Source organism: Phoenix dactylifera, chromosome 1 (genome assembly GCF_051530095.1).
Source record: "Phoenix dactylifera cultivar Ajwa chromosome 1, Ajwa_hap1_PhDact_Kaust_v1.1, whole genome shotgun sequence".
NCBI classification, from domain to species: Eukaryota; Viridiplantae; Streptophyta; class Magnoliopsida; order Arecales; family Arecaceae; genus Phoenix; species Phoenix dactylifera.
Genome location: NC_143190.1, coordinates 26,091,659 through 26,163,747, shown reverse-complemented (window position 1 = coordinate 26,163,747; position 72,089 = coordinate 26,091,659). Strand labels below are relative to the sequence as shown.

Below are 72,089 nucleotides of genomic sequence, written 5' to 3'. Positions count from 1 at the left end.
AGACTGTCGAGGGAGGAATCCGATGGCTTGGCCGCCTTGAAGGGGTTGGTTGCCGAGGGCCTGCTCCCCCCGGTGGCCCGCCTTATTTCCGAGGATACCTTGGTGAATGTCGGTCTGAGCTCGGTCCCCACCGACCGTGAGCCCGCCACCATTTCTTTTTTGACTCTTTTCTCCTCTTTCGTCTCGTTCTTTCCTTCGGTTTCTCAGCCCTCGACCATCTCGTTCTTGTTGCAGAGATTGACGACGTCATGCGGTCGGACAAAGGACCGGCTGTTGGTAGGTCGTCCCTACTGGAAGCGGTCCGGAGGAGGAAACGAGCTCCTCCGAGCGGGGCCCCGCCGGCGAAGAAGTCCCGCAAGGAGGTGCCTCCGACGCCGACCGACGAGTCCGGGCCCACCGATCAGGGAGACGCCGTGGGCACGGACCGGCAGCTGACGCTGTATCAGCCCTCCGGTGGTGAGACTGCCGCTATTCCGAAGGTATCATCCGAGCCCACTCGAGACGGACGGGTCGGACGTGATCGGTCCCCGGCCCGGCCTTCGACTCAGCCGGCTCCTGATGATTCGAGGAGGGACGCGCCGAGGCCCCGGCCGAGCGGGGCCCTATCAATTCCTGGAGTGACCCCCGCCCCGAGCACAATCAGCAGGACTCTTTCCCAGGCGATGGATAAGGGTAAGGCTGCAGAACCACCATCCGGCTCCGGGGAGAAATCGGGGTCGGCCTTCACTACCGATGGCGCCCGAAACCTCATCGAAACAGTGCTACTGGAGAAGGACCGTCGGCGGGTCCGGGAGTTGGGGGTCTCTGACGTCGGGGCTGCCAGCTGCGTCTGTCTCATGTCGGTGAGTGTTCTTCTGGCCGCTTTTCACCATTTATTAGCTCTGTTGTTCTCCGCCTGACGCCCTCACTTTTCCTATCTCTTAGCTCGCCCAGTACATGATCCGTCTAGAGGAGTGCTGCAAGGAACAGGCGGGGCTTCTGGCGAAGGCCGAGGACCGACTGAAAGCAGTGGAAGAGGGAGGCCAGGCTGTGGCGGGCAGGACGACCGGGGACCTCGAGGCGAGGCTCCGGGAGGCCGAAGAGCGGGCACTCGGCTTCGCCGCCCTCGAGAAGCAACTGTTGGAAGCTCGGGAGCAACTCAAAGTCGCCTCGGGCCTCGAAAGCAGGGTTAAGAAGGCGGAGAAACGAGCTGAAAAGCAGTCCCGGAAGGTCGCGGACTATCGAGAGAGGTGGGAGAAGGCTCAGCGGTCTGCCGACAGCGCCCGCAACTGAACCCGGTCTCTTGAAGCCAAACTGGGCGAATTGGAGTCAGCCTTGGAGAGGTCCCGCGCGAACGACCAAGAGCTCCGTTCGCGCCTGGAGGAAGCTGAAGCCGCTCGCACTGCTGCCGAGGCGAAGCATAAGGAGGCTCAGGCTAATCTGCTGAGGGTCTCCTCCGAGGCTGAAGACCGGATTGTGGCGAAGGTCTTGGAGGCTAAGGCTCAGATTACGGAGCGAGCAGAGGCGGCGCTGGCCGAGAAGAGTGCGGAGATCGGGCGCCAGGCGGTACAGGCTTATCGTCAGTCCGCCGAGTTCACCCGTGATATGTCGGAGGCGGTACGGGCCTATCGTCAGTCTGACGAGTTCGTCCGTGACGCGTCGGACGCGGGGTCCGAATCCTTCATCTTAGGCTTCGAGGAGGGCCTGGCAAGGGTGTCGGCTAAGTACCCCGAAGTTGACCTGAGTGGGATTTCCCTTCTCGACTCCACTCCGGCGCCATCGCCTGCTGATTCTCCTACCGCCTCCCTACCCCCTGCGGACGAGCCCGACGCTCCCGACGCGGGGGTTCCTCCAAGCTGACCCCTTGTACCTTTCGTTGTCCTCTTTTTTTGTATGTCGGCGTTTTGCCAAATTGTATGGGCCTTGGCCCTGAAACAATGAAAATTAATACAAGTCGAATGTTTCTTCATCTCGCTTTCGTCCTCCTCTTTTTTTTCTTTTTAACTCTTGGCAGCGTCTTGCCGACTCCTGACTCTCGAAGTTCTTCCGGCCCTAAGCCAGGCATCCGAGGGTTAGGCCTCAGGAGATTCTTTCGGTACTAAGCCAGGCGTCCGAGGGTTAGGCCTCAGAAAATTCTTCCGGCGCTAAGCCAGGCATCCGAGGGTTAGGCCTCAGGAAATTCTTCCGGCACTAAGCCAGGCATCCGAGGGTTAGGCCTCAGGAAATTCTTCCGGCACTAAGCCAGGCATCCGAGGGTTAGGCCTCAGGAAATTCTTCCGGCACTAAGCCAGGCATCCGAGGGTTAGGCCTCAGGAAATTCTTCCGGCACTAAGCCAGGCATCCGAGGGTTAGGCCTCAGGAAATTCTTCCGGCACTAAGCCAGGCATCCGAGGGTTAGGCCTCAGGAAATTCTTCCGGCGCTAAGCCAGGCATCCGAGGGTTAGGCCTCAGGAAATTCTTCCGGCACTAAGCCAGGCATCCGAGGGTTAGCCCTCAGGAAATTCTTCCGGCACTAAGCCAGGCATCCGAGGGTTAGGCCTCAGGAAATTCTTCCGGCACTAAGCCAGGCATCCGAGGGTTAGGCCTCAGAAAATTCTTCCGGTACTAAGCCAGGCATCCGAGGGTTAGGCCTCAGGAAATTCTTCCGGCACTAAGCCAGGCATCCGAGGGTTAGGCCTCAGAAAATTCCGCTCGTCGGTCGGCCAAGGCTGGCGCAAGCCGAGGCGACCGGTCGGGGCTTCAGGCTAGTCTGGTCCCGGGATGGTCATCGGGTTAGCCTGGCATCCGAGGGCCGAGCCTCGGGAGATTCCGCTCGTTGGTCGGCCAAGGCTGGCGCAAGCCAAGACGACCGGTCGGGGCTTCAGGCTAGTCTGCTCCTGGGATGATCATCGGGTTAGCCTGGCATCCGAGGGCCGAGCCTCGGGAGATTCCGCTCGTTGGTCGGCCAAGGCTGGCGCAAGCCAAGGCGACCGGTCGGGGCTTCAGGCTAGTCTGGTCCCGGGATGGTCATCGGGTTAGCCTGGCATCCGAGGGCCGAGCCTCGGGAGATTCCGCTCGTTGGTCGGCCAAGGCTGGCGCAAGCCAAGGCGACCGGTCGGGGCTTCAGGCTAGTCTGCTCCCGGGATGATCATCGGGTTAGCCTGGCATCCGAGGGCCGAGCCTCGGGAGATTCCGCTCGTTGGTCGGCCAAGGCTGGCACAAGCCAAGGCGACCGGTCGGGGCTTCAGGCTAGTCTGGTCCCGGGATGGTCATCGGGTTAGCCTGGCATCCGAGGGCCGAGCCTCGGGAGATTCCGCTCGTTGGTCGGCCAAGGCTGGCGCAAGCCAAGGCGACCGGTCGGGGCTTCAGGCTAGTCTGCTCCCGGGATGATCATCGGGTTAGCCTGGCATCCGAGGGCCGAGCCTCGGGAGATTCCGCTCGTTGGTCGGCCAAGGCTGGCGCAAGCCAAGGTGACCGGTCGGGGCTTCAGGCTAGTCTGCTCTCGGGATGATCATCGGGTTAGCCTGGCATCCGAGGGCCGAGCCTCGGGAGATTCCGCTCGTTGGCCATGCGCCTGTCGCTTGCAGCCCGACGGGGTTTCTCCGTGGCCAGCTGCGATCGTGTTTCTCCTCTTCTCCAAGCGTTGCCTGGGGAACACCAGAAGGGCATTAAACGCTAATTGATGCGTTACCTGGGAAATCGGATCGCCAGTTGCTGCTTGCGAGGAGTGTCAGTTAAGCGGCCGCGATGCGCGCGTTCTTCGAGGCGGATGCGGCCTGGGCGCGAGCGGAGATATGTGGACCTAGGGGTACGTGCCACCCGGAGTGTCCTGCACAAAGAATGCGATTAAGGAGAATGACGCTTAGGAAATCACAGGAAGATACGCCTCGAGAGCCAGAACGGCTCCGGATTCAATGCGTCCGCATTTATGGGAGCCACCCGCATCGGAACGACCGGGGGGCTGCAGTTTGGCTATAAATACAGGTGCAGGTGCGATGGAGTTTGCCAAGCCGGAGCTGTTCAAGTTGCCATGGATCGTGGACCTTCTCTCTGGCGCATGGCTGAGAGACTCCTGCCGAAGGAACGGGAGGCGCGCCCCTCGCGACTTCAGCCAACTAGCCGTTTCATCTGGGATTAGCAAGGAGGGTCTCTCCGGCGGAACTCCGCTCTAGGCGTTTCATCCGGGATCACATCTCCCCTCCTTGAAGTTCAGCCTCCCGATTGAGCTCTGCACCAGACGCTCGATCCGGGACCGCGCCTCCATATGCTCTTCTCCCTCGTATTCCTTCTCTCCTCTGACACTGGGGAGGATCGGAATATCCTTTGGAGGCGGCGTTCCCCTGGGGGCAGCGGGAGCTTCGTCTGCGGCGGCTCCTCATCCTCTTCGTGGGGCGTGGATGGCGCCTCCGGTTGGAGGCAGTGTGGACTTCTCCTTCGTCCACTTCTTCTTCATCCGCGCCGGCTCTTCGTCTCTTTCGTGAGACGCCGATGGTGCCTCCGGTTGGAAGCACCCACTTCCGACGGGATTGCAACCGCTTCAGACGGAGGTTTCGGGATCCCAGATCTTCAGCTCCTCGGAGTCTCCACCTCTTCTTTACTTTCTTTACACCCTAATTCTCCTCTGGGAATTCCTTGTAATCACACGAGCACGCCGTTGTAACCCGAAATTATTGAAATGCAAAGTGTTATACATTTTTGAACTGTCTTTCTGGCATCGTCGTTCTACTGGTAATACATCCGCAGGTTAGCGGAATTCCAGCTCCTTAGAATTTCTCGACCATCTAAGGCCTCCAACTGGTAGGAGCCAGGTCGGTTTACCCAGCGAACCTTATATGGGCCTTCCCAATTTGGCGCTAGCTTCCCACCTTCCGCAGGTCGAGATGCTTTAGCTCGCCTTAGCACCAGATCTCCGATTCTGAAAAGCTTCGGTCGGACCTTGGAGTTGTAATATCGGGCCACCCTCCGCTGATACATCGCCATCCGAACCTGCGCCATTTCCCTCGCTTCTTCCAAGAGATCCAGGTTCCCTCGGAGTTGTTCCGAATTGGCCTCGGGTCGGTGCGCGGCCACCCGAGGTGAGGGGAGTCCGAGCTCCACGGGGACAACGGCTTCCGTGCCATAGGTTAGGCTGAAAGGCGTCTCCCCGGTAGGGGTCCGATGCGTGGTCCGATACGCCCAAAGGACATTCTCGAGTTCTTCGACCCAAGCTTGCCCCGTCTGACCGATTCGCGCTTTGATTCCTTGGAGGATTGTCCGATTTGTGACCTCGGCCTCGCCGTTGGTTTGGGGATGCGACATAGATGTGAACCGATGCTCGATCCCGAACTCCTCGCAGAAGTCACGGAAATGCTTGTTGTCGAACTGTCGCACATTATCCGAGATGAGGACCCGAGGTACCCCAAATCGGACAATGATGTTCTTCTTCACGAACTTCCGGACTTGCACCTCCATGATAGTGGCCAGTGGCCCCGCCTCCACCCACTTGGTGAAGTAGTCGATTGCAACGATCAAAAATTTCCGCTGAGCTGAAGCAACGGGGAATGGTCCAAGGATATCCATTCCCCACTGGGCGAAGGGCCAGGGTGCCGTGATTGGTGCCAAGGGGACAGAAGGGACTCTCTGGACGTTGGCGTGGCGCTGGCAGGCGTCGCATTTCCGCACATGATCCTTTGAGTCCTCCAACAAGGTAGGCCAATAATAGCCTTGCCTCATGATCTTATGCGCCAAGGACCTAGCCCCCAGGTGCGATCCGCAGATGCCTTCGTGGACTTCGCCGAGGACGTAGGCCGCTTCCGAGGGGCGGAGGCACTTTAAGAGGGGGGCGGTGAACGAGGTCCGATATAGCCTCCCTTCGTTGAGTACGTAGTGGGCGGACTTCATAACAAGTCGCCGAGCTTGATCTTCGTCTTCAGGGAGGATCCCTTCGGCGAGGTAGGCGACAAGCGGGTCCATCCAAGACGGCTCCGGGTCAATCGCCATCACCGCTCCAGCCTCGCCGATGCTCGGGGCATCCAGGGTCTCCAGGTAGATCGCCCTCGACAAGTTGTGCGCGTCTGCGCTCACTAAGCGGGACAGCCTGTCGGCCCTAGCATTTTCACTTCTTGGGACCTGCTGGATGTCGACACTGCCGAGGTCGGGAATGAGTGCTTGCACCTTCCGGACGTAATTCTGCATGGTCGGGTTCCGGGCTTTGAACTCCCCACGGACCTGCCCGACCACCAGCTGGGAGTCAGTGAAGACCTTCAGTCGCCGGATGCCGAGCTCCTTGGTGAGTTTGAGTCCCGTGACTAGGGCCTCATACTCCGCCTCGTTGTTGGTCACTGGAAATCCGAACCTCAAGGCATACTCGGCTATCATTCCATCGGGACTGGTAAGGACCAGCCCGGCCCCTCCACCTTCGGGGTTCGACGACCCATCAATGTGAAGCGTCCAGATTGGGAGGTCGAGGCTGGGTGTTTCCGGCGGCCTAGGTTCCGCCTCCTGCACAGTGCACTCAGCGAGGAAGTCCGCGAGCACCTGGGCCTTGATGGCGGGTCGGGGCTGGTAGCGGATGTCGAACTCACCAAGTTCTACTGCCCACTTCACCAGCCGTCCCGCATTCTCAGGATTGCTGAGGATCTGCCGCAGTGGTTGATCGGTCAAGAGGGTGACAGGATGAGCCTGGAAATAGGGGTGAAGCCTCCTGGCCGCGGTGAGCAGCGCGAAGGCGATCTTTTCCGCCTTCGTATACCGCGTCTCGGCATCCCGTAGGACCCGGCTGATGTAGTATACAGGCTTCTGGAGCTTTGCCTCTTCCCGAACCAGTACTGCGCTGACTGCGGTTGGGGAGACCGCCAGATAGAGGTAGAGCATCTCCCCCTCTTGCGGCTTGGACAGCAGGGGAGGAGACGCCAAGTACTCCTTGAGTTGGTCGAATGCCACTTGACATTCGGCCGTCCAAAGGAAGTCTTTCGGGCGCTTCAACACCTTGAAGAACGGTTGGCAGCGTTCGGCCGATTTTGCCACAAATCGTCCGAGCGCGGCGACCCTTCCAGCGAGCTCCTGAACCTCCTTCACTTTGGTCGGAGGGGACATATCTTGGATGGCCTTGATTTTGTCCGGGTTGGCCTCGATCCCCCGCTGGTTGACAATGAAACCGAGGAACCTCCCGGCCGAAGCACCAAAGGCGCACTTCGCTGGGTTCAGCTTCACGCGAAACTTCCGCAAGGTGGCGAAAGTCTCCTCCAGATCCGCAATGTGCTGGTCTGCATGGCGACTCTTCACCAGCATATCGTCCACGTACACCTCCATGTTCCGGCCAATCTGCTCCTTGAAGATTTTATTGACGAGGCGCTGGTAAGTGGCGCCAGCATTCTTCAGACCAAAGGGCATTACCTTGTAACAGTACAGCCCCCGGTCTGTTATAAAGGCAGTTTTCTCCTCGTCCTGTGGAGCCATCATTATTTGGTTGTAGCCGAAGAAGGCGTCCATGAAAGACAGCAGCTGATATCCGGAAGTCGCGTCGACCAGTTGGTCTATCCGTGGAAGCGGAAAGCTATCCTTGGGGCACGCCTTGTTCAGGTCGGTGTAGTCGACGCACATCCTCCACTTCCCGCTCTCCTTCCGGACAAGTACGACGTTTGCCAGCCACTCGGGGTAGCTCACCTCCCTTATGAAGCCTGCATCCAAGAGTTTGTCTACCTCCTGGTCGACCACCCGCATCCGATCCGGGGCACAGTGTCTCTTCTTCTGCTTTACTGGTCGGTGGGTCGGGTCGACGTTGAGGGCGTGAGAAATGACCTCCGGGTCGATCCCAGGTACATCGGCCGCCGACCAGGCAAATGCATCAGCATTGGCTCGGAGGAATTCCACCAACCGAGCCCGAGCTCCTGGGTCGAGATTGGTGCCGACCCGGACCGTCCGGTCCGGGCGACCTTCCTCGAGGGGAACTTCGATCACACCTTCGGCCGGCTCCCCGTGCCGCAAGGCCACCTCGTCTCTGGCGTCAAGGGACTCGACGCTTAGGGCCTCCACGGGCTTCTTCCCTTTGAGAGTTGCTAGGAAACATTGCCGTGCGGTCGGTTGGTCACCTCGGACCTCTCCAATCCCGGCCGCCGTGGGGAACCGCATTAGCAAATGGTATGTAGAGACTACCGCGCGAAGGGCGTTCAGTCCGGGTCGTCCGAGGATAGCGTTGTAGGCCGAGGGAACACGGACGACCAAGAACCCGAGCCGCACCGTGGCTTCTGCGGGTGCAACGCCCGCAGTCACAGGCAGCTCAATGACACCTTCGGCCGAGATAGCGTCTCCAGTGAATCCTATGAGGGGGGTGGATGTTTTGTGCAACACTTGTCGGGACAAGCTCATCTTTTGGAAGGCCTCGTAAAACAAAATATCAGCTGAGCTTCCACTATCCACAAGAACACGCCTTACATCATAGTTCGCCATAGTGAAGGAGATCACCATGGCATCATCATGGGGGGTCTGAACCCCCTTTACATCCTCATCACAAAAAGTGATTACATTTCCGACCCGCTGCCTCTTCGCGACGGCCACCCCTGATGCTTCCACCGAGCCCCCTGCGTTCCTAACGGGCCGAGAGCAGCCCCCAGTGATGGTGTGGATTACGCCCGCGACGGGTCGATTCTGCTCCCGAGGCTCCTGAGGGGCCGGGTCGGCCGGACGCGGGTCTGCGGGGGGACGTCGGTCGTTTACATATCGACCGAGACGCCCTCGGCGGATGAGAGCCTCGATCTCGTCCCGAAGCTGGAAGCAGTCTTCGGTGTCGTGGCCGTGGTCTCGGTGGTACTCACAGTACGCCCGAGAGGGCCTCCTCCCAGGGATTTTCTTCATCTGCCTCGAGACCGGAAGGTTCTCCCGCCCCTTGACCTCCATAAGGATCTGGGCCCGGGGGGCCAGGAGTGGGGTGTACCGGTTGAAGCGTCGGTGCGGAGAACGAGGGCGTGGGGCGCCGTGGTTCCTCGCCGGTGACGGGCTTCTGCGCCGATGTTGAGGCGTCGGGCTCCTCCTCTGGGGTGCCTCTTTTCGCCTTTTCTTCCCGAGCTTTAGAGGGGCCTCGGCGACCTCCTTGTTCCGGTGGGCGGCTGCCTCCTCGGCGTCTGCATACTGGTTCGCCCGAGACAATAGCTCCGGAAAGCTCCGCGGCAGGCGTTTGTCCAGGGAGAAGGTGAGTCTGCCCTTCCGGAAGCCACGCTTCAGGGCTGAGAGAGCCACCTCCTGGCTCAGGTTCCGGACCTCCAATGTAGCCTTGTTGAAGCGGGTAAGGTAATCCCGCAGGCTTTCTCCCTCGTTTTGCCGGACATCAAAGAGGGAGTCGGAAACCAATCGCCGCCGGCTACTGACGGCGAAATGGCTGATGAAGAGGCGAGTGAACTGGTCAAAGGACTGGATAGAGTCAGCCTCCAGGCCGGCGAACCACGCCCTGGCTGGGCCACGGAGGGTCGCCGGGAAGGCCTTGCAGAGGAGGGGATCTGATGCTCCATGGAGGAGCATAAGAGTCCTGAAACTCTCCACGTGATCCCGCGGGTCCGCCGCCCCGTCATAGGGCTCGATCGCCGGCATTTTGAATTCCGGCGGATTTGGGGTCCGCAGGATCCTCGAGGCAAGCGCCGGTTGGGAGGAGATCTCCAAGTCGGCGAAGAGATCTTTGGAGTGGCCCTTCAGGACCTGGAGTTGTCTGTGGAGATCGTCCACCCGCCGGTCCAGGGAGCGCGACCGGTGGGTGGGAGACAAGGAGCGGCGCGAGGGGGACCGACTGGAGTGCGGGCCCCTCGAGGACTGGGGGGTCGGAGAACGCGCCCGGGTCCGCCTCTCGTACCCCGCGCAGCTTCGATGAGAAGGTCCTGGCAGAATGGACCGTGCTCGAGAACCTTCCTCGCGCCGGCGCTCCTCCCCATGGGAGAGGAAGGAGCGCGGGTTGAGGAAGACAGGTGAGCGCTCGGGGGGCAGCGGCTCCTGGGCCCGCTGTGGCGCTCGAGACATCACACCCTGCAGGTTCTGCACTGCCTCCGCGAGGGTGCGAACCTGCTGGGCTAACTGGTCGAACTGAGCGGCTTCGACCATCTGAATGGGGGGTGGAATGGTGGAGTGTTGCTGAGAATGTGTTGGAGACGCAGCGGCCTCCCGGCCGGAGGCGCGAGAGGCCCCGCGACCGGAGGCATTGGAAGCTCCACGACCACCTCGTCGTGCCATTACGATCGCTCTGAGATCAGGGCCCTCCTTCTAGCGCCAACTGTTGCTGGTGGTCCAAACCGAGAACGATTGGCACAGCGGTGTGAACGGGATTCCGTCTGAGCTGCCTTGGTTGATGTTGATTGTGCTCCACTTTCCACCGGGAAACCTGCAGGCAAGCCTCGCACCACCACTGGGGCAGTGGGGGCCCTCCGACGATCAAGTCAGAGGAGATTGGAGGAGGAGGAGAGATGATAATAGCAAGCAAGAGAGTGCTCTGGAAGATATTGCTTACCCCCCCTTCTCCCCCCAGCCGCATATATACCTGGCTGGGGGGTCTCTCAGGGGGGTTTGTCATCGTGGGGCGCGATGGAGTGGCCACTGACATGGCCGTTACAGGGCGTCGTGGAACAGCGCTGGGTACGGCCATGACAGGGCGTAGTGGAGTTCCGCTTTGTACGGCTGATACAGGAGATCGTGGAACAGCATCGGATACAGCCGTTGCAGGGAGTAGTGGAGCAGGAGGCCTCGGCGTGCCTCTGGGAAGCAGCCTGTCGTTATCAAGAGATCTCCGACTCGGGGTCGGAGTGCTGGATCAGGGGGCAGCCGACTCGGGGTCGGGCTGCGGTGCTGAGGATATCCGACTTGGGGTCGGATTGCTAGATTAAGGGGCAGCCGACTCGGGGTCGGGCTGCGAAGCCGAAGATGTCCGACTCGGGGCCGGACTGCTGGATCGAAGGGCAGCCGACTCGAGGTCGGGCTGTGGAGCCGAAGATGTCCGACTCGGGGTCGGATTGCTGGATCAAAGGACAGCCGTAGTCTTCATGGGCGCGCGTGCCGGTCACGTGGAGCATGGCGGCTTAGTTCCCCCGTAACAGCACCCAATCCCCTCATTTTCCCTTTCCTTACCTTTGTCCTTGCGGTAGGAATTTGAGGGGCCTCTCCTTTGATGATAAGCCTTCTTGTGGTTGATGAATTTTTTGAACTTGCGCACAAGAAGTGCCTCACCATCATCTTCCTCATGTTCTTCTCCTTCACTGCTGCTACTGCAAGATAATTCCTTGTTAGATGAAGTAGATTTCAGAGCTATTACCTTTTTCTTGTGGGAGGACTCTTCCTCGTTGTGTTGCTTCATGGTTAGCTCGTGCGTCATTAAGGATCCAAGAAGCTCCTCGAGTGGTAATTTGTTCAAGTCCTTGGCTTCTTGGATTGCCGTCACTTTAGCTTCCCACAACCTTGGTAGACACCGAAGGATTTTTCTGACAAGCTCACTGTTAGTATAGTTCTTGCCAAGGCTATTTAGGCCATTGACAATGTCAGTAAACCTAGTGAACATGCTAGTGATTGTCTCATTAGAATCCATTTTAAATAGTTCATACTTATGAACCAATATATTAATTTTGGATTCTTTAACTTGATTTGTGCCCTCATGGGTCACTTCAAGTCTATCCCAGATCTCTTTTGCAGAGTTGCAAGTAGAGACCCTATTGAATTCATTTCTGTCTAAGGCACAGTAAAACACATTCATAGCTTTAGAATTTAGTTGTGCCTTTCTCATGTCATGTTCATCCCAATCCTTTTCTAATTTAGGTACCGTGATACCCTCTACATATGTGGATGGGATGTATGGGCCATTTACTACAATGGTCCACATCTCATAGTCTTGGGCTTGGATGAATATTCTCATCCTAGCCTTCCAGTATGAGTAGTCGGATCCATTAAAGAAAGGGGGTCTTTGGGTGGACTGACCCTCAATGTGGGAAGATCCAAATGGGGTTGTCATTTTGATCTTTTAACTCTTGGGTGGAAGAGTTTAGGCTCTGATACCACTTGTTGCCCAGATAGACAACCCAAGAGGGGGGGTGAATTGGGTTTTAAAATAATTTTAACTATTAAAGCGTTTGTGGGTGACTAATTAATGCTTTTTACAAGATGATTAATTAGTTGCTGTGATGTGTATGAAATGAGAGTAATGGTAAGAGACAAGCAATCACAAACACAAAGCTTTTATAGTGGTTCGGAGCTAACCCTTGCTCCTACGTCCACTCCCCAAGTCTCTCTTGGGAATTCACTATAACCTCTTGGATTACAGCCGGTTGTTTTCCAAGCTCACAACCAAACTTGTTGTTTTACGAGCTCACAACGAACTCGGTCGGTTTTTCCAGGCTCACCGACTAGAACCAACCCCGATTGTTTTTCCGGGATTACAATCGAACCCTTACACGTTGGTTTTACACTCGGCTCACCAACCAACCTCAATACTCTTGATTCAATGCCCCGATTGAACCAAGCAAAGACAAAGGTGTAGATAAAAGAGACAAACAGAAAAATACAGCTTCTCAAAAGCAGATAAATGGCAATATGAACAATAACGAAGTTAAGAGCCCTCAAACGCTTTTAAGTTGGAGAAGAGGAAGGGCTTCTTGAACTTCGGGTCTCCTCTTGAATGTGTAGTCGACTTGAATGCAGGAGAAGGCTCTTTCAATGTTGGAAAAAAGTAGGTGGATGCAGTTAATGCTGCTCTTCCCTCTTTTTCGTTGAAGAACAAGTTGCAGAGATTGAAAGCTCGATTACTTGGAGTGGAATGGTTGTTCTTTTCCTTGCTACAGTCCTCTGTGGCTATTTAAACCAACCCCCACGGAAACTAGCCGTTAGAGAGCTTTTTCTGCCCGTTCTGCACTCTGTACAGTCTGACAATGTGTCCGTTGGTGGGTTGGAGTCGACTCGCGCGATCAGGAGTCGACTCGTCTGTAGCGGGAGTCGACTCATACTTTTCCGGAGTCGACTCTGCAACTGTTCCAGATTTGAATTAAAGTTGCCTTCACGACTGGGAGTCGACTCGTCTTGACCCAGAGTCGACTCGCCAACTTCTGGAGCTGACTTGGCTTTCTCGGAGTCGGCTCATCCCATGAAGTCCGTGGACGTATTTTTGAATTTGGTCCACTCGAGTCGACTCGACTGTCCTGGGAGTCGACTCGGCGCTCAGAGCCCGAACTCCCTATCTTCTGTCTTTTGGCTCGTCCAGTCTTGGAGTCGACTCGAGCTTCCTCGGAGTCGACTCGGCTCTCAGTTTCCGAAACTTGGTCTTCTGCCCTTTTGATGTGAAGCTGCCTTGGAGTTGACTCTAGCTGTCTGGGAGTCGACTCGAATCTCAGAGGCAGTAACTTGGTCTTCTGTCTTCTTTGTGGTCGCGGAGTCTCGGAGTCGACTCGCGTAATACGGGAGTCGACTCGAATCTCAGAGTCCAAAATCTGCCCTCTGACTTTTTCTTTGTGTACTGCTGAGAGTCGACTCTTGCTGTCTTTGGAGTCGACCTGCCAACCATCAGAGTCGACTTGCGTTCCACTGGAGTCGACTCGAATCTCAGACCCGAAAACTGCTCTCTGACTTTTTCTTTGTATTCCTCTTGGAGTCGACTCTTACTACCCTAGAGTCGACTCGGTGAACCTCGGAGTCGACTCGCACACTTCGGGAGTCGACTCGTTGACAGGTTCTGAGTTGAAGCTTTCTGTTCGTCTGTCTGTTCTCAGTCGGAGTCGACTCGTACTGATCTGGAGTCGACTCGAGCTCGTGCCAGTGAACTTGATACGCTTGGAGTCGACTCGTGATACTCTGGAGTCGACTCGAGTCTCAGACTTTGGTTCAAGCTGACTTCTTAACTTATCCAAAAATTATGAACCAAGTCTTGAGACACTTAGACAAGATTTTCACTGAAACACTTAATTGAATTCATTAGTAAACAAGAAATATACTCAAATGCTTTGAGCTCATCAAAATCAAATAGGGTTTTAATCAATCACTCCACACTACGCAACTAGGATTTCTAGTAGGTACTGCGGTCTCACCAATCTACATGGCACCTCACCTAACGGTTATTGGTGACATATAGATAGATGAGTGTACAACTCTTGTACAATGCTTCTCAAGCATGTTGCAGTGCAACTTGGTCTCTAAGCCATGAAGACCTCACCTAACAGTTATTGGTCCCATTTCTTAGTTAAGTCAGACCCACCGTATAACCGTAGAAATAAAGTCGTCATTGGGTCCTCACCTAATAGTTATTGGTGCCCAACCCCACCTTTACCCTACAACATCTCATGTCTATAGAGAGGTCCAGCCCTCCGATGCAACTTGCCCACTGTATCCAGCCGAGACAAATCAACATCAGAAAGACCTTAGCAGCTCTACTACAGTGGAAGACCTATTGACTTAATATTGGTTAATCAGGTCTTAGTGTTTGCAACTTGAGCTCTTCATAAGAGGTAATCGAACAATTGGCCAGGTAAGCAGGTGGAAGGCTCCCCTTACTCAGAGAGTAAGGTCCTAATTAAGTAACCACCTTTCATGCTTTCCTAGATACCAATTAGATCAATTAATCTAATATGACTCGCTCATGTTGGTTCACTCTCGACTTGATTGAGGAGGTTTTAATTTAGGTCTCAATTGGGTTTGTTACATCACATGTAAATCTATCTACCCCGCTCTCATTCACATCACATGCAAACGGCACATCGCAGGCAGTTATAATTGCAGCAACAAATAAAGCTAAACTTTAAATAGGTGATGATCATGAATTCTAATTAGGTCGTATTACAAGCACATGCACGTCAATCGATCAATGGGTCTTCAACTCTTGAATTGGTTCCAAGCCTCCTTGATTCGATCCTTGATCAACTCTTGATCCCATCGCCATCAACCGCTTAGATTGCCGTTCATCTCATGCCTTGTTTTCAACTTGATCGTTGACGTACATCACATCACAGAAAACATCAAATAAGATGCATGCAAGCATCTGAAAAATTACATGACATTACAGATCACATCGCAGGTCATTAAATTTGGGTTTGAATCCTATGATCATCACCACATGCAGCAATTATAATTTTCAGATCTGAAATCTAATTGATTATCTCATGACATAGGTTGCTGATCATGCTAATCATGATTCTAAACATTAATCCCACTAACAATACGATTAGATGAAAGTTATTCCTAGGTTCTTCGGTATTTAGCATGCTGAATTTTTTTTTTTTGAAAACCATGGCTGAACCTGATCGGGTTGCCTACGTACCCCTTCACAAGGAGAATCAAGCCACACGTAGTTCTTTTAAAATTTCAAAAATATAGCAGAAAAATGAATCAAACAATTTAATTCATGCATGCTTACAAGATCAAATCTGGAAATCAGCACATTAAGAACACATAGGATTATGCCGGAATCGTTTAAACCATTATGCTAAAACTTTTATGCATGATTAACTATCAGATCTGAAACTTAAGAACTCTATTCCAATTAATCTCCGAATATCCATCGAATGGATTCTGGAGATATCTCCGTGAGGAGCCCCAAAAGAGGGTAAAACCTCGGGGAATCGGACCTAGACCTTGACACCATAATAAATGATTAATGCTAGATTAATACCTTTTATGATGGATGAAAGTTGTGAATCTAATTCTTGACTTCGCAGCCACGCACACGAATGGCCTCTAAGAGAAGTACACGCGAAGTCCTGAAGGATCTTCTTCCGCAACAGTGCTAGCAGTTGCAGAACACTTGAAAGCTGAAATCTGCCCGTCGGAATTCAATCAACTCTTGATCAATCGTCTTGAAGCAGATGGAGATGAGGTTTGTAAGGAAAGTAGAGGACTCAGATCTGATCTTGAATCTTCTAGATATTCATCCTGAAAATCCTATCTAAAATGGAGAAGAAGAGGAAGAGGAGGCGGGTGAGGAAGAAGGCTGCAATGGATGTGTTTTTGGTGCCCATGTTTGACCCCTTTTAATGGCCTCCGAATTTTTATTCAAAATTCGAAATTTATTTTCAGAAAACCTCTTTTAGTTGGCACATGCAAAGGAATAGGAACAACCCAAATCAGATCTCAACCAAATCTGATTTAAATTCAAATTTTAAACACATGTGCAAGAGGAAAGGAATTTGAAATCCATGCGGCAAGGTAAAACACTTCATAATTTCGAAATCACCTCTTGAAATTCGAATTTAATCCATTCAAAAAAACTCATACGCCACCTTGGCTGATGGTTTGAGTGATTAAAATCATTTAACACATTGCTTAATGTTTGAATTTAAATTCAAATAACAAACAATGTCGCCATGTGTCAAGCAATGGGTCCATGTGCCATGCAATAATTTTGGTTTATTTAAAATTCATGAAATCCAATTCCATGTCACCAATAATTGCCACATCATCTGAGCCTAATCCCCTTGGGTTTCACCTAATCAAATTTGGTCAACCCGAATTAAAACAAAGCAATTTGGTTGAACCCAATCTAATCAGGTCAGACCCTGATTGAGCTCAAATTGAATCCAATTCAATTTTTGGCTCATCCAAACTCAATCAAATTGAATTAATTACTTTGTGTTGGACCTAATCCAATTAGGTAAATCTCCAATTAAGCACAAATTAATTTAAAATTAATTTGATCAGCTTAAGTCTTTTTGGTTCTAACCTAATCCAATCAGGTCAAAACCCTGATTGAGCCCAAAGTTGAAGCCAATTCAATTTGGCTCATCCTTAGCTCAATTACTCAATCAAATTGAGTTTATTAGTTATTTAATTACTAATTAATCCTCCAATAATTACTTTAATTATTTTATAAGATAATTTGCCAATCAAATTGACCAAATTATCCCTGAATGATTCTTAATCATTCATCAGCTTTCTTGATCAATCAGGAATCTTCTATGCGTGTGACCTCATAGGTTCGAACCTAGGCCGGTAGTATAGGAACGACTTTCTACACTAATCGATGTGACCATCTAGCAATGGTACCCGACGTCCGGATAGGCCGAATATATGCGAAGCAAATATTCTGGAACCCTGAACTATGGTTACTGTATAATTCAATCCCTTTGACTCCTAATGCCAGGATGACTTAGAGCTCACTATCAACCCTATAATTAGTACATCCATTATGTGATTAACTTTAGATATCCCGTGACTCCTCACTGGAATTACCCTGGCCAAGGTTTTGCTAAATTAATCACAAGACATTATCTCCTATTTTCAGGAGGGGTCAATTCCATCTTGACTCACAACTGACTACGCAAGTACTTGACTGCACCCAGTGACCTTCCGTCACTGAATTAGAAATTCAGGTAGTCCGGTACCAAAGTACAGTGAGTTGCTTGCTAGTCATAGGTTGCGGTCTCAGGTCAGAGGGCCAAACTTATACCCATATCCACTCGGAACATCTCTCGACAGTAGAGCATTCCGGAATTGGTCACGTTCAGTGAAATGTACTCCTACACTTCACCTGTGTGGCATACTAGTGTCTCCACACTCCTTGGTTAGGACGACAACGAACGTATATGTCACACAACGACCTAATCTCGATAATGCTGTTGTCCTAGTAACAACATATCATTTGGTCGCGAACAAGTTTAATGACTCAAAGATAAATCCTCCTTTATCATAACATAAGTCCTAAGGACTTCATCATATAAGAGTTCATTTGAAGATGAAATGATGAATAATGCCAAATAACACTTTATTAATTTGTCGATTCATTTACAAAATTCAATCATCAATATGCTGACGATTGTCATTTAGGATACAAATCCCAACATTAGAATCATCTTTTTATCACATAAAAATCAGCATGCAAAAATCAGCACCCTAGAAAAAATCTGCATGCAGAAAATTTTCAGCATGCATAATCATTTAAATTTCAAATCTAATAAGCCTATTAATAATTAATTCTTACCTTAATCTACGATGCCTAGGCTCTGATACCACTGTTGGGAACCCGCCCATGCCGCAGAAAAATTTCAAAAATTCAGATGCAGCGGAAGAGGCATGTGCGGGATCAACCGTTCATCGCATGAACGTTGTTTAAAACCGTTCGCAGATAGATAAGGATTAAAAACTTTTAAATAACATTAGAAGATCAGATCTTCACCTTGTGCGGGTAGATGATCACCGCAAACTGATGATCGTGGTTTTGGATGAAGGTTCGCTTGAAGCCGTTCAAGTGCCCGGCCTCTACGGGTATCCACACGAAGCAGAAAACCAATCCAAGCTTTCTATCTCCCTAAGGTGCTAGCTCCCTTGCAGAGATAACTTTGATGGATGATTTCTTCCTTTTAATCAACTCTTGATTATGCTTGGAAGGAGGAAGAAGAAGAAAGGATCTTAGAAGAAGAAGAACCAAAGGCTAGTCACAGCCTTTTCTTTTCCCTGCATTGGAAGAAGGAAGAGGAGGAGGAGGAGGCCGCCAAGGCCTTCTTCTTTCCTTCTCCTTGCTTGCGGCTGAACCAAAGGAGAGAAGAGGGAGGCCACGGCTTGGAGGGGAGAGGGCTTCTAATGCATGCCCTAGCTGCCGCCCACCTCCCTTTTTAAAGACATGAAGGGCTCCTACAAGTTAGGAGCCCTTGACTTATTTCCAAGAGGGGGCGCCGGCCCCCTCTTTTCATGCCATACCAATCAAGAGGAGAGGGGCTCATGCCCCTCTTACTTGGTTAACCTAATCCTCCTTGTGTCCTTCTCATGATTTAGTCCTAATCTAATTTAGGATTAACCAAATCATGAATCAATCGGGTTCAATCTATGCTAGTCCTAATCCAATTAGAACTTGAATGAACCATGACTCAATTGAACTCTTCAATCCTAGCCCAATTAGGAGTCATGTTGATTCATTAGATTAATAATTAATTATGATTTAAGAAATCCTAATCCAATTAGGACTTATTTTAATTTTAGTCCTAATCCAATTAGGACTTTAATTTGAATCCGAAGTCCTAATCCGACTAGGACTCTAGAAATCCTACTCCAAGTAGGAATCCAATTTTAATTCAAAACTCCTAATCTAATTAGGATTGTAGGAATCCTACTCCAAGTAGGAATCCTAGTCCTACTCCAATTAGGATTTCCAGTCCTAATCCAATTAGGACTCTAGGAATCCTACTCGAAGTAGGATTTGTGTTTAAGTCCAATTAATTAATTTCATTGTTCCTTCTTCAATTGAATATCAATCGAATTGATTACTTGTGATTCCTAATCACGATTCAACCATCGAATCGGTCAATGCTTCTAGTGTGTGTGACCCCATAGGTTCTACTCTGACTAGTAGTGAGATATATTGTGATCTCTATCACAATATCATTGAAAACTCCTTTCAATTGGTCGGAACGATTCCAACTCTAGTCATTAGGGTTTATCGATCATCAAGATAATCCCTATGAGTCCCACCATCCACCAGTGACACCTAGCAGCATGTAGTGGCTACCCAGCAGAATAGAATGATGAACCTCTAGGTACAGTTATCATGTGATACAGTCCTTCTATCGTAGATTCCTACAAGACGAAGGTCATGGATAATTCGTCAAACCCCTTCGTCAGTCATATGTCAAGATTTATTCGACTTAAGTTCGAGAGTGGAGAACTCTTTCTCCACTGTGCAATCTACCCCGGCCGAGGTCTTACGAACTCAGTCTTATAAATCACATAAGATCTCTCTTTATCTATCAAGGTCGATAGGTTCCTTGTAGATGCATATCCTACTCCTACAGTGAACCTACTGCAGCCAATCTACACTGCATGGACCCATATGGCTAAAGACCATGTATTTGTGCAGTCAAACTACAATAACCTCACTGTGAGTAGCCGAAGCATCGCAGGTCAAAGGACCAGTCACACAACTGCAACATCAAGCAAGTCACTGACGAGTGGATAGACATCCAAGTGACTTCTTGTCTTGGTCATGCTCAGTACCCTTGTTCTCTAACAAGCACCTGCACTATTACTTCAGTGTCTCCACACCGTGGACTCGAGTCTCGTCCATCCATAGGGAAAGTAATGTGTGCACTGATCGGATCGATCACCATCCTTGTGATGATCCATTGATCAGGAGCATTCAGAAATTAATCACCAATGATGCATGGCTCAAATTCTTAACTCTTAAGAATACGCATCATCATCTTATTAATTCTTGGACGATTCATAGACACATAAACAATATGAATAAAAAGATGCCTTTCATTTATTCAATAATTAATAGTCAAGTACAAAATTATGTTCCTAGAATTAACAATGTGTCAGCCAGATTGGCTTCTAGGGCATACATCTAACACTAAGTAGGACTTCCAGTCCTACTCCAAGTAGGATTTCCAGTCCTAATTCAATTAGGACTTCCGAAATTCTACTCCAAGTAGAATTCGTGTTTAAGTCTAATTAATTAATTTCCATTGTTCCTTCTTCAACTGATCATCAATCAAATTGATTACTCGTGATTCATAATCACATTTCAACCATCGGATCGGTCAATACTTCTAGTGTGTGTGACCCCATAGGTTCTATTCTGACTGGTAGTAAGATATATTGCGATCTCTATCACAATATCATTGAAAACTCCTTTCAATAGGTTGGAACGATTCCAACTCAACTCATTAGGATTTATCGATCATCGAGATATTCCCTGTGAGTCTTACCATCCACCAGTGACACCTAGCAGTATGTAGTGGCTACCCAGCAGAATTGGATAATGAACCTCTAGGTGCAGTTGTCGTATGATACAGTCCTACTATCGTGGATCCCTACAGGACGGAGGTCATGGACAACTCGTCAAATCCCATCGTCCGTCATATGTCAAGATTTATTCGACTTTAGCTCGAGAGTGGAAAACTCTTTCTCCACTGTACAATCTGCCCCGACCGAGGTCTTACGAACTCAGTCTTATAAATCACATCGGATCTCTCCTTGTCAATCAAGGTCGATAGATTCCTTATAGGTGCATACCCTACTCCTACAGTGAACCTACTGCAGCCAATCTACACTGCATGAACCCATATGGCTAGATACCATGTATACGTGCAGTCAAACTACAATAACCTCACTATGAGTAGCCGAAGCACCGCAGGTCAAAGGACCAGTCACACTACTGCAACATCAAGCAAGTCACTGACGAGTGGATAGAAATCCAAGTGACTTCTTATCTTGATCACGCTCAGTACCCTTGTTCTCTAACAAGCACTTGCACAATTGCTCTAGTGTCCCTACACTGTGGACTCAAGACTCGTCCATCAAAGAAAGCAATATATGCACTAATCTCAGCGGATCAATCACCGTCCTCGTGATGATCCATCGATCAGGAGCAATTCAGAAATTAATCACCAATGATACATGCCTCAAATTCTCAACTTTTGAGAATATGCATCATTATCTTATTAATTCCTTGGACGATTCATGGACACATAAGAACATGAATGAAAAGAATGCCCAACTTAATTAGGTCAAGTACAAATTTATGTTCCAGAATAAAATAATGCGTCAGCCAAATTGACTTCTAGGGCATACTTCTAACAATCTCCCACTTGCACTAAAGCCAATCAGCCATAAACCTAAGCCCCATCTTCTCAAGATGCATTTCAGTTTTCTGCTGACTTATCTGCTTAGTGAATGGGTCCACCACATTTCCTGTGGAGTCTACTCTTTGATCCTCTACTTATTTCTTTTCGAGGTAGTCACTTATTAGGTTAAACCGCCGCTCTATGTGCTTCGGTTTCTGGTGAGACCTTTGGCTCCTTAGCTAGTGCTATGGTGCCTTTGTTATTATAGTAGAGTGTTGTGGCATCTGATGATATTACACCTAACTCTGTAATGAACTTCTTAAACCAAAAGGTTTCCACTGCACCCTTAGAGACGGTTTGACATTCAGCTTCTAAGGTAGAATCTACAATGATCGGTTGTTTGGCACTCTTCCAATTTACTGAACCACCGTTGCACATATTCTAATGTAGACTTTCTATCATCAATATGTCTACATCCTTCTACCTTCAACTCTTATCTTCTTCCAAAGACCAAGAACATGTCTTTAGTTCTTCTTAAGTACTCAAGACTGTTCTTCACAGCTATCTTGCACTTCTTGCCTGGATTTGACTGATATATGCTTGTGACACTCACAGCATGTACTATATCAAGTCACGTACATTGCATGGTATACATGAGGCTCCATATAGCCAAAGCATAAGGGATCTTGCTCATCCGCTGAATCTCTTCAGATGTGTTGGGGTACATCTTCTTGGAGAGATTTATTCCATGCCTAAGGGATAATAATCCCCTTTTAGAGGTTTCCATGCCGAACCTCTTCAGCACTCCCTCTATATATATATATTTTATGACAGGACAAGCATCCTTTTAGATCTATCTCTATAGACCTTAATTCAAAATATAGGATGCATTCCCAAGATCTATCATGGAGAATTCCTTACACAACCAAATCTTGACCTAAGTTAGTATGGGAATATCATTCCCAATTTGAAGGATATCATCTATGTACAATACGAAGAATGCAATAGCCCTCCCACTAACTTTCTTATATACACATGGTTTCTTTTCGTTATTGATGAAATCAAACGATTTGATTATATCGTTGAAACGAGTGTTCCAACTCCGAGATGCTTGCTTTAGTCCATAGAAGAACCTTTGCAGTTTACAGACCTTGTGATCACTATCACAATATCTCATAATCATATTATGCTGCAATAGCAAGCAATATTCGAATGGACTTCAGCATGGCTACAGGATGAAAAGTATCCCTATAATCAGTACTTTCGCACTGACTATAATCTTTCGCCACCAGCCTTGCCTTATAGGTCTCTACCTAATCATCCGAACTTAATTTTCTCTTGTAAATCCATTTATACCCAATAGGTACTATACCTTCTGGTGGATCTACTAAGGTCCAGACTTGGTTGGAATGGATGGAGTCCATCTCTGACTTCATCGCTTCCAGCCATCTCTCAGAATTGATGTCTAACATCGCCTCGTTGTAGGTATTAAGATCCTTACCTTGATCCCTATCTCCCATGAGGAACACTTCCTCTACATCCTCTGTAAGCATACCTAAGAACCTTTCAGACGGACGGGAGATCCTACTAGATTTACGAGGTGGAGGAGGTACTACGTGTACTAGCTTAATATAAATAGGTTCTATAGGAATAATGGCTCGTTGCTGTTTTAGAGACTTTCTCTTAAAGCTCAATTTTTCTCCCACTGTTTCTGTCAAGGATAAACTATTTTTCATGAAGATAGCATCTAGGCTCACAAACACTTTGTAATCCTTTGGGACGAAAAGTCGTATCCTAATGACTCTTTAGGATATGCTATAAAATAAGCATTAATTATCCTATCCTCTAACTTGTCCGCCTGTTGTCGCTTGAGTTGAGCTGGACATCCCCAAATCTTGAGATAACCAAGACTCAGCTTCTTACCATGTCATATCTCATACGGTGTGGTAGGAACGGACTTTGGAGGGAACTCTATTCAATAAGTAAATAGTTGAAAATAGGGCATCTATCTAAAGAAACAAGGGTAAATCAGTGAAGCTCATCATGGACCGGACCATATCCAATAGAGTCCGATTCCTTCTCTCTGACACTCCATTGAGCTGAGGTGTACCAGGAGGAGTCCATTATGAAACTATACCATTTTTTTGAGATAATCATGGAACTCTCCACTAAGGTATTCACTTCCTCGATCTGATCGAAGAACCTTAATGAGTTTTTCTGTTTATTTTTCTACTTCATATCTCAACTCTTTGAACCTTTCAAAAATTTCAGATTTGTGTATCATACACATATCCATACCGTGAGTAATCATCGATAAATGAAGTAAAAAATTACATTCCCTAGCCTGTACATCGAATGGGCCACACACATCAGTGTGTACTAGGGTAAGTATTTCAGTGGACCTCCTGTATCCTACAAAGGATAATTTGGCCATCTTTCCTTGAAGGCAGAATTTACAAATCAAATATGACTCGAAAGTCAATGAGCCAAAAAGCTCATGTTTCTCCAATTTGTTTATTCTGTCTTCTTCTATATGGCCAAGCCTGAGGTGCCAAAAATACTTTAGATTTATCTCATTTCTGGATCTATTAGATCCTATGGTATTTACTGTATGCTCAGATACATTCACAGATACATCCATATATATGTGATAGAGACTGTCAATCATAAAAGCACGTTGAACCAATTTATTTCTTAAATAAATGGAACAGTAGTCTTATAAAAATCTTTCTGTGCTAAACAAGATACAGAAATCAAATTTCTGCTAGCAACAGGTAACAATCCCTAAGTATCCTGAGCATATCTAACATACCTTCTGAAGGTCTGTTACCCTTCATGTTTTTTATGCTTCCCATGTATGTAGGACAGTTCCTCTTCCAATGGCCGTCCATGATGCAATGGAAATACTTTTTCTTGCAATTGGCCTTTTTCTTGAAACTTCCTTACTTGGCATTTTCTCAGTCTTCTGATTCTTCGCAGGCTTCTTCTTCTTCCATATAGACTCTCTCTTGAAAGTAGAAACCAGCTCAACAGTGAGAACGATGCCCTTTGAACTCTTCACGGTTCCTAAGGTAGTTACCAATTTATTTAACAATTCTGTTTTTGGTGCATACAATCTTGTTCATATGTAGTATACTATAAACTGCACATATGAATCTAGAAGGGATTGCAGGATTAGATCTATTTGCAATTCCTTATGCATGGTTATACCGAGCTTCTCAAGCTCCTCTATGTCTTTGATCATAGTCAAACAGTGATCGTGGACAGACTGCCCCTCATGCATCTTTGCCTTGAAGAGCCTCTTGGACACTTCAAAACATGCTGCGCGACTCTGATCACCATACAACTCTTGCAGGTGATTTAATATGTCCCTGGCAGTCTCATATTCTCATGCTGACATTGTAATTCATTGAACATGGATGCCATTGTGCAGCACCTAACTTTATTGTCATTGTTCGTCCACTTAGCATGTGTCTTACGCTGATCAGTGATCGGATAGATTGGTAACACGGGGATTCCATGGTCTAGCACATACCCTAATTTCTCACAATTCAAAACTATTTTAAAATTTGCTAAGGCAGTCTTTATAATTGGATTTGGTCAAACGGTTGTTCTATAGGATATGAGTTAAAAGTCTAGAAGCTAACATTTTAAACCTCAGAGAGTAAAGATTCTAGTTAGAATTTTGTACTTGATCTTAATTTATTCTAAGATCTTTTAGAACAAATATGCCTCCCACTATTTTCTCGAATTCCTCACACTCTCCTGGTAGGAAAACGGAAAACCTACACGACTAGGGTTTCTAGTGGGTGCTGCGGTCCCACCGATTTATAGGCCACCTCACCTAACAGTTATTGGTGATACATAAATGGATGAGTGTACAATTCTTGTATAATGCTTCTCAAGTATGTTGCAGTGCTACTTGGTCTCTAAGCTATGCAGACCTCACCTAACAGTTATTGGTCTCATTCCTTAGTTAAGTCAGACCCACCGTATGACCGTAGAAATAAAGTCGTCATTGGGTCCTCACCTAACAGTTATTGGTGCCCAACCCCACATTTACCCTACAACATCTCATGTCTATAGAGAGGTCCAGCCTTCCGATGCAACTTGCCCGCTGTATCCAGCCGAGACAAATCAAAATCAGAAAGACCTTAGCAGCTCTACTACGGTGGAAGACCTATTGACTTAATATTGGTTAATCATGTCTTAGTGTTTGCAACCTTGAGCTCTTCATAAGAGGTAATCGACCAATTGGCCAGGTAAGTAGGTTGGAGGCTCCCCTTACTCAGAGAGTAAGGTCCTAATTAAGTAACCACCTTTCATGCTTTCCTAGACACCAATTAGATCAATTAATCTAATATGACTCGCTTATGTTGGTTCACTCTCGACTTGATTGAGGAAGTTTTTAGTTTAGATCTCATTGGGTTTGCTACATCACATGTAAACCTATCTACCCCGCTCTCATTCACATCACATGCAAATGACACATCGCAGGCAGTTATAATCGCAGCAATGAATAAAGCTAAACTTTAAATAGGTGATGATCATGGATTCTAATTAGGTCATATTACAAGCACATGCACGTCAATCGATCAACTGGTCTTCAACTCTTGAATTGGTTCCAAGCCTCCTTGATTCGATCCTTGACCAACTCTTGATCCAATCGCCATCAACCGCTCAGATCGTCGTTCATCTCATGCATTATCTTCGACTTGATCGTTGACGTACATCACATCATAGAAATATAACCAGATATTAAATAAAAATAATAATAAATTACATCTCCTTTTAGTAGGCACGCAGATATCTCAAAACATCAAATAAGATGCATGCAAGCATCTAAAAAATTACATGACATTACAGATCACATCGCAGGTCATTACATTTGATACCAAAAGGGTTTGAATCCTATGATCATCACCACATGCAGCAATTATAATTTTCATATCTGAAACTTAATTGATTATGTTATGACATAGGTTGCTGATTATGCTAATCATGATTCTAATCTTTGTAATTGTTGGGGTATGTGGAGACCATTGGTGATGAAGAGAATTGAAGGAGAATCAATTCTGCATAGTTCTGTCTGGCGGACTGTCAGAGTCGATTCGAGCTACAATCGAGTCGACTCAGAAACAGTCGAGTCGACTCGGGAACAGTCGAGTCGACCCGGGAGGAGAAAGAACAGAAGACCGAGAAAACCATGTTTCTGTCTGGACTGTCAGAGTCGACTCGACTCGAAGCATCGTCGAGTCGACTCGAGCTACAGTCGAGTCGACCCAAGATCGTGCCAGTTTTGTCCAGACGTGCCAGAGTCGACTCGAACCACAGCTGAGTCGACTCGGGCTCGCGGAAAATCGTACGGACGATTTTCCTTTGGTATTTGTTGGTGGCGTTTCGACGGCTATGATCATCTGAAGGTCTTGAGACTATATATAGGACTCATGAGAGCCCTAGGAGGATAGAGATATTCAAGGATATTTTGAGAGAGACTCTTGTTTTGTGCGGCTAGGGTTATAGAGAAGAAGAGGATTGGGATCCTACTTCTTGTGCAAAGGGAATTCTGTGTGAATCTCTTGTAGAGCGATCGCATGTGATCGTTCGGGTGTGTGCTATCTCTGTAATCTGTTCATCCTAATTGAGATTTGGAGCGGTGGAGGACGTAGGCTACTTGTAGCCGAACCTCGTTACATCTTTGTGTTTGCTTTGCTATTTTCTTCCTATTTCTTCTTCCTTTGGTTTGATAATCCGCTGCGGTGCTCAAGTGTTTTACCCTATTGATACCACGGGGTAATCTTTTGCCCTTCGTAGCGGAAGCGAAGCGGTGATCCTTGAGTCCGGTGTCGAGGGAGCGAGAGAGTGCTTATCCGTTTGCTTCTCTCTTTGCTTGTCCGACGTTGGTGGTTGTACCGGTGTGAGTGGGTTCCGGTGCAGGTCGCTGCCAACAAGTGGTACCAGAGCTATTGGTATTCTACAATGGCGGATGAAGGGAAGTTGCGAATTGAGAAGTTTAATGGCACGAACTTCGGATTTTGGAAGATGCAAATAGAGGATTATCTTTACCAGAAGGATCTCTATTTACCTCTTGGAGGTGGAGCGAAGAAACCAGAGAAGATGTCCGATGAAGACTGGGAGGTCCTCGATCGAAAGACGCTCGGCACCATTAGATTGTCACTTGCATCCCAAGTGGCATTCAACATCAAAAACGAGAAGACGACGATGGAGTTGATGGCAACATTGTCGCGGATGTACGAGAAACCCTCAGCATCAAACAAGGTATTTCTCATGAAGAGGTTGTTTAATCTTCATATGAAAAATGGCGGCAGCGTAGCAGAATACCTCAACGAGTTCAATGGACTCACGGCCCAGTTGGAGTCAGTGGAGATTAGTTTTGACGATGAGATTCGGGCATTGCTAATCCTCTCCAGACTGCCTGATAGCTGGGAGGGCCTGGTGATGGCGGTGAGCAACTCTTCGGCGACGGAGAAGTTGATCTTTGATGACGTTGTGGGAGTGCTTCTGAGTGAAGAAGCAAGAAGGAAATCTTCTGGAGCTACGGAGTCGTCTGGAAGTGCACTAAACATCTCTAATCGGGAAAGACAAAAGCAAAACGGTCGATTTCGAAGCGACTCAAAGTCGAGATCCAGCAGGTCTCGAGCACCTCAGAACAAGGGAGCGAAGTGCTGGAACTGCGGAAAAACGGGGCATTTTAGGAGGGACTGCAAATCTTCTAAAGGGTAGCAAGGCGACCACACCGAAGGAGTCAGCAAGGATCTGGCAAATCTTGCTGAAAACAGTGACATGGATGCCCTCGTTCTATCTTTATCTACCGGTGACGAGTCTTGGGTGATAGACTCGGGCGCGTCTTTCCATGCTACATCCCAACGGAAGCTTCTTGGAGGATATGAGAAGGGAGACTTCGGCAAAGTCTACTTAGGGGATGGAGAGCCTTGCACCATACAAGGAAGGGAAAGCGCGGAAGTGAAGTTGATTTCTGGATCTTCACTTGAGCTTGAGGACGTACGGCACGTGCCTCAACTGCAGAGGAATCTGATTTCTGTTGGACAGTTGGCGAGCCAGGGGTACAAGACTATTTTCACAGCTGATCAGTGGAAGATATCCAGGGGTTCGTTGATGGTGGCTAGTGGCAAGAAGGTTGGGACACTTTATATCGCCAACGGCATGAAAAACTCTATTGGAGTTGCTGCAGCAGATGTGGACGCCAAGTTATGGCATTGCAGACTTGGGCACATGAGTTATCAGGGACTGGAGGTGATGCACAAGTTGGGAAAGCTGCAGGGTCTCAGGAGTGTTGAGGTGGACTTCTGTGAGGATTGTATTCTCGGAAAGCAGAAGCGTGTTTCATTCAACAAAGAAGGTAAACCTCGGAAGCAAGAAAAGCTAGATCTCGTGCACATGGACGTGTGGGGGCCTGCACCGGTTTCTTCCATTGGTGGATCTCAGTACTATGTTACTTTTATTGATGATGCTACCAGGAAGCTTTGGGTGTTCTTCTTGAAGCACAAGTCAGAGGTATTTGGGGTCTTCAGGAGATGGCAGGCAATGGTAGAACTCGAGACAGGAAGGAGGTTAAAATGCCTGAGATCAGACAATGGTGGTGAGTATTGTAGCAGGGAGTTTGAGGACTACTGTGCAGAGGCTGGGATCGTCAGGCAGAGGACAGTTCTAGGGACACCACAACAAAATGGAGTTGCTGAAAGGATGAACAGAACAATTAATGAGCGTGCCAGGAGTATGAGGATACATGCTGGATTGCCACAGCAGTTTTGGGCGGAAGCAGTTAACACTGCTGCCTACTTGATCAACAGAGGGCCATCAAAGAAACTTGAATTTGGAATTCCTGAGGAAGCATGGACAGCGAAGAAGATTGATTTGGCGCACTTACGAGTATTCGGTTGTACCAGTTATGTCCATGTTGATTCCAATCAAAGAAGCAAACTAGACGCCAAATCAAAGAAGTGCATTTTCGTTGGATACGGAGGTCAACAGTTTGGGTATCGGTTTTGGGATCCCGAACACAGGAAGATCATTCATAGTAATGATGTGGTATTTAATGAGAAAATGCAGCAGAGCACTGAATCAGAAACAAAACCTGTTGAGCCGTGTTTTGTGGATCCTGAAGAGGAGTCTACAAATTCTGGTCAGAAGACTCAGTCAGAGCAAGAACCTGAAGTATTGGCACCCTCTCCACAACTAAGAAGGTCCACTCGTAGTACTCATGGGAAGCCTCCTCAAAGGTATGATGGGACTCTTAGTTATTTGCTGCTCACAGATAATGGCGAACCTGAATGCTTCACGGAGGCATTGGAGGTTGATACCAGGAAGGAGTGGGAGTTGGCCATGGATGATGAGATGGAGTCATTGGAGCAGAATCAAACGTGGAATTTGGTGGATCTGCCCAAGGGGAAGAAAGCACTGTCAAACAAATGGGTTTACAGGCTGAAGAAAGAGCAGAATGGGAAGAAACGGTACAAGGCCAGGCTGGTTGTAAAAGGATTTCAGCAGAGAGCAGGTATCGACTTCACGGAGATCTTTTCTCCTGTAGTCAAGATGAGTTCTATTCGGGCGGTGCTGAGCATGGTGGCAGTAGAGAATCTTCACTTAGAGCAGCTTGATGTGAAGACAGCTTTTCTTCACGGAGATCTCGATAAGGAGATATATATGCAGCAGCCGGAGGGATACATTGCAGCTGGCACGGGTGACTTGGTTTGCAAATTGAAGAAAAGCCTCTATGGTTTGAAACAGGCACCCAGGCAATGGTATCTCAAGTTCGATAGTTACATGCTTGAGATAGGATACAGGAGATGTCAGGAGGATCACTGTTGCTACTTCCGGGACTTCGGTACATCTTATATTATCTTGCTATTATATGTTGATGACATGTTAGTTGCAGGAGCTAGCATGCATGAGATTGCAAAATTGAAGCTGAAGCTGTCAAGAAAATTTGCAATGAAGGATCTAGGAGCAGCGAAACAGATCCTTGGGATGCGGATCAGCAGAGATAGGTCTAAACATATCCTCAGACTATCTCAGGCGGAGTACATCAGCCGAGTACTCAAGAGATTCTGCATGGAGGGTGCCAAACCTGTTGGCACACCACTAGGTGCCCACTTAAAGCTTTCAAAAGGACAAAGTCCGAAGACGCGGGTGGAGGAGCTCAATATGCATCGGCGGTGGGGAGCTTGATGTACGCTATGGTCTGTACGAGACCTGACATTGCTCAAGCAGTGGGAGTTGTGAGTCGCTTTATGAGCTGCCCAGGCTTGGAGCATTGGCGTGCGGTCAAATGGATACTGAGGTATCTGAGAGGCACGGAGCACATGTCATTGTGCTATGGAGGTTCTGAGATCCGGTTACAGGGCTATGTGGACTCAGACATGGCAGGGGACTTGGACGGCAGGAGGAGCACGACAGGGTACTTGTTCACCTTGGGCAGTAGAGCCGTCAGTTGGATTTCCAGGTTGCAACCAGTTGTTGCATTGTCTACTACGGAGGCGGAGTATGTGGCAGCCACAGAGGCATGCAAGGAACTAATATGGCTTCAGGGCTTGATGAAGGAGCTTGGGAAGGAGCAGAAGGATTGCATGTTATATTCAGATAGTCAAAGTGCAATTCATCTGGCAAAGAATTCAGCTTTCCATTCAAGGACGAAGCATATTGACATACGGTACCACTTTGTGAGGTCATTGCTCGAGCAGGGACTCGTCAAGTTGGAGAAGATTCATACAAGTCAGAATCCTGCAGATATGTTGACGAAGGTCGTCACGGTGGAGAAGCTGAGGAGTTGTTCAGCTTCTGCTGGTCTTCATGCTTGAAGACGTTGAGGAGGCATCGTACCTATCTCACTAGGATGATTCAGTTTCAGTGGGAGCACAGAGGAAAGCCAAGTAACAAGAGGATATACCCAAGGTCTCCAAGTGGGAGATTGTTGGGGTATGTGGAGACCATTGGTGATGAAGAGAATTGAAGGAGAATCAATTCTGCATAGTTCTGTCTGGCGGACTGTCAGAGTCGACTCGAGCTACAGTCGAGTCGACTCAGGAACAGTCGAGTCGACTCGAGAACAGTCGAGTCGACCTGGGAACAGTCGAGTCGACCTGGGAGGAGAAAGGCCAGAAGACCGAGAAAACCATGTTTCTGTCTGGACTGTCAGAGTCAGCTCGAGCTACAGTCGAGTCAACTCGAAGCATCGTCGAGTCGACTCGAGCTACAGTCGAGTCGACCCGAGATCGTGCCAGTTTTGTCCAGACGTGCCAGAGTCGACTCGAACCACAGTCGAGTCGACTCGGGCTCGCGGAAAATCGTACGGACGATTTTCCTTTGGTGTTTTTTGGTGGCGTTTCGACGGCTATGATCATCTGAAGGTCTTGAGACTATATATAGGACTCATGAGAGCCCTAGGAGGATAGAGATATTCAAGGATATTTTGAGAGAGACTCTTGTTTTGTGCGGCTAGGGTTATAGAGAAGAAGAGGATTGGGATCCTACTTCTTGTGCAAAGGGAATTCTGTGTGAATCTCTTGTAGAGCGATCACGTGTGATCGTTCGGGTGTGTGCTATCTCTGTAATCTGTTCATCCTAATTGAGATTTGGAGCGGTGGAGGACGTAGGCTACTTGTAGCCGAACCTCGTTACATCTTTGTGTTTGCTTTACTATTTTCTTCCTATTTCTTCTTCCTTTGGTTTGATAATCCGCTGCGGTGCTCAAGTGTTTTACCCTATTGATACCACGGGGTAATCTTTTGCCCTTCGTAGCGGAAGCGAAGCGGTGATCCTTGAGTCCGGTGTCGAGGGAGCGAGAGAGTGCTTATCTGTTTGCTTCTCTCTTTGCTTGTCCGACGTTGGTGGTTGTACCGGTGTGAGTGGGTTCCGGTGCAGGTCGCTGCCAACAGTAATCCCATTAACAATGCAATTAGAATCATCAATTTATCACATAAAAATCAACATGCAAAAATCAGCAACCCTGAAAAATTCTGCATGCAGAAAATTTCAGCATACATATCCTTTTAAATTTCAGATCTGTCAAGCCTGTTTATAATTAATTCTAATCTTAATCTATGAAGCCTAAGCTCTGATACCACTGTTGGGAGCCTGCCCATGCCGCAGAAAATTAAAAAAAAAATTCAGATGCAGCGGAAGAGGCATAAGCGGGATCAATCGTTCATCCTATGAACGTTGTTCAATAACCGTTCGTAGATAGATTAGAATTAAAAAACTTTTAAACTAATTATGAAGATCAGATCTTCACCTTGTGCAGTAGATGATCACCGCAAACTGAAGTTCGTGGTTTAGGATGAAGGTTCGCTTGAAGCCGTTCACGCGTCCGGCCTCTATGGGTATCCACACGAAGTAGAGATCCGATCAAAGCTTCCTTGTCTCCCCGGGGTGCTAGCTCCCTTGCAGAGACTTCTTTTAATGGCTGATGTCCTCCCTTTGAATCAACCCTTGATTGTGCTTGGGAGGAGGAAGAAGATGAAAGGAAATCCTAGGTTCTTCGGTGTTAAGCATGCTGTTTTTTTTTTTTAAACCATGGCTGAACCTGATCGGGTTGCCTACATACCCCTTCATAAGGAGGATCAAGCCATACGTAGTTCTTTTTAAGTTTTAAAACGCAGCGGAAAAATCGAATCAAACAATTTAATTCATGCATGCTTACAAGATCAAATCTAAAAATCAGCACCTTAAGAACACATAGGATTATGCCGGAATCGTTTAAACAATTATGCTAAAACTTTCATGCATGATTAACTATCAGATCTGAAACTTAAGAACTCTATTCTGATTAATCTTCGAATATCCATCGAATGGATTCTAGAGATAACTCCGTGAGGAGCTCCAAAGGAGGGTAAAACCTCGGAAAATCAGACCTAGACCCTGACTCCAAAATAAAATATTGATGTGGAATTAATACCTTTTATGATGGAAGAAACTTATGGATCTGATCCTTGACTTCGCAGCCACGCACACGAATGACCTCTATGAGAAGTACACACGAAGCCCTAGGTAGATCATCTTCCGCGGGAGTGCTAGCTCGTGCAGGAACGCAGCAATGGCTGAAGCTTTCTCCTTCTAAACACTCAACCTTTGATTGTTCTTCAAGGAGATGGAGCATGGATGTGAGAAAAAAGGAGAAGAAGGGATGGAGGCCCTCAGAGAATTTTTTCAGAATTTTTTGAAACCTCTAAATATGGTATATCTTGAACCCAAGGCATGGGGGTCTTTTATAGCCAAAAGACCACCCCACGCCTCACACCTAATTTAGCCAACTAATTTGGCTGATAAAATTTCCAAAAAATTCTGGTGGTTTGGCAGCTAAGAGGAGATAAACATATCCAAATTTTGTGCATTTTGGATCCCTAAAAGATAGGAATTCAGGCGTCCAAAATTTAGCCGCAAACCATCCTATTTCATGCACCATGCAATCCCTACAAATTAGGAAATTCATCTAAATCTTTCTAGAAAGATTTAAGGCGCCATTTTTATAGGAATTATAGCCCCACGCCTCCTCTCTTCTCACACCAATTTTTGGCCAAAAATAAAGAGGATAGGCATAGAAAATATTGGGAATAAATTAAGGTGTCATTCTTCTCCAAGAAGATAAGGATGGGTTCCTAAAATTTAGGGATTCTTCTTCTTATCCAATTCTGATTATTTGGACTCATAATCCTCATCAAATAAGGTCTTCTAATTGATTTGGATCAAGCCCAATCCAATTGGATCAAGTCCCATCAATTGGGTCAAGCTCAATCTACTTGGGTTGAACCCGATCCAATTAGGTCAAATCCTGATGCAGCCCAAATTGAATTCTATTCAATTTGGCTCAACCTAAGCCCAATTACTCAGTCAAATTGAGTTCATTAGCAATCTAATTGCTAATTAATCCTCCAATAATTCAATAATTATTTTAATACAATTTTTGCTTTGGATAATTTGTCAATCGAATTGACCAAATTACCCCTGAATGATTCTTAATCATCAATCAGCCATTTGATCAACCTAGAAACTTCTATGCATGTGACCTCATAGGTTCAAACCTAAGCCGGTAGTATAGGAACGTCTTCCTATACTAATCGATGAGACCATCTAGCAATGGTACCCGACGTCCGGATAGGCCGAATATATGCGAAGCAAATATTCTGGAACCCTAGACTATGGTTACTGTATAATTCAATCCCTTTGACTCCTAATGCCAGGATGACTTAGAGCTCACTGTCAACCCTATAATTAGTACATCCATTATGTGATTAACTTTAGATATCCCGTGACTCCTCACTGGGATTACCTTGGCCAAGGTTTTGCTAAATTAATCACAAGACATTATCTCCTGTTTGCAGGAGGGGTCAATTCCATCTCGACTCACAACTGACTACGCAAGTACTTGACTATACCCAGTGACCTTCTGTCACTGAATTAGAAATTCAGATAGTCCGATACCAAAGTACAATGAGTTGCTTGCTAGTCACAGGTTGCGATCTCAGGTCAGAGAGCCAAATTTATACCCATATCCACTCGGAACATCTTTTGACAGTAGAGCGTTCCGGAATTGGTCACGTTCAGTGAAATGTACTCCTACACTTCACCTGTATGGCATACCAGTGTCTCCACACTCCTTAGTTAAGAGGACAACCAACGTATATGTCACACAACGACCTAATCTCGATAATGTTGTCATCCTAGTAACAACATATCATTTGGTCGTGAACAAGTTTAAGGACTCAAAGATAAATCCTCCTTTATCATAACATAAGTCCTAAGGACTTCATCATATAAGAGTTCATTTGAAGATGAAATGATGAATAATGCCAAATAATACTTTATTAATTTGTCAATTTATTTACAAAATTCAATCATCAATATGCTGACGATTGACATTTAGGATACAATTTCCAACAACTCCCACTTAGCCTAAAGCCAATCGGCGCAGTATCTAATACCCATCTTTGACTTGTATTCGTTGAACTCTTTGACGCCGAGGACTTTGGTAAATGGGTCAGCCATATTTTCTTTTGTTTCATTTTTCTGTAGAATCCGCCACTGTGTGCTGCTTGGAACTCTTCCAGCAGATAGCACCACCCTTAAGAGTGAAGATATATCCCGACACGCTCTTACTATCATCTTGATCTGACTGAAAACTTGAATCGGTATATCCCTCAAGTTTTAAGTCAGAATCACCGTAGACAAGCCACTAATTTAGTATTTCTCAAATACTTAAGGATGGTTTTTACAACCTTCCAGTGGTTGCTACCTGGATCAGACTGGTATCTGCTCACTACTCCTAGTGAGTATGCCACGTCTGGTCTAGTACATATCATGGCATACATTATAGATCCCACTATCGAAGCATATGGAATTCTATCCATACTCTCTCTTTCTTGAGGGGTTGTCAGACAATCCCTTTTAGAGAGATTAATTCCATGGCCCATCGGAAGATAGCCTTTCTTGGAATTAATCATACTGAACCTCTTCAGTATAGTATCAATGTATGTGGATTGGGATAATCCAAGCAATCTTTTAGATGTATCTCTATAGATCTTCATCCCTAGGATGTAAGATGCTTCTCCCAAATTCTTCATGGCAAATTGAGATGATAGTCAAACCTTTATTCCTTGTAATGCATGAATGTTATTCCTGATTAAAAGAATGTCATCCACATACAAAACAAGAAATATGATAACTGAATCATTTGCCCATTTATAAATGCAAGGTTCCTCTTCATTCTTAATGAAGCCATATGATTTGATCACCTTATCAAATCGTATGTTCCAACTCCGTGAAGCTTGCTTTAATCCATAAATGGATCTTTGTAGCTTGCACACCTTAGACTCATCTGTAGATATAAAACCTTCATGTTGTATCATATATACCTCCTCTTCTAAATCTCCATTTAGAAATGTGGTCTTTGCATCCATTTGCCAGATTTCATAGTCTAAATATGCTGCTATCGCAAGCACAATCCGAATGGACTTGAGCATTGCCACAGGAGAAAATGTCTCGTCATAGTCAATACCATAACGTTGATGATATCCCTTGGCAACCAGCCGGGCTTTATAGGTCTCTACCTTTCTGCCTGCACCCCATTTTCTTTTGAATATCCACTTACATCCTATGGGTTTAATCCGTTCGGGTGGGTGATAAGTGCTAAATAATGAATAAATTTATTTATTTTACATAGCACTTATTATTATTACTATGCATATATTTTAAATGTAAACATAAAAAAATGTGTTTCCCTTCATCATTGCATTTTAATAAATTATTCGATAATTCGAGTTTGATTTAATTATTTTGGGTCGAATTCAACGTATGCAGGTCGGGTCAAACCCATCATCTGACTTATAACCATGAAGCCTGATCACGCTAGAGCACACATGGTAGCCATCCCGAATGACACATGCCAAAGTACATGGGATTTCAAAAGTAAGAAGAATTATGAACGCCTGGATGGCAGGATTACTTTGCAAACAAACATACATCCAATCATGATCCAGCATTTCCTACCTTCCGTGATGCACCCCATGCGTTCCTCATCAACATCCAACTATCCAAGTGCATCCACGTCCTTCTCAGTTCCCACGGACCAAACCAAAACAAGACCTCCCGCATGATCCACGGGATGGATTAAAAAACACAGCTCCTTCCGCTAGATCCCAGCATCCCAAGATAGAGCCAGGATCCCATCTTCTCTAGATTACTCTCATTCGCGATAGCCTCTTTCCTCTTCCAAACCAATCCAGCCGCTTGCATCCTTATCCCTTCTTCAAATCCCAGTGAATCTCCAATGCCACGGATTAGCTTCCCGGCATCTTCATCTCAACCGTGGACAACATCCTATCATCTCCCAGATTCATCCATATCCAATTTCCTCCCACATTCCACCTTTCACTTGATTCCTTCCGAACATCCCAGCTCATGAATTCGTTTCCTCTTCCCGTTCGGAATTGATTCCATCTCCACAGGATAAAATCAAATCTCACAAACCTCCAAGCATCAAAGGATCAAGTCTTCTCAGCCGTGAGCCATATCCTCCCGAAACATCCGCTCCAAAGCTTGATCCAAGTTCCTCCCAGCTTCAACCATGTTCATCTTCCCATCGCCTGCTCACTCCCAACCTTTCATCCACAACGTCTCCTCTCAGCGAAATAAATCTAGGAGTTCATCTTCATCACCCACCGAACTCATCCTTATCTTCTCCACGCCATTCATCTAAAACCAATATCCAAACGAAATCCCTTGCTCCCAGCTGCTTCATTCTTTCGAAGCTTCTGCATCCCAAACCGCTTCCACCCGTGACAATTCCTCCCATGCATCACGCACTCCGGATTGACCCCAGCTTCTTCCTCTTGTTCCCAGCATCTTCCTAACCTCCCAACTCCACGCTCCCAGTCCATTTCCTCTTCCGAGTCCTCCTCAAACCGAATCTAGATTAGAACCAAAGGAACCCCTGTTTCTCCGCGTCCACATCTTCCTCTGTTTTCGAACCAATCCATCCTCATCCTCTTCCCATCGTATCTTCACAACGTCTCCAGCTTTCCGTGAGCCAATCCGCATCTTTCCCAACTCCTTCCGCGATGCAAAACCAATCTCCCCAGCATCCGCATCATCTTCCTAGATCTTATCCCATTCGGAACGGAATTCCATCGCCCATGGATTAAGCTCATCCTCTCCGCATCTTCAGCCGTATGCATCAATCATGCATCCCCGCTATCCCCTGCTACCAGCTCCTCTGTTCCCAACGGAACAAATCTTATCCCGGTTACAAATCAGCATCATCCTCTTGTCTGCAACCAGCCATCCAAAGAACAAATCCCCGCATTCTTCTCGGTGGATAAGCTCCCAGCCAATTCATCTTTGCCGGATCCTCTGTTACAAGAAAATGAAATCAAAGCTTATCCTCACAGGTTGTTCAAGTGATCGGGACCAGAGCCAGCATCTACAACGCAGAGATCTCGCAGCCTTATCCCACTTTAATCTATCCTTATCTCGAAGGAAAATAGGGAGGAGGAGAGATGGAGGTGGGCAGCCTATAAAAGGGGTCAAGCGTGAACAGAGGAGCATTCATTCCCTCTTCCCCCACCAGGGGGCATTCCTCCTCTTCCCCACCAGGGGAGGGGGCTGCTCCCTTTATCCCTTCTTCCTCACCGAAGGGAGTCGGCGGAGCATCCTGGGAGAACAGGGGAGAAGCCAAGTTCCCACGAAAAAAATAAAAAAAAAAGAGAAAAGAGAGGGAGAGAATACTTTGTGATATTTTGGGAATAGAGAGAGTGGGATGGAAGGAAAAGATTTTTATATGAAGATGGAAGCCTGCTGCTGTGCTGCTGCTGCCGTCTACCACTCCATGGAAGGCTGATATTCTCTCTATGGCTGGATGTAGCCCTAGCAAAGGGCCAAGGGTTTTATATTTTGATTTCTATTCTTGGAGTTGTATAAACCTTATTTTGCTTCTAATGAATATTTTATTTCATCTCATATTTAATTTATGTGATTTTAAATATGACGTTTATACAATTGTTCTTCATGATCACTAGGTAAATATAAGATAGTCCATGCTTAAGGAAGATGTGGTGTGCTACCGCATTAGTTTAGGGTAGACATTGCATGCCAACTGAAGATGGATTATGCCTAAATTACTTTTGTGAATTTTATTCGAATGCTTTTTAGGCTTGTAGCCAATTTGCATATTAATCCAAGAACGAAATAAATTATAAATAACCCTTGTTCTGATGTTAGTGGTGAATTTCTTGCCCTAGGTTTCCCTCAAACTGCTATCCTTTTAATTGCATTTTGCTTTATTAAATTCCTTAGTTTAGTTTTTCTTCACAAACTCTTCCTTTTAAATATTTTTATTTTTTTTAAAAGAAAAACAACTGTACCCCAATCCCTGTGGATCGATACCCGTAATCACTATCCTACCAGATACGTGCTATTGCGTGGTCTTTAAAGTTGACTATCAATTTTTGGCGCCGTTGCCGGGGATTGTTAGCATAGTTGTTTTTCTTTTCATTAAAAAAAAAAACTTTAAAAAAAAAACTTTCAAAAAATATATATATCTAAAATAAAATAAAAATATTTTCTATTTTTGATACTTTTCTTATCTCCTTTCTCTCTTACTAATTTTTGATTTTTCTTGATCAGGAATCGAAGAGGACATCTGGGACGATCAAAAAGGGAACTGCTGTAGAGGTTTGCCGAAAGAAAAAAAAATAAAAAAATTGCTGAGGAAATTTTCTTTGGTAACATCTGAACCTTTCTTATTGAAATTGATTCCCAGTTTGCTTGAAATTTTGTGGTGATTGTTTGATTTTAATTTTAGTAAAAGTGTGAATGCATGCTTGATACACATACACCAATTAATCCGCACATAGTAAGGGCAATCACCCCATCAAGATAAGAACTGAATTTCATCACCAGATTCTTGCCCAAATTAGGTGAACCAATTTGCACATAGCTATCACCTTAATTAAAATCAATTAGACGTTGGCCCCTAGGGACATTCGAGCTCAATAGGATGAAGATCACCGAAAGTTGCACCAATTTTGCTCTGTGGCTCAGTTGATGTCTAGGCAAGCTTTGTCCCAAGGGAGACAGTTCATCTGTTCGAGGCAAGTAGTTTTTAAGTGGGACCTTTGCAACGCATCGTGACCCCCCCACTTACCTGGGAGCTTACCTGGTCAACTCAGTCATTAGACCGGATTGGAGGCTTAGGTGCCATCTTCAAACCAGTTAGGAGCTGTCTAGTGATTTTAGGGCGAATACAAGGATTTGATGTATTTTTCTTTTAGTGCATGCTTGACTGTACGTGACTGATCTGAAAAGTATTGGTGCATGCTAGGGTGTCGTTCCAGATCTCCTGAACTATTACCTTTTGACCCTGAAATAGAACGGACCCTTAGGAATATTCGAGCTGAGATCAGAACATTAGAATCAACTATACCCGGTATGATTTGATAAGGATGCACTGCGTCTGGCTGAAGACGTTAAACTTAGCGCTTGTTGGGAGGCAACCCAATTCTCGTAGGTTATTTTTGCATATTTTCTTGTCGTATTTTTTTTCAGGTGTCCTCATATTACTGATGCAACTACGGTAAAATGCTTCTATCCTCCATTTGCATCATATTTTCGTCCAAACTAAAATAAAAAAATAAATAAAAAAATAAATAAAAAAATAAATAAAAAAGTAAAAATAATAATATAATATTAAAAAAAACATTGAGGACAATGTTTGATCTAGGTTGGGGGGTATAGGATTCGAATTTTTAAAGAAATTTTTCGCATTTTCACATTTTTAAGTGAATTTCAAAAAAAAGTGAATTTAAAAAAAAAACAAAAAAAAAGTGAATTTCAAAAAAAAAAATCTAATTTCTATGCCTTAGTGCTGAAATGATCATAAAGTATATAAAATCTAAAAAGCCCAATGATTAGTCAGGAATAAGTCAATTTGAGTTCTTTTCATTAAAAATTCTTTTAGCGAGTTGTAAGATAATTTTTACTTTGAAATTTCACAACACGTATGGCCTGCACTTCTAAGGGTTAGGTTTAACATGATGTTGTTAAGTCTGGTAGCAACCTTGAGTCCTGATGAATCATACCTATCTAATTCGCTATTAAAAAAAAAAGAAGCGAATTTAGTCAGATACATCGAAAAGGGCTACCTATTGTTAAAGGTCAGCGGGCTTGCAATGATGAATCCGAGCATAGGTCCGTAGGGGAGTCTTGATGCCTAACACCTTATGCCATCTGGTGTGGGAGTGTTGACTGAATGCTCGTTACATGGAGGAATCATTACAAGAGTAAAAGTGCGTAATAAATATAAAATAAAAAAATAATAAAAAATAAAAAAATAAAAAAAAATAAAAAAAATAAAAAAAAGAGAAAAGAGAAAATAATATTGACCTTGAAAAAGACGATAGTGTGAAAGCCGTCGTTGTAAAAATTCGAGTAAACTGGAATATTACAGATAAAGCCCATGAGGTATTAAAGTAAACATCCACAACTCTCGAAATCCTGCAAGGTAGGATGATTTTGAATCAGTGATTAGGTCTTATCTGACCAATTCTTGGAAACTACTAGTTTTAGCAGTATTTTGAGGAATCTAAAGCCTTAGCTTGTGTATGGTCCATATATCACCGAGCACCCAAGTATAAATAAGCCTTACAACTCTCTAACGGAAACTTAATAACTTCAACTTAAGTTGCATACTGACCTAGGATTTGGGCTGACTTAGTAATTAAAACTTTGTGGGCTTTTGAAATTCTTGACACTTATGCATTTGAAATTAGATTTTATAAAGCAATAAACTCTTTGGGTAGAGACAACAGTTTGTGGGTATCTGAGCCGGAAACCCTCACGAGACAAAACTCGTCCACTAGGGCCACCTAGGGGTTTAAAGCCTTATTGCATACGGTAAATGCAATCGCGATTCCTGCGAAAGTGAGTTAGTTTTTATTTTGCTCGAGGACTAGCAAAATGTAGGTTGGGGGGTGTGATAAGTGCTAAATAATGAATAAATTTATTTATTTTACATAGCACTTATTATTATTATTATGCATATATTTTAAATGTAAACATAAAAAAATGTGTTTCCCTTCATCATTGCATTTTAATAAATTATTCGATAATTCGAGTTTGATTTAATTATTTTGGGTCGAATTCAACGTATGCAGGTCGGGTCAAACCCATCATCTGACTTATAACCATGAAGCCTGATCACGCTAGAGCACACATGGTAGCCATCCCGAATGACACATGCCAAAGTACATGGGATTTCAAAAGTAAGAAGAATTATGAACGCCTGGATGGCAGGATTACTTTGCAAACAAACATACATCCAATCATGATCCAGCATTTCCTACCTTCCGTGATGCACCCCATGCGTTCCTCATCAACATCCAACTATCCAAGTGCATCCACGTCCTTCTCAGTTCCCACGGACAAAACCAAAACAAGACCTCCCGCATGATCCACGGGATGGATTCAAAAACACAGCTCCTTCCGCTAGATCCCAGCATCCCAAGATAGAGCCAGGATCCCATCTTCTCTGGATTACTCTCATTCGCGATAGCCTCTTTCCTCTTCCAAACCAATCCAGCCGCTTGCATCCTTATCCCTTCTTCAAATCCCAGTGAATCTCCAATGCCACGGATTAGCTTCCCGGCATCTTCATCTCAACCGTGGACAACATCCTATCATCTCCCAGATTCATCCATATCCAATTTCCTCCCACATTCCACCTTTCACTTGATTCCTTCCGAACATCCCAGCTCATGAATTCGTTTCCTCTTCCCGTTCGGAATTGATTCCATCTCCACAGGATAAAATCAAATCTCACAAACCTCCAAGCATCAAAGGATCAAGTCTTCTCAGCCGTGAGCCATATCCTCCCGAAACATCTGCTCCAAAGCTTGATCCAAGTTCCTCCCAGCTTCAACCGTGTTCATCTTCCCATCGCCTGCTCACTCCCAACCTTTCATCCACAACGTCTCCTCTCAGCGAAATAAATCTAGGAGTTCATCTTCATCACCCACCGAACTCATCCTTATCTTCTCCACGCCATTCATCTAAAACCAATATCCAAACGAAATCCCTTGCTCCCAGCTGCTTCATTCTTCCGAAGCTTCTGCATCCCAAACCGCTTCCACCCGTGACAATTCCTCCCATGCATCACGCACTCCGGATTGACCCCAGCTTCTTCCTCTTGTTCCCAGCATCTTCCTAACCTCCCAACTCCACGCTCCCAGTCCATTTCCTCTTCCGAGTCCTCCTCAAAGCGAATCTAGATTAGAACCAAAGGAACCCCTGTTACTCCGCGTCCACATCTTCCTCTGTTTTCGAACCAATCCATCCTCATCCTCTTCCCATCGTATCTTCACAACGTCTCCAGCTTTCCGTGAGCCAATCCGCATCTTTCCCAACTCCTTCCGCGATGCAAAACCAATCTCCCCAGCATCCGCATCATCTTCCTAGATCTTATCCCATTCGGAACGGAATTCCATCGCCCATGGATTAAGCTCATCCTCTCCGCATCTTCAGCCGTATGCATCAATCATGCATCCCCGCTATCCCCTGCTACCAGCTCCTCTGTTCCCAACGGAACAAATCTTATCCCGGTTACAAATCAGCATCATCCTCTTGTCTGCAACCAGCCATCCAAAGAACAAATCCCCGCATTCTTCTCGGTGGATAAGCTCCCAGCCAATTCATCTTTGCCGGATCCTCTGTTACAAGAAAACGAAATCAAAGCTTATCCTCACAGGTTGTTCAAGTGATCGGGACCAGAGCCAGCATCTACAACGCAGAGATCTCGCAGCCTTATCCCACTTTAATCTATCCTTATCTCGAAGGAAAATAGGGAGGAGGAGAGATGGAGGTGGGTAGCCTATAAAAGGGGTCAAGCGTGAACAGAGGAGCATTCATTCCCTCTTCCCCCACCGGGGGGCATTCCTCCTCTTCCCCACCAGGGGAGGGGGCTGCTCCCTTTATCCCTTCTTCCTCACCGAAGGGAGTCGGCGGAGCATCCTGGGAGAACAGGGCAGAAGCCAAGTTCCCACGAAAAAAATAAAAAAAAAAAAGAGAAAAGAGAGGGAGAGAATACTTTGTGATATTTTGGGAACAGAGAGAGTGGGATGGAAGGAAAAGATTTTTATATGAAGATGGAAGCCTGCTGCTGTGCTGCTGCTGCCGTCTACCACTCCATGGAAGGCTGATATTCTCTCTAGGGCTGGATGTAGCCCTAGCAAAGGGCCAAGGGTTTTATATTTTGATTTCTATTCTTGGAGTTGTATAAACCTTATTTTGCTTCTAATGAATATTTTATTTCATCTCATATTTAATTTCTGTGATTTTAAATATGACGTTTATACAATTGTTCTTCATGATCACTAGGTAAATATAAGATAGTCCATGCTTAAGGAAGATGTGGTGTGCTACCGCATTAGTTTAGGGTAGACATTGCATGCCAACTGAAGATGGATTATGCCTAAATTACTTTTGTGAAATTTTATTCGAATGCTTTTTAGGCTTGTAGCCAATTTGCATATTAATCCAAGAACGAAATAAATTATAAATAACCCTTGTTCTGATGTTAGTGGTGAATTCCTTGCCCTAGGTTTCTGATAAGTGCTAAATAATGTACAAATTAATATCTTATTCATAGCACTTATCATTATTTTAATTCACATATTTTATAAATTTAACTAAAGAAAACGTGTTCCCCTTCATCATTGCATTATTAAAAATAATTCGATTTTGCTTGATTTTATTAGTCCATCTAATGTATGCAGGTCGAATCAAATTCATCTGGGATGACCCCTGAACCCAAATAGCATGCACCCCATGAATTGGATCTTTCCAACCAATTAGAGTCGAGCCCAATTTTCTTTTCCAACATTGAGCTCATCCCGAACAAATTTCTTTCACGAATCTCCGTGCATCTCGTTCATGAGCCATATCCTCCCGAATCATCTGTGATGAATCCCAGCCTTCATCCCGTTAATCTATATCCCAAAGCCGGATCCCATGTGATCTCCACGTCCAAATACAACCCGGATAAACTCCAATCCTCTGCATCCGCCACGGAAGAACAGAGATCCCAACTACCCAACCGTTCCCTTTCTTCACGGACAGCTCCCACGCTCATCCCGAGTTCCTTCCTCCCAACTTCCAGATCATTCCATCATACAACCGAGTCCAAGCTCCCTCCCGTAAGATAAGCATTAGATCCCAACGAGGATGAGCCTTCCGAACTTGATATTCTCTTCCGAATCACAAGTCAATCTCCTTTCTGTTTGGAATCGGTTGCTACCCGCACGTTGATTCTCCCACTTTCAGCATCCCAGATCAAACCCCTGTTCCAAATCCCAGCTGAATCTAGCCTTCATCGCCCATGGATAAAGCCAGGCTTCCGCTCATCTCACGCGTGTCCTCCCTCCCGTCCGTGATTCAAGGATCAGCTCCCGGTTCCCCTTTTCCGAGCTCATCTTTCTCTCACATCCATTTCCTCCCAAACAATCTTCCTTCTCTCGCGTTTGTTTTTTTTCAAACTCCCTTCATCCAAGCGTTCCCAGCTCCCCTGTTTCAATCTTATCCTTCCCAGCTTCAGTCCTTAATCCTTTCCGCAAAACAAGCAACTTCCCTCGGAATCACATCCACGTTGATCTAACTTCATCCCGCATCTTTCTCCCAACCGTGATCTTCTCCCGTTCGGATCAGCACCCCATTTCTTCCGAACGCCCGTGGGATAAACTCAAATCCCAGCCGTATCCTTCTTCCGAACCAAGTCCAGATCACATCCCAACTCCCCTGTTCCACGATAGAGCTGCGTCTCCTCCATGTCCTTCCCAGCCACCCTCTTCATCCGGATATCCTGCTGCCAGCCAGGATAACATCTCTAACAAACCCATCCTCATCCTTCCCACGCTCACATCCAAACTTCCCCTCGCATCCGTGTCGTCTTCCCATCGTTTCTTCATCACAGATCCATCCGCGTGTCATCCCCTGTTCCACATCATCTCCCAGCTTCATCTCTTCCGAATCCCTCGCGCCTGTGCCCATCTTTTCCGTGATTCCTTGCTTCTGGATTCCCCCCATCCTGTTTCTTCAACATCCTCGTCACCCCCCTGCAGCCGAAGATCAAGCAACAGACTTCTGGATCAACTACCAGCTCACCTTCCTCTGCTTCGGAATCAAATCCCAACAGCATACCAACTCAAGGATGAAGCTAACTTCAACGAAATCAGTTCCCAAACTATAATCCCAACGCTCGGATTAAATCTTCTACGCGTCGCTCGCTGCCGTGGAACAGAAGCCGTTCCTCCATCCTCATCTTTTCACTCGGGAAGCTTATCCTCCGGATGCTAACAGAGGCTATAAAAGGAAGGGAGTTCTCTTCTCTGGGACTCATTCCTCCTTCCCCACCGGGGGGCATTCCCTCTTCCCCCATAGGGGGCTGCTCCCATCATGAAGCTCTTCGGAGGCGGAGTCCCACGGAAACAGAGAAGGGAGAGAAGAGTTTTGGTCATTTTGGGAATGATTTCCCAAAGAAAAAAAATAAAGAAAGAGGGAGAGATGGGAGCCTGCTGCTGTGCTGCTGCTGCCGTCTCCAACTCCATGCAAGGCTGATCTCTTCTCTAGGGCTGGATGCAGCCTTAACACAGGGACATGGGTTTTATATTTGATTTTATATTCTTGGGGTTGTATGAACTTATTGTTTTTAATGGATATATTCTTTGGAATCATATTTAATTTCTGTGATTTTAAGTATGATGTTCGTACAACTGTTCTTCATGATCACTAGGTAAATATAAGATAGTCCATGCTTAGGGAAGATGCGATGTACTGCCACCTTAGATTAGGGTAGACATTTCATGCCTACTGAAGATGGATTATGCCCAAATTACTTTAGTGAATTTTTATTTAAATGCTTATTAGGCTTGTAGCCAATTTGCATGTTAATCCAAGAACGAAATAAAATATAATTAATCCTTGTTCCGATGTTAGTGGTGAATTCCATGCCCTAGGTTCCTCCAACTGATATCCTTTTAATTGCATTTTCTTTTATTAAATTGCTTAGTTTCACAAATTCATCCTTTTTCAAATATTTTTATTTTTAAGAAAAACAACTATACCCCAATCCCTGTGGATCGATACCCGTAATCACTATCCTACTAGATACGTGCTATTGCGTGGTCTTTAAAGTTGACTATCAATTTTTGGCGCCGTTGCCGGGGACTGGTAGCATAGTTGTTTTTCTTTTTATTAAAAAAAAAATTTCAAAAAAAAATTCGAAAAATAAAAAAAATAGAATAAAAATATTTTCTATTTTTGTTACTTTCCTTATCTTTTTTACCTCTTACTAATTTTTGATTTTTCTTTTGATATTATTTGATCAGGAATCAAAGAAAAAAATCTGGAGCGATAAAAAAGGGAACTATTGGCAGAGGAATGCTATAAAGGTTTGCTTTAAAAATTGCTGGAAAAATTCCTCTTGGTAACATCTGAACCTTTCATATTTAAATTGATTCCTAAATAGCCTGAAATTTTGTGATGATTGTTTGATTTTAATTTTAGCAAAAGTGTGAATGCATGCTTGATACACATACACCAATTAATTTGCACATAGTAAGGGCAATCACCCCACAAGATAAGAACTGGATTTCATCACCAGATTCTTGCCCAAACTAGGTAAATCAATTCTCACATAGCTTTCACCTTAATTAAAATCAATTAGACGTTGGCCCCTAGGGACATTCGAGCTCAATAGGATGAAGATCACCGAAAGTTGCACCAATTTCGCTCTGTGGCTTAGTTGATGTCTAGGCAAGCTTTGTCCCTTTAAGGGAGACAGTTCATCTGTTCGAGGCAAGTGGGTTTTAAGTGGGACCTTTGCAAACGCATCGTGACCCCTCCACTTACCTGGGAGCTTACCTGGTCAACTCAGTTCATTAGACCGGATTGGAGGCTTAGGTGCCCTCTTCAAACCAGTTAGGAGCTGTCTAGTGATTTTAGGGCAAACATGAGGAATTGATGTGTTTTTCTTTTAATGCATGCTTAACTGCGCCTGATGCGTCTGGCTGAAGACGTTAAACTTAGCGCTTGTTGGGAGGCAACCCAATTCTCGTTGGTTATTTTTGCATATTTTCTTGTCGCATTTTTTTTTTCTTAACAGGATCCCTCATATTACTGATGCAACTACGATACAATGTTTCTATCCTCCATATGCATCATATTTTTATAATAATAAAAAAAAATAAAAAAAATAATAATATAATATTATTTAAAAAAAATTAAAAAAAAATAATAATAATATAATATTCAAAAAAAAAAACATTGAGGACAATGTCTGATCTAGGTTGGGGGGTAATAGGATTTGAATTTTAAAGGAATTTTTCGCATTTTCACATTTTTAAGTGAATTTCAAAAAAAAAATGAATTTCAAAAAAAAAAAAAACACAACTAATTTCTATGCTTTAGTGCTAAAATGATAAACACACAAAGTATATAAAATCTAAAAAGCCCAATAACTAGTCAGGAGTAAGTCAATTTGAGTTCTTTTTATTAAAAATTCTTTTAGCGAGTTGTAAGATAATTTTTACTTTGGAATTTCACAACACACATGGCCTGCACTTCTAAGGATTAGGTTCAACATTATGTTACTAAGTCTAGTAGCAACCTTGAGTCCTGATGAATCATTCATATCTAATTCACTATTATCCCGTATTTATTAAAAAAAAAAAGTGAATTTAGTCAGGTACATCGAAAAGGGCTACCTATCGTCAAAGGTCAGCGGGCTTGTAATGAGGAACCCGAGCATAGGTCCGTAGGGGAGTCTTGATGCCTAACACCTTACGCCATCTGGTGTGGGAGTGTTGACTGAGTGCTCGCTACACGGAGGAATCATTACAAGAGTAAAAGTGCGTAATTTATAAAACTCAAAAAAAAAAAAAGAGAAAAAGAAAAAGAGAAAAAAATATAATATTAACCTTGAAAAAGACGATTGTGTGAAAGCCGTCGTTGTAAAAATTCGAGTAAACTGGAATATTACAGATAAAGCCCATGAGGTATTAAAGTAAACATCCACAACTCTCGAAATCCTGCAAGATAGGATGATTTTGAATCAGTGATTAGGTCTTATCTGACCAATTCTTGGAAACTACTAGCTTTAGCAGTATTTTGGGGATCTAAAGCCTTAGCTTGTGTATGGTCCAGACATCACCGAGCACCCAAGTATAAATTAGCCTTACAACTCTCTAACGGAAACTTAATGACTTCAACTTAAGTTGCATCTTGATCTAGGATTTGGGCTGACTTAGTAATTAAAACTTTGTGTGCTTTTGAAATTCTTGGCATTAATGCATTTGAAATTAGATTTTATAAAACAATAAATTCTTTCGACAGCAGTTTGTGGGTATCTGAGCCGGAAACCCTCACGAGACAAAACTCGTCCACTAGGGCCACCTAGGGGTTTAAAGCCTTATTGCATACGGTAAATGCAATCGCGATTCCTGCGAAAGTGAGTTAGTTTTATTTTGCTTGAGGACTAGCAAAATGTAGGTTGGGGGGTGTGATAAGTGCTAAATTATCATTATTTTAATTCACATATTTTATAAATTTAACTAAAGAAAACGTGTTCCCCTTCATCATTGCATTATTAAAAATAATTCGATTTTGCTTGATTTTATTAGTCCATCTAATGTATGCAGGTCGAATCAAATTCATCTGGGATGACCCCTGAACCCAAATAGCATGCACCCCATGAATTGGATCTTTCCAACCAATTAGAGTCGAGCCCAATTTTCTTTTCCAACATTGAGCTCATCCCGAACAAATTCCTTTCACGAATCTCCGTGCATCTCGTTCATGAGCCATATCCTCCCGAATCATCTGTGATGAATCCCAGCCTTCATCCCGTTAATCTATATCCCAAAGCCGGATCCCAAGTGATCTCCACGTCCAAATACAACCCGGATAAACTCCAATCCTCTGCATCCGCCACGGAAGAACAGAGATCCCAACTACCCAACCGTTCCCTTTCTTCACGGACAGCTCCCACGCTCATCCCGAGTTCCTTCCTCCCAACTTCCAGATCATTCCATCGTACAACCGAGTCCAAGCTCCCTCCCGTAAGATAAGCATTAGATCCCAACCAGGATGAGCCTTCCGAACTTGATATTCTCTTCCGAATCACAAGTCAATCTCCTTTCTGTTTGGAATCGGTTGCTACCCGCACGTTGATTCTCCCACTTTCAGCATCCCAGATCAAACCCCTGTTCCAAATCCCAGCTGAATCTAGCCTTCATCGCCCATGGATAAAGCCAGGCTTCCGCTCATCTCACGCGTGTCCTCCCTCCCGTCCGTGATTCAAGGATCAGCTCCCGGTTCCCCTTTTCCGAGCTCATCTTTCTCTCACATCCATTTCCTCCCAAACAATCTTCCTTCTCTCGCGTTTGTTTTTTTTCAAACTCCCTTCATCCAAGCGTTCCCAGCTCCCCTGTTTCAATCTTATCCTTCCCAGCGTCAGTCCTTAATCCTTTCCGCAAAACAAGCAACTTCCCTCGGAATCACATCCACGTTGATCTAACTTCATCCCGCATCTTTCTCCCAACCGTGATCTTCTCCCGTTCGGATCAGCACCCCATTTCTTCCGAACGCCCGTGGGATAAACTCAAATCCCAGCAGTATCCTTCTTCCGAACCAAGTCCAGATCACATCCCAACTCCCCTGTTCCACGATAGAGCTGCGTCTCCTCCATGTCCTTCCCAGCCACCCTCTTCATCCGGATATCCTGCTGCCAGCCAGGATAACATCTCTAACAAACCCATCCTCATCCTTCCCACGCTCACATCCAAACTTCCCCTCGCATCCGTGTCGTCTTCCCATCGTTTCTTCATCACAGATCCATCCGCGTGTCATCCCCTGTTCCACATCATCTCCCAGCTTCATCTCTTCCGAATCCCTCGCGCCTGTGCCCATCTTTTCCGTGATTCCTTGCTTCTGGATTCCCCCCATCCTGTTTCTTCAACATCCTCGTCACCCCCCTGCAGCCGAAGATCAAGCAACAGACTTCTGGATCAACTACCAGCTCACCTTCCTCTGCTTCGGAATCAAATCCCAACAGCATACCAACTCAAGGATGAAGCTAACTTCAACGAAATCAGTTCCCAAACTATAATCCCAACGCTCGGATTAAATCTTCTACGCGTCGCTCGCTGCCGTGGAACAGAAGCCGTTCCTCCATCCTCATCTTTTCACTCGGGAAGCTTATCCTCCGGATGCTAACAGAGGCTATAAAAGGAAGGGAGTTCTCTTCTCTGGGACTCATTCCTCCTTCCCCACCGGGGGGCATTCCCTCTTCCCCCATAGGGGGCTGCTCCCATCATGAAGCTCTTCGGAGGCGGAGTCCCACGGAAACAGAGAAGGGAGAGAAGAGTTTTGGTCATTTTGGGAATAATTTCCCAAAGAAAAAAAATAAAGAAAGAGGGAGAGATGGGAGCCTGCTGCTGTGCTGCTGCTGCCGTCTCCAACTCCATGCAAGGCTGATCTCTTCTCTAGGGCTGGATGCAGCCTTAACACAGGGACATGGGTTTTATATTTGATTTTATATTCTTGGGGTTGTATGAACTTATTGTTTTTAATGGATATATTCTTTTGAATCATATTTAATTTCTGTGATTTTAAGTATGATGTTCGTACAACTGTTCTTCATGATCACTAGGTAAATATAAGATAGTCCATGCTTAGGGAAGATGCGATGTACTGCCACCTTAGATTAGGGTAGACATTTCATGCCTACTGAAGATGGATTATGCCCAAATTACTTTAGTGAATTTTTATTTAAATGCTTATTAGGCTTGTAGCCAATTTGCATGTTAATCCAAGAACGAAATAAAATATAATTAATCCTTGTTCCGATGTTAGTGGTGAATTCCATGCCCTAGGTTCCTCTAACTGATATCCTTTTAATTGCATTTTCTTTTATTAAATTGCTTAGTTTCACAAATTCATCCTTTTTCAAATATTTTTATTTTTAAGAAAAACAACTATACCCCAATCCCTGTGGATCGATACCCGTAATCACTATCCTACTAGATACGTGCTATTGCGTGGTCTTTAAAGTTGACTATCAGTTTCCCTCAAACTGCTATCCTTTTAATTGCATTTTGCTTTATTAAATTCCTTAGTTTAGTTTTTCTTTGCAAACTCTTCCTTTTAAATATTTTTATTTTTTTAAAAGAAAAACAACTGTACCCCAATCCCTGTGGTTCGATATCCGTAATCACTATCCTACCAGATACGTGCTATTGCGTGGTCTTTAAAGTTGACTATCAATTTTTGGCGCCGTTGCCGGGGATTGTTAGCATAGTTGTTTTTCTTTTCATTAAAAAAAAAGAACTTTCAAAAAAAAAAACTTTCAAAAAATATATATATCTAAAATAAAATAAAAATATTTTCTATTTTTGATACTTTTTTTATCTCCTTTCTCTCACTAATTTTTGATTTTTCTTGATCAGGAATCGAAGAGGACATCTGGGACGATCAAAAAGGAAACTGCTGTAGAGGTTTGCCGAAAGAAAAAAAAATAAAAAAATTGCTGAGGAAATTCTCTTTGGTAACATCTGAACCTTTCTTATTGAAATTGATTTCCAGTTTGCTTGAAATTTTGTGGTGATTGTTTGATTTTAATTTTAGTAAAAGTGTGAATGCATGCTTGATACACATACACCAATTAATCCGCACATAGTAAGGGCAATCACCCCATCAAGATAAGAACTGGATTTCATCACCAGATTCTTGCCCAAATTAGGTGAACCAATTTGCACATAGCTATCACCTTAATTAAAATCAATTAGACGTTGGCCCCTAGGGACATTCGAGCTCAATAGGACGAAGATCACCGAAAGTTGCACCAATTTCGCTCTGTGGCTCAGTTGATGTCTAGGCAAGCTTTGTCCCAAGGGAGACAGTTCATCTGTTCGAGGCAAGTGGTTTTTAAGTGGGACCTTTGCAACGCATCGTGACCCCCCCACTTACCTGGGAGCTTACCCGGTCAACTCAGTCATTAGACCGGATTGGAGGCTTAGGTGCCATCTTCAAACCAGTTAGGAGCTGTCTAGTGATTTTAGGGCGAATACAAGGATTTGAAGTATTTTTCTTTTAGTGCATGCTTGACTGTACGTGACTGATCTGAAAAGTATTGGTACATGCTAGGGTGTCGTTCCAGATCTCCTGAACTATTACCTTTTGACCCTGAAATAGAACGGACCCTTAGGAATATTCGAGCTGAGATCAGAACATTAGAATCAACTATACCCGGTATGATTTGATAAGGATGCACTGCGTCTGGCTGAAGACGTTAAACTTAGCGCTTATTGGGAGGCAACCAATTCTCGTAAGTTATTTTTGCATATTTTCTTGTCGTATTTTTTTCAGGTGTCCTCATATTACTGATGCAACTACGGTAAAATGCTTCTATCCTCCATTTGCATCATATTTTCGTCCAAACTAAAATAAAAAAATAAATAAAAAAAATAAATAAAAAAATAAAAAAAATAATATAATATTAAAAAAACATTGAGGACAATGTCTGATCTAGGTTGGGGGGTATAGGATTCGAATTTTTAAAGGAATTTTTTGCATTTTCACATGTTTAAGTGAATTTCAAGAAAAAAAGTGAATTTCAAAAAAAAAACAAAAAAAAAAAGTGAATTTCAAAAAAAAAAACCTAATTTCCATGCCTTAGTGCTGAAATCACAAAGTATATAAAATCTAAAAAGCCCAATGATTAGTCAGGAATAAGTCAATTTGAGTTCTTTTCATTAAAAATTCTTTTAGCGAGTTGTAAGATAATTTTTACTTTGAAATTTCACAACACGTATGGCCTGCACTTCTAAGGGTTAGGTTTAACATGATGTTGTTAAGTCTGGTAGCAACCTTGAGTCCTGATGAATCATACCTATCTAATTCGCTATTAAAAAAAAAAGAAGCGAATTTAGTCAGGTACATCGAAAAGGGCTACCTATTGTTAAAGGTCAGCGGGCTTGCAATGATGAATCCGAGCATAGGTCCGTAGGGGAGTCTTGATGCCTAACACCTTATGCCATCTGGTGTGGGAGTGTTGACTGAATGCTCATTACATGGAGGAATCATTACAAGAGTAAAAGTGCGTAATAAATATAAAATAAAAAAATAATAAAAAAATAATAAAAAATAATAAAAAAATAAAAAAAGGAGAAAAGAGAAAATAATATTGACCTTGAAAAAGACGATAGTGTGAAAGCCGTTGTTGTAAAAATTTGAGTAAACTGGAATATTACAGATAAAGCCCATGAGGTATTAAAGTAAACATCCACAACTCTCGAAATCCTGCAAGGTAGGATGATTTTGAATCAGTGATTAGGTCTTATCTGACCAATTCTTGGAAACTACTAGTTTTAGCAGTATTTTGAGGAATCTAAAGCCTTAGCTTGTGTATGGTCCATATATCACCGAGCACCCAAGTATAAATAAGCCTTACAACTCTCTAACGGAAACTTAATAACTTCAACTTAAGTTGCATACTGACCTAGGATTTGGGCTGACTTAGTAATTAAAACTTTGTGGGCTTTTGAAATTCTTGGCACTTATGCATTTGAAATTAGATTTTATAAAGCAATAAACTCTTTGGGTAGAGACAACAGTTTGTGGGTATCTGAGCTGGAAACCCTCACGAGACAAAACTCGTCCACTAGGGCCACCTAGGGGTTTAAAGCCTTATTGCATACGGTAAATGCAATCGCGATTCCTGCGAAAGTGAGTTAGTTTTTATTTTGCTCGAGGACTAGCAAAATGTAGGTTGGGGGGTGTGATAACTGCTAAATAATGAATAAATTCATTTATTTTACATAGCACTTATTATTATTATTATGCATATATTTTAAATGTAAACATAAAAAAATGTGTTTCCCTTCATCATTGCATTTTAATAAATTATTCGATAATTCGAGTTTGATTTAATTATTTTGGGTCGAATTCAACGTATGCAGGTCGGGTCAAACCCATCATCTGACTTATAACCATGAAGCCTGATCACGCTAGAGCACACATGGTAGCCATCCCGAATGACACATGCCAAAGTACATGGGATTTCAAAAGTAAGAAGAATTATGAACGCCTGGATGGCAGGATTACTTTGCAAACAAACATACATCCAATCATTATCCAGCATTTCCTACCTTCCGTGATGCACCCCATGCGTTCCTCATCAACATCCAACTATCCAAGTGCATCCACGTCCTTCTCAGTTCCCACGAACAAAACCAAAACAAGACCTCCCGCATGATCCACGGGATGGATTCAAAAACACAGCTCCTTCCGCCCAAGATAGAGCCAGGATCCCATCTTCTCTGGATTACTCTCATTCGCGATAGCCTCTTTCCTCTTCCAAACCAATCCAGCCGCTTGCATCCTTATCCCTTCTTCAAATCCCAGTGAATCTCCAATGCCACGGATTAGCTTCCCGACATCTTCATCTCAACCGTGGACAACATCCTATCATCTCCCAGATTCATCCATATCCAATTTCCTCCCACATTCCACCTTTCACTTGATTCCTTCCGAACATCCCAGCTCATGAATTCGTTTCCTCTTCCCGTTCGGAATTGATTCCATCTCCACAGGATAAAATCAAATCTCACAAACCTCCAAGCATCAAAGGATCAGGTCTTCTCAGCCATGAGCCATATCCTCCCGAAACATCCGCTCCAAAGCTTGATCCAAGTTCCTCCCAGCTTCAACCGTGTTCATCTTCCCATCGCCTGCTCACTCCCAACCTTTCATCCACAACGTCTCCTCTCAGCGAAATAAATCTAGGAGTTCATCTTCATCACCCACCGAACTCATCCTTATCTTCTCCACGCCATTCATCTAAAACCAATATCCAAACGAAATCCCTTGCTCCCAGCTGCTTCATTCTTCCGAAGCTTCTGCATCCCAAACCGCTTCCACCCGTGACAATTCCTCCCATGCATCACGCACTCCGGATTGACCCCAGCTTCTTCCTCTTGTTCCCAGCATCTTCCTAACCTCCCAACTCCACGCTCCCAGTCCATTTCCTCTTCCGAGTCCTCCTCAAACCGAATCTAGATTAGAACCAAAGGAACCCCTGTTTCTCCGTGTCCACATCTTCCTCTGTTTTCGAACCAATCCATCCTCATCCTCTTCCCATCGTATCTTCACAACGTCTCCAGCTTTCCGTGAGCCAATCCGCATCTTTCCCAACTCCTTCCGCGATGCAAAACCTGCTAGCAATATATCTCCTAACTAAATAAATAAATCTATAAATTCAATTAATAAAAATCTTAAAAAAAATAATATACATGCATATCATTCGGCATCCAAATAATTCTATTTTAATACAAAATAAATCTATTCTAGCACAAAATAAATCTATGCATTTAATAAGTTTATATCATAGAATTTCAAATCCTACCAATCTACTAATATTAAATTAAAAATAAAGGTAGAAGAAAGTAGCCTGATTGAAAGTAGGTCGAAGCGCGTAGACGCTGTCCCAAAGAAGTATTTGCCCCCACGTACGGGTCACCCGGCAATCCTTCTCGGAGATACGACGACCCTACAACCTCTTCTTCGGCACGTCTCGGAAGAAGTCAAAGCGAACCCGATCGGACTTGCAGATCCAGCAAAGAACGGAAAGAACTAAATAAACTGAATAAAAAATGTAAAATAAAATTTGGAAGTGGCTAAGAGGGAGAAGAATTTTTTCAGAAATTTTCTACTATTTTTCTGAAATTTTTCGTGTTCCTAAAGAGATGAAATGGTGGGGTTTATATAGGGATTTAATCGGGGGCAATATGGTCTTTTCGGCGGACGCGTCCGCGCCTTCCGCGGACGCGTCCGCGCAACGTGCGCCAACGGGCGCACGCGTCCATTTAATGCGAACGAAAACGCCCGTTGGCGTTTTCGTTTTCAAACGAGCACGCGGCCGCGGCCGCGGCCGTTTCCAAAGCGTAACGCCCGCTGGGCGTTACCCTTTTATTTTTTTTTTCTCTCAAACGCGCACGCGGCCAAATTTCGGGTCGCGTGCGCATTTAAATTTTTTCCAACAATCCCCCACAAAAAATTTAAATAATTTTAAAATCAAAATAAAATGCTGAATATCTTATATTATGTAATAGGTGTAGGTACCTTTCGGTTTGAACCTTCACTTAGTGACAATTGATTACATCTGTGGAGCCAAGGTGGTCTTAACCTTGAACCTCGGTCCATGGCTCAGATTAAATCAACAACACACATAATATAGCCCGATCTGGGTTCTAAGCGGGTTGCGCTGTTATGGCCATGCGCAGATATCTATCATGTGCTTTTTAGGAAATCGCCCATTTCCCATAATCGCGGCCTCACGACTGCACATATAGGTGAGTCCTTATAAGGAAGCTAGCAAGGAAGCTCCTGCCTCTTGGGTCTCGGACTCATTAAGAGTTATACAAACGAACTCATCCTACCGCTTGCTTTTATGAGCACTAGCGCCATAGGGATGAGGACAACATAAAATAGTGCTCCTCTTAGTCACACTTCGGTTTGTTTCTACCCATTGAACCTTTTAAGGTTGGGTTCCCACCGTGGTGATCTATCTTTATGGGCTAAGCCCCATCCCCCTCGACGACTCTAGAACCACTGTTCTAGATAAACCTTTTGTAAGCTGATCAGCCAAATTATTTTCTGATTTTACAAAATTCAAGGCAATAACATTATTTTTCAATTTATATCTCAATGATTTATGACGTACTTTTAAGTGCCTGTTCATTTTTACATTGGCATTTTCTTGGTTGCACTTATCTATTGCAGATTTACAGTCACAATGTAAGGAGACAGGTGGTAAAGGTGACTCATCTACAGGAAGGTCTATAAGTAGATCTCTGAGCCACTCAGCCTCAGTGCTAGTAGTGTCTAAAGCTATCAGTTCAGATTCCATGGTACTCCTAGATATTAAGGTTTGTTTGGTGGATTTCCAAGACACAGCAGCACCTCCTAGGAGAAAGACGTATCCTGTGGTGGATTTAACATCTAAGGTATCGCTGATCCAGTTGGCATCACTATAGCCTTCTAGAACAGCAGGAAACCCACTAAAGTGCAAACTATAGGACTTGGTACCCTTAAGATACCTAAGAATTCTCTCTAATGCTGTCCAATGATCTCTATTTGGATTAACAGTATATCTACTAAGTCTATTTACAGCATATGCTATGTCTGGCCTAGTGTAGTTAGTTAGGAATCCTAGTGAGCCTATGATTTGAGCATATAGGCTTTGAAGGATAGGAGTTCCTAAGTTCTTCTTAAGATGTGTAGAGGGATCAAAGGGAGTAGAGACAGGCTGACAATCCGAATAATTAAATTTGTTGAGTATCTTGTCAACATAATGACTTTGGGATAACTCAATTCCATTTGCACTTCTAATTATTTTGGTATTTAAAATTAAGTCAGCTTGTCCCAAGTCTTTCATATCAAACTTATGACTTAAAAATTGTTTTACTTCATCAATTATCTGAAGATCTGTCCCAAAGATCAGTATATCATCTACATAAAGGCACAAGATCACAAATTTGTGTCCAACTCTCTTATGATATACACATTCGTCTGTGCTATTGATTTCAAATCCAAATGTCATTATGGTTTCATCAAATTTCAAATGCCATTGCTTAGGTGCTTGTTTAAGACCATAAAGAGATCTGACTAGTCTGCAAACTTTATTTTCTTGGCCTGGGGTTTTAAATCCCTCTGGTTGGTCCATATAAATTTCTTCATTTAAGTCTCCATTTAGAAAAGCTGTCTTAACATCCATCTGATGAATCACTAATCTATGAATGGAGGCTAATGCTATAAGGACCCTAATAGTAGTTATCCTAGCTACAGGTGCATAAACATCAAAGAAATCTACCCCAGGTCTCTGAGTAAAGCCCTTGGCAACTAATCTAGCCTTAAATTTATCTACAGAGCCATCAGGCCTAAGTTTCTTCTTAAAGATCCATTTGCATCCTATTGTTTTACAATCAGGAGGAAGATCAGTCAATTCCCAAGTATGGTTTTGGATAATTGATTACATCTCATTGTCCACAGCTTCTCTCCAAAAAGGTGAATCCAAAGATTTCATTGCGTCCTCAAAGGTAGTTGGAGAGTCTTCTATTAGGAAGGTATAAAAATCATCTCCAAATGTTTTCTCTACCCTGAATCTTTTACTCCTCCTAGGTTCTGCTTCTACTTCTATTTTTCTTGTCCTTATTCTACTAGAGCTACTAGCTATACCGCTATCTACTCTAGTCTTAAGTGGAAAGGTGTCTTCAAAATATGTTGCATCTCTGGCTTCTATGATAGTGTTGTTACTAATATCATTTATTTCTGAACTTATTACCAGAAATCTATTGGCATTACTATTGGCTGCATAACCTATGAATATGGCATCCACTGTTTTAGGGCCTATTTTCTTTCTCTTAAAATCAGGTATTTTTACTTTTGCCGAGCACCCCCACACTTTTAAATAGCTAAGATTAGGTTTTCTATGTTTCCAAACTTCATATGGGGTTAGATCATTATTTTTAGAGGGAATTCTATTAAGGATATAACAGGCTGAAACAAGAGCTTCCCCCCACAAATTTTCTGGTACTCCTGAGCTTATAAGCATGGAGTTCACCATATCCATTAAAGTCCTATTCTTCCTTTCTGCTACTCCATTTGATTGGGGAGAATAGGGTGCAGTCACTTCATGAATGATTCCATGATCTTCACAGAATTGAGTTATGTCATTTGATGTATATTCACCTCCCCGATCTGATCTAAGAATTTTAATTTTCTTTTCCTGTTGGTTCTCAGCTTCAATCTTAAAAATTTTAAATTTGCTGAGCACCTCATCCTTGGTTTTAATTAGGTAGATGTAACAGAACTTCGATAGATCATCTATAAATGTTACAAAGTATCTGTTACCTCCCCTAGAAGTTCTACCAGAGTCACAAACATCACTATGAATCAACTCTAATAGATCAGAATCCCTATTAACAGATTTAAAAGGCTTCCTAGGGAGTTTGGCTTCTACACAAGTTTGACATTTCTCATGGTTCTTGAGATCACTTTTTGGTATTAGATTTAGGTTCATAAGTTGCTTAATTGAATTATAATTTACATGACCTAATCTACCATGCCAAATAGAAGGAGGCTCTATATTCATAATCAAAGGATTTTCATTTATTGAAGGAGCTATTACATTCAATTTGAACAATCCTTCACTAAGGAATCCTTTTCCAATAAACATAACACCATGAGAAATTACAATCTTATTGGACTCAAAGACAAGACGAAAGCCTTGCTGGACAAGCAAAGAACCACTAATGAGGTTTCTCCTAACAACTGGAACATGTTGGACGCCGTGCAGTGACAGGACTTTTCCAGAGGTAAGCTTTAAGTCCACACGTCCTACTCCTAACACACGTGCCTCCGAGCTGTTTGCCATGATCACAGCTCCTCCACTTGAGATCTGGTAAGAAGAAAACCAGGAGCGATCCGAACAAATATGAATACCAGCTCCGGTATCAATCCACCAATCTAGTGATTGTAAAGTCATGTTAACTTCAGGAGTGAAGGAAACAGACCTGAAAGCTGTCTCAGAGGAGCCAGCGCCGGAAGTCACCATGTTGACTTGAGCACTGGATGTGTGTGGACCCTTCTTCTTAGATTGAAGAGGTGCAGTCTTCTTATAGAAGCACTGTGGAGACAAATGGTTGGTCCGACCACACACATAACAGAAACGAGCACCACCTTCCTCTTTCTTCGTCTTCTGCTCCTGGGATTGAATAGGCTTCCCATTGTAGTGGTGGTTAGGGTTTCTAGGGTTGTAGGGTTTCTTCTTGAAATTCTTACGGAAGGGTCGGTTCTGATTTTTCTTAGGAGGAGCTTCTACATTATATGCATTATTTTTAGATCCAGTAGAGGTATTATTTCTGAGCCTATGCTGCTCTTCAATCCTAATGGAGTTTAAGACTTGGGTTAGGGTGAGAATTCCTTGGGTATGGCTCAGGGTCTTAGCAAAATCAGACCAGGAAGTAGGTAGTTTATCTATCAAACAGGCTACCTGGAATGATTCATCCAAATTGGTTCCATTAGCCCTAAGCTGGTGGATCAGGGTTTCAAATTCATGAATTTGGTCATTCATAGGCTTTGAGTCCACCATCCTAAACTTATTGAAATCGGAGGCCTTGAACCTCTTTACCCCAGCATCATCAAGACCATATTTGCTATCTAGGGTGTCCCAGAGTTCTTTGGCACTCTTGGCTGTGTAATAGATATCATACAGCCTCTCAGAAAGAGCACCTAGAATTCTATGGATACAATGATAATCTATCTCATCAGGTGTCCTAGAGGGTGTGCTAGTGGAGGCAGAATGTTCAGTGTTGGAAGAGGTAGTTGGGTTGGACCCGTTATCAACTTCGATCGTACTTTCACCTATGGCTGAGATTAACCCTAATGTGGTGAGCCAGAACCGCATTTGGTTCTGCCACCTCCTAAAGTTATGGCCATCAAATTTTTCAGGTTTGGCACTAAGATGGTCACTAGTGTTTGAGGCCATAGGATCAGGGTTACAGAATAGTGACAGAAACCTGATTGAAATCAAAAAATCTATGTCAAAAGATTGCAGTAATATTTATATTGAACTTTGGATGTCTAATTGATATATCCAAAAAACTAATAGCCAGATCAGCTCCAGATCGGTGGTAAGTACCAGCCTTTCTTAGGCACGTATGCCTTTTTGACAAGCTTTTCTTAGACACTATTAGTTAGTGGATATAATCACTAGAAATCACACAAATTCAATATTTAAAATAATCTAAATGCAAATTTAAATTAGATATTGTGGATTAACTAATTTCAAAATTTTTCGTTTGAATTTTCCGAATTAGCAATGATTGATTACTAATTTAGTAGTAGCAAATCAATTATTTTAATTGAGATCTAAAATATCAATTTAATGAATTATATGTTAGATTTGAATTATTGCCTTATTGAAATAATTGATTACTAATTTTATGGCAAATCAATTATTGTAATTAAGATCTAAAATGTCAATTCAGCGAATTAAAATATTTATTCCTTTATTAGAATAATTTATTGAGATCTAATAAGTCAATTCAATAGATTAACTATTATGTATCAACCAATTTCCGAATTTTCCGATTGAATGGGATCTGGAAATTACTCCTTGAGAAGTCCAAATGGAGGTATAATAAACCTCTTGGAGGTTAACCAAATTATTAACTCTTTAGAATAATTTATTATTGATGATGTGCTAGCAAAAACAATTATTGCAATTAAAATCTAATATGCCACAATTGCAATAAAGAATTTAATTAATTATATATTACTAACAAAAATAAATACTTCTTTGGATTGTTAGCAATATATCTCCTAACTAAATAAATAAATCTATAAATTCAATTAATAAAAATCTTAAAGGAAATAATATACATGCATATCATTCGGCATCCAAATAATTCTATTTTAATACAAAATAAATCTATTCTAGCACAAAATAAATCTATGCATTTAATAAGTTTATATCATAGAATTTCAAATCCTACCAATCTACTAATATTAAATTAAAAATAAAGGTAGAAGAAAGTAGCCTGATTGAAAGCAGGTCGAAGCGCGTAGACGCTGTCCCAAAGAAGTATTTGCCCCCACGTACGGGTCACCCGGCAATCCTTCTCGGAGATACGACGACCCTACAACCTCTTCTTCGGCACGTCTCGGAAGAAGTCAAAGCGAACCCGATCGGACTTGCAGATCCAGCAAAGAACGGAAAGAACTAAATAAATTGAATAAAAAATGTAAAATAAAATTTGGAAGTGGCTAAGAGGGAGAAGAATTTTTTCAGAATTTTTCTACTATTTTTCTGAAATTTTTCGTGTTCCTAAAGAGATGAAATGGAGGGGTTTATATAGGGATTTAATCGGGGGCAATATGGTCTTTTCGGCGGACGCGTCCGTGCCTTCCGCGGACGCGTCCGCGCAACGTGCGCCAACGGGCGCACGCGTCCATTTAATGCGAACGAAAATGCCCGTTGGCGTTTTCGTTTTCAAACGAGCACGCGGCCGCGGCCGCGGCCGTTTCCAAAGCGTAACGCCCGCTGGGCGTTACCCATTTATTTTTTTTTTCTCTCAAACGCGCACGCGGCCAAATTTCGGGTCGCGTGCGCATTTAAATTTTTTCCAACAAAACCAATCTCCCCAGCATCCGCATCATCTTCCTAGATCTTATCCCATTCGGAACAGAATTCCATCGCCCATGGATTAAGCTCATCCTCTCCGCATCTTCAGCCGTATGCATCAATCATGCAACCCCGCTATCCCCTGCTACCAGCTCCTCTGTTCCCAACGGAACAAATCTTATCCCGGTTACAAATCAGCATCATCCTCTTGTCTGCAACCAGCCATCCAAAGAACAAATCCCCGCATTCTTCTCGGTGGATAAGCTCCCAGCCAATTCATCTTTGCCGGATCCTCTGTTACAAGAAAACGAAATCAAAGCTTATCCTCACAGGTTGTTCAAGTGATCGGGACAAAAGCCAGCATCTACAACGCAGAGATCTCGCAGCCTTATCCCACTTTAATCTATCCTTATCTCGAAGGAAAATAGGGAGGAGGAGAGATGGAGGTGGGCAGCCTATAAAAGGAGTCAAGCATGAACAGAGGAGCATTCATTCCCTCTTCCCCCACCGGGGGGCATTCCTCCTCTTCCCCACCAGGGGAGGGGGCTGCTCCCTTTATCCCTTCTTCCTCACCGAAGGGAGTCGGCGGAGCATCCTGGGAGAACAGGGGAGAAGCCAAGTTCCCACGAAAAAAATAAAAAAAAAAAGAGAAAAGAGAGGGAGAGAATACTTTGTGATATTTTGGGAATAGAGAGAGTGGGATGGAAGGAAAAGATTTTTATATGAAGATGGAAGCCTGCTGCTGTGCTGCTGCTGCCGTCTACCATTCCATGGAAGGCTGATATTCTCTCTAGGGCTGGATGTAGCCCTAGCAAAGGGCCAAGGGTTTTATATTTTGATTTCTATTCTTGGAGTTGTATAAACCTTATTTTGCTTCTAATGAATATTTTATTTCATCTCATATTTAATTTCTGTGATTTTAAATATGACGTTTATACAATTGTTCTTCATGATCACTAGGTAAATATAAGATAGTCCATGCTTAAGGAAGATGTGGTGTGCTACCGCATTAGTTTACGGTAGACATTGCATGCCAACTGAAGATGGATTATGCCTAAATTACTTTTGTGAAATTTTATTCGAATGCTTTTTAGGCTTGTAGCCAATTTGCATATTAATCCAAGAACGAAATAAATTATAAATAACCTTTGTTCTGATGTTAGTGGTGAATTCCTTGTCCTAGGTTTCCCTCAAACTGCTATTCTTTTAATTGCATTTTGCTTTATTAAATTCCTTAGTTTAGTTTTTCTTCACAAACTCTTCCTTTTAAATATTTTTATTTTTTTAAAAGAAAAACAACTGTACCCCAATCCCTGTGGATCGATACCCGTAATCACTATCCTACCAGATACGTGCTATTGCGTGGTCTTTAAAGTTGACTATCAGTGGGTCAACTAATGTCCATATATCATTGACCTTCATGGATTCCATTTCGGATTGCATGGCTCCAAGCCATTTATCAGAGTCATACCTCTGCATTGCATCCATATATGTGATCGGATCCTCATCGTTTTAATCAAGTTCGATAGGATCTCCATCTCGGACCAAGAAACCGTAATGTCTGTCCGGCTGACGTAGTACTCTAACCGATCGCCTTAATGGTGCATCTAATATGGGTTCTGGATCTGATCTAATCAAATCCGACTCAACTGGTTCAGTAGATGGTGTCGGATCTTCTACATGTTGAACTTCCTTAAGCTCAACATTAGAGCTTTTAGTTCCTTCACTAAGGAATTCTTTCTCTAAGAAAACAGCTCTATTGCTTACGGACAACTTTTGTTCTTTAGCAAAGTAGAAGTAATATCCTTTAGTTTCTTTAGGATAACCAACAAAGAAATATTTGTCAGACTTGGGTTCAAGTTTGTCTGTCTTCAAACGTTTGACGTACGCTGGACACCCCCAAACCCTAAGGTAAGAGAGCATCGGCTTAGGTCCAGTCCACATCTCATGTGGTGTTTTATTTACAGACTTACTTGAAACCTTATTTAGAATGTAGCAGGCTGACTCAAGAGCATATCCCCAAAAGGATATGGGCAGATCAACAAACCCCATCATGGATCGAACCATGTCTAACAGAGTTCGATTTCTCCTTTCTGATACACCGTTATACTGTGGTGTACCAGGAGGAGTCCATTGAGAGAGAATCCCATTTTCTCCTAGATATGTCAAAAACTCACTGGTGAGGTATTCACCTCCTCGATCTGATCGAAGAGTTTTAATACTCTTTTCAGTTTGTTTTTCTACTTCATTACGATATAATTTGAACATTTCAAATGATTCAGATTTATGTCTCATTAAATAGACATAACCATACCTAGAAAGGTCGTCTGTAAACGTAATGAAATATGAATACCCACCTCTAGCATTTGTGCTCATTGGCCCACATACATCAGAATGTACAAGGGTCAATAAGTCACTGGCTCGTTCAGCTTTTCCGATAAAAGGTGATTTGGTCATTTTACCAAGAAGGCATGATTCACAGGTTGTCAATGATTCATAATCATTAACATCGAGGATTCCCTCTTTACTTAACCTGTTCATCCTGTTCTTGTTAATATGTCCTAGCCTATGATGCCAAAGGTAGACATCCGTGACATTATCTATTTTAGGGCGCTTATTGGACTTGTACATTACATGAACAGGCTGTGACAAAATGTAAATGCCATTACTCAGAGTTCCATTCATTACAGCAGCACCATTCCAAATGATATTGCAATAATCCTTTTTTATTGATATTTTATAACCATTTTTGGCCAAAAGGCCTACAGAAATGACATTCAATAAAAAACTTGGACAATAGTGACAATCACTAAGGACATTTACATGAGAGCTAAATTTAAGTTTAAGAATTCCTAAAGCTAGAACTGGAACTGATCTTCCATCTCCAACATTCAGGAACCTTTCTCCTTCTTCAAATCTCTCACTGACTTGTAGCCCCTGCAACGAATTGCAAATATTAAAAGGACTACCGGTATCCAATACCCAGGTCAAATTATCACAAATAGAAAAATTGCAAGGTGTTATCATATAAGTACCTTGATTGGCAACTGATTGCCCACTTTTCTTAAGCCGGTTCGGATCGAGAGATGCAATGTAAAGAGGACAGTTCCTCTTCCAATGTCCTTGCTTCTTGCAGAAGAAGCACTCCGCCTTGCTCTGATCCGCCTTTTTATTCTTTTTCTGACTAGGATGAGCATGGTGCACTTGTTTCTTTTGGATTTTATTTTTCTTTTTTCCTTTCTTAAAGGGGCGACCCTTGGATGAACCTCCCACAAAGTTCACCGTCTTCTTAAGAAGTTGGTGATCATTCTCAAACGCCTATAGAAACCCCAACAATTGGTGATAATTCACTACAGGTTTCGTCATACGAAAATGAGTGAGAAAAGGACGGTATGATCCAGGCAATGAGTTTAGTATGGCATCCTTCCCCAATTGATCATGAAGGAGAAAACCAAGAGAGCTTAGACGCTCGATCAACTCAATCATGTACAGTACATGATCAGTTACCGAGGTTCCATCTTTCATTCGGGCGCTGAAGATGGCACAACTAGTTTTGTGCCTCTCAACGTTGTCAGGAACACCGAATGATTCATTCAACACTTGAATAATATCTTCCGGCTGCGTATTCTCAAAACGCCTACTAAACTCATCACTCATTGCTGCCAACATGATGCATCAAACAGTGATCCGGTCACTAAGCCACTTCTGATAAGTGTCTCTGGCCGATCTTGATGCATTAGCAGCGGGCTGCTCAGGTGCTGGATCCGTTATCACATAAAGGATCCTTTCATGCTCTAGCACTATTTTCAGTTTTCTATGCCAATTATTAAAATTTGGACCAGTCAACTTGTCATTGTCCAACAATGAGCGAGTGACAAATTAGTGGCCATTTCTGCATAAAAAAAAAAATTTGGCTATTAGTATATGAATTGACTAAAAACATTAGACTTGGACTTTAGTCTAAAGGAACTCCCACTATTTTATACAAATTGGTAGCCTCTACCTCCAATTCGAAAAATTACTCCTAATTCTTTAGTGGGCACTAGAACCCAATAGATCGCATATAGGCCCGAGTGTGGCTCGGCTAACCCATATGCACCTATTGGTAGGTTCTAAACCAGTTGCTTCACCAAGCAACTTCTAGTGATAATTTTGCCCTAGGTTCTTCGGCAGGCGTGTGGCGCCTCCACCGAATATCCTAGTCAGGTCCAACCATTAAATGATAGGGTTAAGTCTAATCAACTAATAGACGACCAAGCCCGAGTGTGGCTCGGCTCATCTGACCGTCTATTGAAGGTACACTTAACTCATCATATATTGAATGACAATTCCAATGCTTGATAAGTACCAGGCGTGTCACGCCTCCAATAATTATCAAAACATTGGACCCATTATCACCCAACTTAATGGGAGGCTATGACCTAGTTATCCCCATAACCATTTTATTTTAAGAACCTAATAATTTTGGAGGATTTCATAATTAGGATAGATGAGAAGATCCGGTTAGTCTAATTTCTCCCACTGACTTCACCAAATCAGATTAGACTCAAACCGGTTAAGGAGGCACCTAAATCAGTCAAACTGATTTTCCTTATAGGCATGGGCTAACTCGAATCATTAAGTGATCCAATCAAAATGTGATTGACCATGTCGGCCAGGTAAGTGAGATCGGTGGAAGGGATATGCCATTAACTCGACAAAGACGAATCAGTGCGAGTAGCTCCCAATTAAAAACCACCGGTCAAAACTGCCAAACTTACCTTAGACACCGAGTGGTTAATCAATTTTGATTTGATTACTCAAATGACTCGGGCTACACCTCTGAGCCTAAATCAAGTTCCATCTTCGTCTAATCAAAGACATGGACTTGATCCATTTACAACTATTGTAAATTGACCTAGAATTTTCTTGACCTAATCTAGTTACTACTTAATTAGATTTGATCAATTAATTCTATTTGTCCATGTATGATTCTAACCTTAGGTCTAACCCAATCCTAGGAACTGGATTCAAGCTAACCCATATGCCCAAATAATTATGCAATGTCAATTAATTGAGTTACAATTCTATTTCATAACACTTAATTCTCAATTAAGTTTAGACTTATGAAAGTTTTGATCATTGTATATTTCTTTTTAATTACATATTAATTACAATCTTTCAGTTCTTAAAACATATTTTCAGATATGAGTTTTTGTAATTAATCACATGTAATCAGATTTAATTCATGTTTAAGTCATTATGTTTTATGTTCATGCATCACATATACACAACAACATGAATTAATTCAAACAACATACATCTTATGTATTTATTTTTTCACTTTTATTTTCAGATCTGATTTGTTTATTAAAATCAGAGATCATATAAATTATAAACTTTATTTAGATCTAATTTAAATAATATTATAATTTCAGATTTATTCATGTTACTAATCCTAACACGAACATGCATCATATGCATCCAAAATTTCAGATCTACTTAATCATGCATAATCAGCAATTAAATCAATCATAAAAAATACTTTAGATCTAATCTAAATATGTTAATGATTTCAGATTTAATTACAAGAATTAAAACATAAAAATTTAAACATGAACCTGGCTCTGATACCACTGAAAGTGAATCCTAGGTTCTTCGGTGTTAAGCATGCTGTTTTTTTTTTTTTTAAACCATGGCTGAACCTGATCGGGTTGCCTACGTACCCCTTCATAAGGAAGATCAAGCCATACGTAGTTCTTTTTAAGTTTTAAAACGCAGCGGAAAAATTGAATCAAACAATTTAATTCATGCATGCTTACAAGATCAAATCTAGAAATCAGCACCTTAAGAACACATAGGATTATGCCAGAATCGTTTAAACAATTATGCTAAAACTTTCATGCATGATTAACTATCAGATCTGAAACTTAAGAACTCTATTCTAATTAATCTCTGAATATCCATCGAATGGATTCTGGAGATAACTCCGTGAGGAGCCCCAAAGGAGGGTAAAACCTCGGGGAATCAGACCTAGACCCTGACTCTAAAATAAAATATTGATGTGGGATTAATACCTTTTATGATGGAAGAAACTTATGGATCTGATCCTTGACTTCGCAGACACGCACACGAATGGCCTCTATGAGAAGTACACGCGAAGCCCTAGGTAGATCATCTTCCACGGGAGTGCTAGCTCGTGCAGGAATGCAGCAATGGCTGAAGCTTTCTCCTTCTAAATACTCAACCTTTGATTGTTCTTCAAGGAGATGGAGGATGGACGTGAGGAAGAAGGAGAAGAAGGGATGGAGGCCCTCAGAGAATTTTTTTCAGAATTTTTTGAAACCTCTAAATATGGTATATCTTGAACCCAAGGCATGGGGGTCTTTTATTGCCAAAAGACCACCCCACGCCTCACACCTAATTTAACCAACTAATTTGGCTGATAAAATTTCTAAAAAATTCTGGTGGTTTGGCAGCTAAGAGGAGATAAGCATATCCAAATTTTGTGCATTTTGGATCCCTAAAAGATAGGAATTCAGGCATCCAAAATTCAGTCACAGACCATCCTATTTCATGCACCATGCAATCCCTACAAAGTAGGAAATTCATCTAAATCTTTCTAGAAAGATTTAACGTGCCATTTTTATAGGAATTATAGCCCCACGCCTTCTCTCTTCTCACGCCGATTTTTGGCCAAAAATAAAGAGGATAGGCGTAGAAAATATTGGGAATAAATTAAGGTATCATTCTTCTTCAAGAAGATAAGGATGGGTTCCTAAAATTTAGGGATTCTTCTCCTTATCCAATTCTGATTATTTGGACTCATAATCCTCATCAAATAAGGTCTTCTAATTGATTTGGATCAAGCCCAATCCAATTGGATCAAGTCCCATCAATTGGGTCAAGCTCAATCTACTTGGGTTGAACCCAATCCAATTAGGTCAAATCCTGATGCAGCCCAAATTGAATCCTATTCAATTTGGCTCAACCTAAGCCCAATTACTCAATCAAATTGAGTTCATTAGCAATCTAATTACTAATTAATCCTCCAATAATTCAATAATTATTTTAATACAATTTTTGCTTTGGATAATTTGTCAATCGAATTGATCAAATTACCCCTGAATGATTCTTAATCATCAATCAGCCATTTGATCAACCTAGAAACTTCTATGCGTGTGACCTCATAGGTTCGAACCTAAGCCGGTAGTATAGGAACGTCTTTCTATACTAATCGATGTGACCATCTAGCAATGGTACCCGACGTCCGGATAGGCCAAATATATGCGAAGCAAATATTCTGGAATCCTGAACTATGGTTACTGTATAATTCAATCCCTTTGACTCCTAATGCCAGGATGACTTAGAGCTCACTGTCAAACCTATAATTAGTACATCCATTATGTGATTAACTTTAGATATCTCGTGACTCCTCATTGGGATTACCCTGGCCAAGGTTTTGCTAAATTAATCACAAGACATTATCTCTTGTTTGCAGGAGGGGTCAATTCCATCTCGACTCACAACTGACTACGCAAGTACTTGACTGCACCCAGTGACCTTCCGTCACTGAATTAGAAATTCAGGTAGTCCGGTACCAAAGTACAGTGAGTTGCTTGCTAGTCACAGGTTGCGATCTCAGGTCAGAGGGCCAAACTTATACCCATATCCACTCGGAACATCTCTTGACAGTAGAGCATTCCAGAATTGGTCACGTTCAGTGAAATGTACTCCTACACTTCACCTGTATGGCATACCAGTGTCTCCACACTCCTTGGTTAAGAGGACAACCAACGTATATGTCACACAATGACCTAATCTCGATAATGTTGTCGTCCTAGTAACAACATATCATTTGGTCGCGAACAAGTTTAAGGACTCAAAGATAAATCCTCCTTTATCATAACATAAGTCCTAAGGACTTCATTATATAAGAGTTCATTTGAAGATGAAATGATGAATAATGCCAAATAATACTTTAATAATTTGTCAATTTATTTACAAAATTCAATCATCAATATGCTGACGATTGACATTTAGGATACAATTCCCAACAGAAGAAGGATGAAGTTTGAAGAAGAATCAAAGCCCCTGCAGCCTACTTCCTTTTTCCTGCATTGGAACCAAGGAGGAGGGAAGAAGATGGCCGCCAAGCTTTCTTTTCTTCTCACCTTGCTTGCGGCTGAAAACCAAGGGGAGAAAGGGTGGCCACGAATTGGAGAGGGAGAGGACTTCTAATCCAATGCCCTAGGTGCCTCCCATAGCCCTTTATAAGCAAGTGGAGCTCCTAACTTTTAGGAGCTCCTTGATAACCTTCCAAGAGGGGCGCCGACCCCTCTTGTTTGCTGCACCAAGCAACGAAAAGGAGGAGGGGCATGTGCCCCTCCTTCATGGTTAACCTAATCCTCCTCTAAGGAGGATTAGGAAGGTCACTCATGGTTAGGTCCTAATCTAATTAGGCTTGGACCAAGGGTGAACCAATTTGGGTTTAATCTAGGTAAGTCCTAATCCAATTAGGACTTAAATCAATTTTGACTCAATTGAACTCTTCAATCCTAATCCAATTAGGAGTCTTGTTAATTCATTAGATTAATAATTAATTAGGACTTAAGAAATTCTAATCCAATTAGGATTTATTCAATTTTAATCCTAATCCAATTAGGACTCTAATTTGAATCCAAAGTTCTAATCCAATTGGAACTTCTAGGAATCCTATTCTAAGTAGGAATCCAAATTGAATTCAAAATCCTAATCTAATTAGGATTGTTGGAATCCTATTCTAAGTAGGACTCCCAGTCCTACTCCAAGTAGGATTCCTAGTCCTAATTCAATTAGGACTTCCGAAATCCTACTCCAAGTAGGATTCGTGTTTAAGTCCAATTAATTAATTCCCATTGTTCCTTCTTCAACTG

General features: G+C 43.6%; 1 protein-coding gene and 1 long non-coding RNA gene across 2 annotated transcripts; one reads left to right on the top strand and one right to left on the bottom strand.

Moving 5' to 3' along the window:
- The first annotated feature begins 37,045 nt into the window (after nucleotides 1-37,045).
- Nucleotides 37,046-44,277, top strand: LOC120106386 (uncharacterized). Its single transcript, XR_005508550.3, has 2 exons — nucleotides 37,046-39,688; nucleotides 42,119-44,277. It is a non-coding gene; the product is annotated as an uncharacterized LOC120106386 (long non-coding RNA).
- A 15,991-nt stretch (nucleotides 44,278-60,268) lies between these two features.
- Nucleotides 60,269-61,675, bottom strand: LOC148715129 (uncharacterized). Its single transcript, XM_089930502.1, has 2 exons — nucleotides 60,584-61,675; nucleotides 60,269-60,468 (listed from the first exon to the last, which is right to left on the bottom strand). Exons 1-2 carry the CDS (start codon nucleotides 61,555-61,557, stop codon nucleotides 60,447-60,449), a joined length of 996 nt encoding a protein of 331 aa, XP_089786628.1. The 5' UTR covers nucleotides 61,558-61,675; the 3' UTR covers nucleotides 60,269-60,446.
- Between the last annotated feature and the right edge of the window lie 10,414 nt (nucleotides 61,676-72,089).

Coding starts and splice junctions, on each gene's coding strand:
- LOC148715129 (XM_089930502.1), bottom strand. CDS start 61,557: ATGGCCTCAAACACTAGTGACCATCTTAGTGCCAAACCTGAAAAATTT. Junction 60,469..60,583: donor TCCTCTGAGACAGCTTTCAG/GTCTGTTTCCTT, acceptor TCTTCTTACCAG/ATCTCAAGTGGAGGAGCTGT.